Here is a 69,042-nt window from a genome sequence, read left to right as displayed (position 1 = left end):
GTACATAATGCGACATTCTACATTTCACTGAAAATGTAAAAACGGAGCTGATTTTGTGATTTTAGCCTGAAATGCTAAGCCATAATTCAAAATACCCAGCTGTTCAGCGCCATCTACAGGAGTGGAGGTTGTAGTCGCACGCTGATTCTCATCTCTGCTGACCTCGCTAAAGAAAATGCTCGACCGCACCACCCGGTGGACTAAATTTGCAAAAAAAAATATCGATATTAGATGTCCCTGTATCGATACAATATCACCACACAATATATTGCAGTATCGATATTCCCTAAAATTGTCATTTGTCTATTCACTGGTCATTGTCATCGAGCAACTTCGTATGGTGTTTGCCCATGTGCCTCAGAAATATTAACACTTATAAATCATGTCCAGAAACCTGCCACAACTTCATCAGCTGTTAGACTGGTGGCCACGCCCGTCACCTGCAGCTCCTCCTCCTCAGTAACGCATGTATGTAAAGAATGTCCATCTTCAATAAATCACACAACCTGCTTACAGGAAACGCCCACGCCCGACACCTCTCTACAGACGACAGACAGCCACACCTTCGTTCAGTCACCCAACTGTCCCATTATGAAGCATTTGATGGTGCAAAATTCAAATACAAATTGAAAATAAATCAAAATAAATAAAGGGCTAGAATATTTTAAAAAGTACCGACGTCAAATAATTCCTTTTTTATGGTTTCAAAAGGCATATCACCACGATGGAGTGTCACTTGATAACCTGGCCACCCGCTGAAACGTCCCTGTAGATCTCACTCTCACAGTTCTTCTCTGTATCCCTGCTGCTTCTGAATGAAGCTGTGTTTGTGTGTGTGTGTGTGTGTGTGTGTGTATGTGTGTGTGTGTGTATGTAAGCCCCTCAGAGACAGATGGTGAAGGCCCTGATCTGATCTAAGTGTTTGTCATCCTTGTTGCTCACAGCTCCAGAACCCAATTCCAGAGGAGGGGGTGTAGAGACGGCCCTGTCAGACATAATTAGTCCAACATCTTGAGGTGTGTGTATGTGTGTGTGCGTGCACAATAGCTGTGGCTTAAGTTCTTCAGTAGTGATTGGACCAGGCTGATGTCATGCTGATTGTTGAACACACCAAGTAGAGGTGTGTGTGTATGTGTGTGTGTGTGTGTGTGTGTGTGTGTGTGTGTGCATGTGCAACATTAGAATACAGTGTTTCTGCAGCCGGTTCTACTTTACTTATCTGTCTGTGTTCAGATGTATGACAAATATTTGCAGCAGCTGTAGAGCAAATAAGTGAAAAGTCACCAGCACGTCACCTGTGTGGGTGTGGTGCTGAGTGGCCGGATGTTTCTTTTTTTTTTTTTGTTCTTCACACCTTTCCACCAGGATTGTATGGAGAGCAGTGGGTTGTGTTGGTCTTTAACGCTGTTTTACTTATTCCTCTGCCTTTTATAATTTACAAAGTTTCCTTGCGTGCGCGCACACACACACACTTCCACACACGGATCTGTGTGAGTCCTCACAATAGAACCCTTATGCTGCTCCGCTCAGGAATGCAGTTCCCAGGCTGATTGACATTCTTCTGATTTGCATCGGGGAATTGTTCTGCAGTCAGGCTGGTGTGTGTGTGTGTGTGTTATCAGAACCTAAAACCACAGGCCAACTAAGTACACTAAAGTCAATGTTACTAAAGTTACTTCACCACAGAGTCCTGTTGCTCTCACACACCCAGATTCGGCAAGCATGTATTATTTTACATTAAAATGCATAAACTGGGGAAGAAGAAAAAGTCAATTCTCCGGTCCAAGAATTTATGGATGTTTGGAGAAGATTGAATGTGACATCCAGCCAGGAAGGGGGGGGATAGAACATGAGCTGAAATCCCCGTTTTCACTCTTGGTTTGACCTGCGCGCACACACACACACACACACACACACTGAGGAAATTCTGGGAAATTTCATAGAAAACAGTGGAAATCTGGATTTGAAGCCACATTACATGGGCTTCCGCACGCATGTATACACACACACACACACACACACACACACACACACAGTAAAGTTCTTGAAGTTGCCATGACTCTATGCTAATCTCAGTCTTTCTCTTTTAGAAAGCGATCGTGGACTCCTGGCGTGGAACCGACCTGCAGAACCACACCCGGAACCCGTCTGACCCCCACGGTTCCGTGCTGCAGTGAGAGACCTGTCTGCCTCCTCCTGGTGTGTGTCTGTGTCTGTGTGTGTGTGTGTGTGTGTTTTAACTCCACCCCTCCCCCTTTATTTTATCTTCAGGACCTCCCGCTCAATGACAAAGCCGTTGCCATGGCATCGCAAGTGGCATTCACAGCCGAGTGGTCTGTGGTGGGGGGGGTGGTGAGAAAAAGAAAGGGACGGGAGGAGTGGAGGTGAAAAGAGAAGGACGGAGAGTTTCTCTGATAAGGCGTGTGTTCCTGGACTGTTGTGGGGTTAAGATTAGGAGTGTGTGTGTGGGGGGGCGTGCATTTTAAGTGAGCTGAATGTTAGGAATGTGACAGGGTGTTTGGGTGCGAGGTCAGCACAAGGTCAGAGGTTATCCATTTAGAGGTCACATGACCTCATGCAAAAAAAAAAAAAAAAGCTAAGCCAATAACATTCAGTGTGTGGGTTCGCCAGGCGTGCTCTAGGTGTGTGTGGACGTCACACGCCAGGTCACCCACGTGTCAAACTCACGGCCCGCATTCCAGCTCCGCCGAGAACATTTAATATAGTATTATGTATCGCCGATGTGAAGCAGTGGTAACATACAAACCACAGATCCCATAATGCAGTGCGCATTTTGCTGACACATGGCTGTTCACATGGCGCTTTGGTGACTGAAGAATTTTGAGCTGCTTCACAACCCGTTGGCAAGGCAGCTGAAGCACTGCATTATGGTATCTGTGGTTTGTGTGTTATCCGCACTCCATATCACCGGGCCATTATTATTATTATTATTATTATTATTATTATTTCAATATAGCTATATGAAATGTTCTGACAGGTTTGACGCCCCTGAGGTAACCCCTTTTTGTTTTTTATTTAAGATTCAGACACGTAGGGTCCTAGTAGCCTAGTGGGTAACACACTCGCCTGTGAACCAGAAGACCCAGGTTCAAACCCCTCTTACTACCATCGTGTCCCTGAGCAAGACACTTGACCCTGAGTGTCTCCGGGGGGGGGGACTGTCCCTGTAACTACTGATAAGTCATGTAAGTCACTCTGGATAAGGGCATCTGGTACATGTAATAAATACAAGCACATGACGGCCCAGGTGTGATTTCAGGGTCGGGGTGTGGTGACTGTAGAAGATGGAGGAGTAGTAGTTGAGGGGTGAAAAGGTCACGTCCTATCAGGCTGCAACGTGATTTAGGGTTTTAAAAAAACAAGTGTAAAGGCCCGGACCTGGCCTCCTCCTTATCAGCGCGTGAATTGGGAGCGGGTGTGTTATTCGGGGGAGGGGTGGCCCTGATTAATGCCTGGTGCTCAGTTTGCACTAATGAAGATTGTGATGAATTAGTTCACAGTCGTCAAGTGACCGCTGGCCAGGCTGGGGATCCTGTAATTGGATTGGGAATGTTACAGGTTGAGCAGATCAGTGGTACTGGATGAACTGGAGTGGTGGCCTAGCGGTTAAGGAAGTGGCCCCCGTAAGGTTGCCGGTTCGAATCCTGATCCCCCATGGTGCCACCGAGGTGCCCTTGATGAAGGCACCGTCCCCACACACTGCTCCCTGGGCGCCTGTCATGGCTGCCTACTGCTCACTCAGGGTGATGGTAAAAAGCAGAGGACACATTTCGTTGTGTGCACTAGGTAGGAGCCTAGCGGGTAACACTCTCCCCTGTAAACCAGAAGAGCTCAAAGACCCAGGTTGAAACCCCACTTACTACTATTGTGTCCCTGAGCAAGACACTGAACCATGCGTGTCTTCGGGGGGACTGTCCCTGTAACTACTGCCACTGCTGGCGCTCTGGAGAAGGTCGTCTGGTAAATGCTGTGGGAAGACCAGTGGAACATGGCTGTTTCTGTCCTTCTCCTCTGTTCCAGGTTCCACCGAGGAGCTCGCCAGCGTCCGGCCCTTCCAGAGTTCCGCAGATGTGACATGGCTGCCGCTTGCTGGACATGCAGAGATCTCCCCTCGTAACGCAGCCGTACGCCCACACGCTCGGACACGCGCCCGCACGCCCGCCGTGCACAGCTGGAATGATGACCACCTCCCACATGAACGGCCATGTGACCGAGTCAGAGGGCGGGGGTGGGAGTAGGAGTGCCGGAGGGAGCACTGGAGGGCACGATGCCCCAGAGGAGCCACAGCAGTGGCATCGGGAGATGGCGGTGGACTGCCCAGGCGACCTGGGTGCCAGGACCCTGCCCGTCCGGCGGAGCGCCCAGCTGGAGCGAATTCGGCAGCATCAGGAGGACCGGCGGCGGCGCGAGGAGGAGGGGCGGAGTCGGCAGGAACTCGACGTCAACGCCTCCATGCGACTGAAGAAGCTGGCGCAGAACCCCAAGGTGGGCATCGACAACCCAACTTTTGACCCCGTGGAGGGCCCTGGAGGGACCCTGGGACTAGCGGCGCTAGGAGGACCTCCACCCCTGCTTGGTGAGTGTGACATTTATCGCCCTCTGTGATTGGTCAAGTCTTTTTATACATTAAACGGTATAAATTGCTGAAGCCGGGTGACCAGAGCCTTCCTAAGGAACCACCGTAAAAAAAAAAAAAAAAAAAACCCTCCACCGTTCATTTCACCACCTCCACCGGCAAGGACGAGGAGTGCCGAGTGAAAACAACAGGAGTATGTGGGGAATTCCGAGGGTGGAGGATGGTGCTGGTTTAGGAGGTCCAGGAGTCTCCTGTGGTAAATTGAAAAATATAATTGTTCACTCAGCACTCCACGATCTCCTCTCTTCACCTTTTTATTATTATTACGCCGTGGGAGGCAGTGGTTCATAGTGCTGTCTGAAGGCCACATGCTGCATGAGCTGGAGTGACCGCAAAAAACGCTCCCAGGAGGCCACATTTTTGGAACATTTGCGCCGTCACAGTTCCTCACATGGACTCAAAATGGCCGCTATGTTCCATGTGTTTTTCCGCCGCAGAGCTGGAGGACCTGCTGATGTCCCTGAAGCAGGTGCAGCACTGCCTCGGCGACGCCCAGAGCCAGGAGGACGTGGAGGCGGTCCTGCAGCTGGTGCAGAAGAACGACTTCCAGAAGGCCTTCACCATCCACAACTCTGTGGCGCTGTACATGAACCGCGCCAGCCCGCCCTACCCCGTCACCGACCGGGCCCAGAGCCTGGCGCTGGAGGTAAACCACCCTGCGGAGTACAGGGTGGGCCATTTATATGGATACACCTTAATAAAATGGGAATGGTTGGTGACATTGAACTCATTTTTTTAAGTGGTCAGAAAATAACTCATGAAAGAATAAAGTTACGTTAAAATCAAGCACACCATTGATTTTCTTGTGAAATTACCAATAAATTTCATGCGTCACATGACCCTCTTCCTATTTAAAAAACAAAAGTTGGCTCCAAGATGGCTGACTTCAAAATGGCCACAAGGTCACCACCCATCTTGAAAAGTTTGCCCCCTCACATATACTAATGTGCCACAAACAGGACGTTAATATCACCAACCATTCCCATTTTATTAAGCTGTATCATATAAATGGCCCACCCTGTATATCGAACGCGCCGAGGATTTCCCGGATGCCAGGGAGTTCCTCCTCCTAACGAGAGCGCCTCTTCTCAGCCGACGTCCGTGCTAATGAGAGGGAGAGAAACTCCCCTTTGTTGTGTTCCTCCTCTGCGACAATGGAGCTCTGTGCTGCGGCCTTCGTTAGCGCCGGAGCCCCGAGAGCTGACCCCAGTGGTGTCCACTGTCCCCCTTTATTACACAATAACTTCCCGCTTCACTGGCTGCTGCTGTAATGCCGGCTTGAAGGGCTTCTGTCCTCAAGCTCAGTTGAGTTTTAATGTTTATGTGCCACTTTGTTCCAAGATCCTCCTCCTCTTCCTTTTGGCTTCTCCCATTTTGGGTGTCCAAAGCCAATCTGGCTGTCAGAATAAGCGATTTGGTTTTATGCCCTATGCCCTTCCTGACTTGGGCCCCGTATACACGAGAGCGCTTTTCTCTAAAACAGGTTTCTAAAATACCCACACGGGAGCGCTATCTGAAATTTCAGAGTGTCATGTGACCGTGTAGAAAATTTATGGGATGCTCGATATCGAGGCGCTGATAATCGTGATCGAATCGTGAGACCAGTGAAGGTTCACACCTCTAGTTAAAGGTCAGACTTGGGCTGATATGTCAACCTTTCCACAAAAAAAGCCGCTTCGCCGTCCACACGGATACGCAGAAACAGTTTTCAGAAAATAACCGCTCCAGGTTCCCTGAAATGGCATTTCCGTGTGGACGCAAGGCCGGATCGGATAGAAATGTTCCCGTTTTAGAGCAAAACGTTCTTGTGTGGACTGGGCCTGAATCCTCCCCATTTAGCCGGGCTTTGGACAGTCACCAAGTAACACACGGTCACATTTTAGAACAGTGTTACTATCAGACTTACAAGTCCAGTTCTCTGTCCCCTGTCAGGTGCACAACACGGTGCAGTCCTCTCAGCACAAAGAAGGTCTGGAGCTCAGCTCTATACTCGGCTCTCCTCACATGCAGGTCGGTCCAGCCTGACCTCTAGTCTCATGAAGACAGGCCTCCGGTGGGCCGAACGAGTGAATTTATCTTCCGCCTCGTCCCCACAGGCCCTCATGTTGGCCCACGACTCCGTGGCGGAGCAGGAGATGCAGCCCGAGCTGCTGGAGGCCACCGACGAGCCCTCAGAGACGCTGATGCAGTGGGCCGGGGAGACGGTGAAGATCGTCCGCCTAGAGAAGGCCAGAGACGTCCCACTGGTACCTGGATGGAGAAGCTTGTGTTACGGCTGCGAAACAGGGAGTGTGCTTTGTGTTTTGAAGTGTGCATGTGTGTGTTCACGTTGCCAGGGCGCGACCGTCCGTAACGACATGGACAGCGTGATAATTAGTCGCATCGTGAAAGGCGGAGCTGCAGAGCGCAGCGGCCTCCTGCACGAGGGAGATGAGATCCTGAAGATCAACGGCGTGGAAATCCGAGGCAAAGACGTCAACGAGGTTTTCGATATCTTGGTGAGGACAGCTGCTGACCATGTCCCCAGAGTGCTGGACGCTTCCCAGCCTCAGTGTTCGCCGCCTATCGTCTTTAATCGCGCCTGTTAATATTTAATGTGGGCATGTTGGGTGTTGCGCTGCAGGCGGACATGCACGGAACCCTCACCTTCATCCTGATCCCGAGCCCCCAGGCCAAGCCTCTGCCCATCAAGGAGACCGTGGTGAGGACCTCCAATGTCCAGACTCCGTGCGGTTTTATTCCTGGTCTGAATCAACTCGGAAGTCAGATTAAATGTCAGCGGTGGCCTAGCGGTTAAGGAAGAGACCCCGTAATCAGAAGGTTGCCGGTTCGAATCCCGATCCGCCAAGGTGCCACTGAGCAAAGTACCGACCCCACACACTGCTCCCCGGGCGCCCACTGCTCACCAAGGGTGATGCTTAAATACAGAGGACAAATTTCACCGTGACACCTTGTCACTTCACTTTCACCTAATAAAATGGTATTCTTCATTCTATGGCAGGTCCATGTGAAGGCACACTTTGACTACGACCCATCCGATGATCCGTACGTTCCATGCAGAGAGCTCGGCCTGAGTTTCCAGAAGGGTGACATTCTACACATCATCAGCCAGGACGACCCCAACTGGTGGCAGGCGTACCGCGATGGGGACGAAGAGAACCAGCCCCTCGCTGGCCTGGTCCCAGGTATGCATCCCGTACTCGGCATACCTTTTGCTGTGTGTGTGTGTGTGTGTGGGTTGAAATTAATCGCATATGTCAATGACGTTGCTTGGTGACTTTCTGGCGGTGGAATAACAATTCTGGTTCGTTTATCCATCCGAACACACAGCCAAACGCTGGTGTTGGGGGGAAAAAAAAGAAACTCACCTGACTCCACGAATGCCTGAAAAACACCTGGTTCAGACGTCCGTGTGAATGAGGTCTTAACTCTCATCTCACTGACAGATTTACGACATCAATAATCGCGGCATAACTGTGATCAAATCGACTCGTGGGACCAGTGAAGGTTCACGCCTCTAGTGTGTGTGTGTGTGTGTGTGTGTGTGTGTGTGTGTGTGTGTGTGTGTGTGTGTTTTATAAGTTCTCTTGCCTTCCTGACACAGGGAAGAGCTTCCAGCAGCAGAGGGAGGCCATGAAGCAAACTATAGAGGAGGACAAGGAGCCAGAGAAGTCAGGTCAGACCCCAGAAACACCACACTCACTTCATTAACACCTGCGTACACTCACACACCACCAACACAAGCAGATTACTTTTGTATCTGTGTTGGTGGGGGCAGTGGACCCGCTCCTCTCTAGATGCAGGGGACACATTTCACTTACGGCATTTACCAGACGCCCTTATCCAGAGCGATTTACAGTCAGTAGTTACAGGGACAGTCCCCCCTGGAGACACTCAGGGTTAAGTGTCTTGCTCAGGGACATGATGGTAGTAAGTGGGGTTTGAACCTGGGTCTTCTGGTTCATAGGTGAGTGTGTTACCCCACTAGGCTACTACCACCCTGTGACGATGACTTTTTACTTCTTCCCGCAGGAAAACTGTGGTGTGCAAAGAAAAACAAGAAAAAGCGAAAGAAGGTGGCGTACAATGCCAGTAAGAATGACGGTGAGTTCCGCTTTGTGGCTCATTTACGGGGTTTGTGGGGGGGGGTGTTGTCCAGTAAAACTGTCATTTCTTCGTCCCTCTTAGACTACGACAACGAGGAGATCCTGACCTATGAGGAGATGGCTCTGTACCACCAGCCAGCCAATCGCAAACGTCCAATAGCCCTGATTGGCCCCCCTAACTGTGGTCAGAACGAGCTGCGGCAGAGGCTTCTGTCCACCGAGCCGGACCGCTTTGGAGGAGCCGTCCCCCGTAAGGCTGCTTCTGGGGGGTGTGTGTGTGTGTGTGTCACGGTGTGATTGTGCCGCTCTTGACGTTCTTCTCGCAGACACCACGCGTAACAGGCGGGAGCTGGAGGTGAACGGGCGGGACTATCACTTCGTGTCGCGGCAGGCGTTTGAGATGGACACGTCAGCGGGGAAGTTCATCGAGTCGGGCGAGTTTGAGAAGAACCTGTACGGTACCAGCAGCGACTCGGTCCGGCAGGTCATCAACTCTGGAAAGATCTGCCTGCTCTGTCTGCACACACAGGTGAGGGACCTTTGACCCCGCCCTGCCCAACGCTTGAGGTTAGGGGTGTTGAAATGAATCTCATTTATCATAATGACTCTGCTCTCTGGTTTCCCAGTTAAGAGGTAGTGCCGGTAGTGAGTGTGGCGGCCTGACCCGAGTACAGCGCCGCTCCGGGTCGGAGTGCCACATCTTTACTGCGCTTTGTAGCTGCGTTCGATTAGCCGTTTTATTAGCGTTCGCTTGACTGTTTAACACCATGCAGTGGTGGCCTGGCGGTTAAAGAAGCGGCCCCGTAATCAGAAGGTTGCCGGTTCGAATCCCGATCCACTGAGGTGCCACCGTCCCCACACACTACTCCCCGGGCGCCTGTCATGGCTGCCCGCTGCTCACCAAGGGTGACGGTTAAATACAGAGGACACATTTCACCATGTGCTGTGCTGCTGTGTATCACAATGACAATCACTTCACTTTACTTATAAGAACTTGTTCATGCAGCGTTTACTTGACGCCATCCAAACACGCCCCAACGCTGGTGCTGAGATGCCAGAAAAACGGTTTGGGACGTCCGTGTGAACGAGGCCTTTACTCTCAACTCGCTGATTTGAAAACTCCATGTGACGTAGGAAAATTGATTGGATGCATCGCGCAACGTCCATAACCGTGGTTTTAATAATAAGCGTAATCGAATCGTGAGACCGGTCAAGGTTCATGCCACCGAACTCATTAGAACCCTAGAACCCGCACCTCTCCAGCTCACCTCTGGGTTGTTGAAACACAGTAAAGCTTTACAACTTCTGCCTACAACTTTTGTACATTTTACGTGATTTACCCCCCCCCCCCCCCCCCCCCCCCCCCCCCTTTTAGTCCCTGAAGGTTCTACGTAGCTCGGACCTGAAGCCCTACATTATCTTCATCGCTCCTCCATCTCAAGAGCGTCTGCGGGCTCTTCTGGCGAAAGACAACAAAAACCCGAAGGTAGAGTGTAGTTCATCCAGAAATTGTCCTTGTGTGGAGTAAAGCTCCATCAGACTGTTTTTTTCTCTCTCTCCCCTCATGCTGACGTTCTGCTCCACGTTCCTCTGGTTCCTGTGATCAGCCAGAGGAGCTGCGGGACATCATCGAGAAGGCGCGCGAGATGGAGCAGAACTTCGGCCACCTGTTTGACGCCGCCATCGTCAACACCGACCAGGAGAAGGCGTTCCAGGAGCTGCTGCGCCTCATCAACAAGCTGGACACGGAGCCGCAGTGGGTTCCGTCGTCCTGGCTGCGCTGACACGCCCGCCCGCCACCCGGGGCAGAGATGGATTTAGTGACGGGCGATTGGTGGCTACCGCGTAGCCCCGCTTATCCTCCAATCAGCTGACTTCCGATCTTAACTCTCCACGTTCCGGAAAGAATAGTTCTGTTCCAGCACGTCGGTTCTGCTTCTGAAAACTATTTATAAATGTAAATATATATATTTTTAAAAGTGAGCGAGTCTCGCACAGCAGCTTGCTCACTGTTGTGGGGCTGTGACGTGGGTGTGTGAGTGTGAGAGAGTGTGTGACACCTGTCAGAACGAACACAACGCGGTCCCGGAGGCTGATTCTGGACGCTGGACCCCGACGTCCGTCCACAGCAGCCGGCGTTCCAGGTGACGGCTGCGTGAACAGTCTTCCCTGCACGTTCCGACCCGAACATACCCTGCGGCCCGTCATACCATGTGATCGCGAGAGTGTGTGAGAGAGCGAGAGAGAGAGAGAAAAGCTGCACTGAATTGTGGGAAGTATTATTTCTGTCTTACACACACTGGAAAGAACCTCATTCTTATCACTTCTGCAATATCGATTTATGCTTTTATGTAGGAAGCCTGTATATTTTTATGTGAAATAGATCTTATTAGGGATTTTTCGTTGGTTCTGACGGACTGTGGCTCATCAGAGCAAGTGCCTCTACGCTTAGCATTTCGCTATCAGCCCACTGGTGACGTAGGGACATGGGTGGATGTTTTATATTAGCAGAATTTTTACTCTCTGAAAGGCACGACTGTAATTCTTTTATAAATTGTTCCATGTTGCTAAAATCTTTTTTTTTCTTTTTTTGGTCTTTGTTAATCGTAAAGAGATGGAACCTAGTGAAGCTGCGGCTTGGAGGTCTAGAACCCGAAGCCTTCCTGCGCTCTAGACGCGAGGCGATTAGCTGGACGTAGAACTAATGAATGTAAAGTGATTGTGTCATGAGGCACCTTTTTATCTGAGTGAATTAAAATCAGATGGATAGACGCCGTTTCCCTCCGACTCTTTTCGGAACAGAACACAAAATACTCTGCGTTTTTAATCGAATAAAATAAAATGCAGTCATGAGGCTCCCCGTTCGTTTTGTTCTAAGATTTCATTTCTCAGCAAATTAAAGGAACACCAACCGTCCAAAACGGGCCTGCACTCCACTAGGCCTCTGAAGGTATCCGACAACATCATTGTTAGTCACTTTCCAAGTAGTCGACTCGGTGAGGCATATTCAGACTTAAATAGCAAACAAATAAAATAGTAGGACGCAAATTGGTATCTGTTACCAGTCTTCTTCACTTTGGGTCTGAAATGTTGGTTTCTTGTAAGATGATTGGCTGATTTGCCACGTTCAGCCTCGTACATTTACATCTACCGCATTTACCAGACGCCCTTATCCAGAGCGACTTACAGTCAGTAGTTACAGGGACAGTCCCCCCCTTGGAGACACTCAGGGTTAAGTGTCCTGCTCAGGGACTCGATGGTAGTAAGTGGGGTTTGAACCCGGGTTAGGTTACTACCAACCTCGCCTCGGTTTGACCTTGAAGCAAAAATAAGCAGGCAGTTGTTAATTGGTCTTATAGTCTTATCTAATGAGCAATTACAGTGACTGGCAGATGAACCAGAGGAACACCACAACCCTAAAGCCACGAGGACTCCTGATATTAATAATCCCTGTCTGAGGGGCATTTGCTCTTATTTAAAGTGAGACAAGCGTGTCATCTTCATTTAACTCGTCGTGAAAGGTGCCCGAGGGGATGGTACCTTGCTCAGTGGCACCTTGGCTTCTGATTTCGGGTCCGTTTCCTTACCCGCTGGGCCACCACAAGTGTTCAGAATTACATTTACAAATGCTGTTTTTCACAAAGTTTGCTGCTTCCGTTTTTATTATGGCAGGTTTCATAAGCTCCAGAATGTTGTGAAGAGCGAAGTGAATTGCAAAGTCCCTCTTTGCCATGAAAATTAACTTAATACTAAAAAACATTTCCACTGCATTTCAACCCTGCCACAAAAGGACCTGCTGAGATCATGTCAGTGATCCTCTTGCTAACACAAGTAAGAGTGTTGAGGAGCACAAGGCTGGAGATCCTTCTGTCCTGCTGACTGAGTTAGAACAGCAGACTGGATGCTTTAAAAGCAGGGTGGTGCTTGAAATCATTGTTCTTCCTCCGTTAACCGTGGTTACCTGCAAGGAAACACGTTCAGTCGTGTTCTTCACAGGCAAGAATATTGCTGCTACTAAGATTACACTTAAATCAACCGTTTATCAGATCATCAAAAACTTCAAGGTGAGAAGTTCAAGTGTTGTGAAGAAGGCTTCATGGTGCCCAACAAAGTCCAGCAAGCGGCAGGACCGTCTCCTAAAGATGATCCAGCTGCGGGATCGGGGTGCCACCAGTAGCAGGCAGGTGTGAGAGCATCTGCACCTACAGTGAGAAGAAGACTTCTGGAGGACGGCCTGGTGTCAAGAAGGGCAGCAAAGAAGCCACTTCTCTCCAAGAAAAACATCAAGGACAGACTGATCCTCTGTAAAATAAGGGGAAAAAAAGTACAGTGACTGGACTGCTGAGGACCGGGGTAAATACATTTTCTCTGATGAAGCGCCTTTCCGATTGTTTGAGGCGAAACTCCCCGAATCTTAATACAATTGAGAACTTGTGGTCAATCTTCAAGAGGCAGGTGGACAAACAAAAACCCACAAATTCTAACAAACTGATTATCCAAACACTGAATATGAATAAATGGGTCTGCATCAGTCAGGATTTGGCCCAGAAGTTGATTGACAGCATGTCAGGGTGATTTACAGAGGTCTTGAAAAAAAAAAAAGAAAAGGTCCGACTCTGCAAATACTGACTTTTTGCATAAACTTGATGTCATTGTCAATAAAAGCCTTTGAAACGTATAAAATTCATGAAATTATACTTCACTACGGCACAGAAACGACCGACAGAAGAAGATGAGAGCCGGGATTTGTGTCCTCCTCGTACCGCTGACCACTGAGCTGTTTAAAGCATGGTAGTATCCTAGTGGGGTAACACACTCGCCTGTGAACCAGAAGTCCCAGGTTCGAATCCCACTTACTACCATCGTGTCCCTGAGCAGGACACTTTACCCCGAGTGTCTCCAGGGGGGGGGACTGTCCCTGTAACTACTGACTGTAAGTCGCTCTGGATACGGGCGTCTGGTAAACGCTGTGAATGTAAGTGTAAGGCGGATGGGATGCCGCTGTTCCGCCGGACCGGCAGGTGGCGCTGCCGCCGCCTCCGCGGGGACGGAAGGAGACCTCGGCGGTTCCGCTTCCCGGGTTGCGGAGCGTGGCATGCTTGCTGATGAAACAGTGTAGCCGGCTGAGAAGCTCTCCTCTGGGTTCCTGAAGCAGGACGCGACTCTACCGATTAGTCCGGCCTCGGAAGCGCAGCTACGGTGAGTGGAGCGTCTGGCCCGAAAAGCCTCGTGGAGACGAGCCGTAACCGGGCCTGCTCTCCCTCCTCTCCCCCCAGAAGATGCCGGGCCTCAACTGCCGGTTCTACCAGCACAAGTTCCCGGAGGTGGAGGACGTGGTGATGGTGAACGTCCGCTCCATCGCCGAGATGGGCGCCTACGTCAGCCTGCTGGAGTACAACAACATCGAGGGCATGATCCTGCTGAGCGAGCTGTCCCGCCGCCGCATCCGCTCCATCAACAAGCTCATCCGCATCGGCCGCAACGAGTGCGTGGTGGTCATCCGTGTGGACAAGGAGAAAGGTCAGCCTGATGTATTCATATTTTCCATTAAACTTCTGTATAATATATCTTTCAAACACCACGTATAGAATCTAACGTCTTCTTTATAGTCAGCATGGCGTGTTAGTAGCCTAGTGGGTAACACACTCGCCTATGAACCAGAAGACCCAGGTTCAAACCCCACTTACTACCATCGTGTCCCTGAGCAAGACACTTAACCCTGAGTGTGTCCAGAAATGCAGGATACCAGTGGGCATCCTTGCCCACTAGGCCACCACAGCCCCTGTATCAGAAGTGTCCACGTTCAAAACTAGTGCAGGTCGCACCACTATCATATTCCAACACTTTCTCGGCTGCTCGTCTCTACAGCTGCTGATCTACGCCGGAACCTGGTTGGACGATTCTGTACTAAAATGCGCGGGACATTTTAATAACAAGCTACTTTATCCGCATAACTATGAACAAGTGTGGCATGTATGTAGCACTTGTCGTGCTGCAATACAAAGTTAAAGCAAAAGCCACACAATCAGTTTGAAAAGTTGCCATGAGATGGACACAGAGAACTAGTCTCACCTGCTAAAACCAACTTTCCGTGTATAATAGTGTCAAAACTGTGCAACACTTTAATAAAATAGTGTTCATGCAGTACTAATATATGCAACCAAAATGACCAAGATGGTGTGACGCACGGGAGGACAATGTCAGACTCTGCAACATCTTCATCCCACAAGCCATGAGACACCGGAACACTGAGGGACTGAACATTCTTACCTGACAAACACACACCCACCCGCCACCTTGTATGTTCAGAACATGTCTCCATTACATCCCTATCACAGCAGCTCTTAGTACTTTATATCCGTATGTAACGTTGTTTAAATGTTCCACGTAGCACCAGGTTTCTGGAGAAACGTCGTTTCGTTTCACTTTGTTCTGTCTAAGATTCATGTAGCTGAAATGACAATAAAGCTCAACTTGAACTTTGATGAAAGCTACAGTTTAACATAGAGTTAAAATGTGGTTCAATGTATGGATTATTTTAATGAAGTCTGATGCACTATTCAATTTAACATATATAAACTGAACTTTGAACGTCTGGGTTATGATGATGATTTTTCTTTGAAATTATTAAAATTTTTACAGGAATCCGTGATTCAAATGTCTGCAAAGCCTTCAGTTTTTTGTCAATACCTTGTATGTGCTCTTTATCTGAGTACCCATCTTATATATTAGATCAAGTAAAAGTGCAAATATGACAGAAGTATGTTTAGCTTTTCAGGCGTCATACGTTTGGTTTTAATATTTTTCCGTCTACCCTCCTCCAAATATGCACGGAAAAATCAGACAGCATATAGTCATGAAAATCGTCCTTGAAAAGTCGGAAATTCTTTTGTAAAAATGTATAACAACCTGAAGTCGCATGTCAACTTCCTAACCAGTGTCCTCTGTCACTCTTTAGGCTACATCGATTTGTCCAAGAGGCGAGTGTCACCCGAAGAGGCCATCAAGTGTGAAGACAAATTCACCAAGTCTAAGACCGTGCGTGCTGTGTGGGGTGGGCCGCCCTGACTCGAACCCTAACCCTGGTGTTGACTGAGGACCTTACTGTTCCGCAGGTCTACAGCATCCTCAGGCACGTGGCGGAGGTGCTGGACTACAGCAAAGACGAGCAGCTGGAGAGTCTGTTCCAGCGCACCGCCTGGGTGTTCGACGAGAAGTACAAGCGGCCGGGATACGGCGCCTACGACGTCTTCAAGCAGGCCGTCTCGTGAGTGGCCGTCTCTTCAATACCTTACAGTTATATACAGGACAGCGAGCGAAATGCAGGATACCATATTAAACCAGGATTTTCCTGTCCAGGACTAAACAAGTGTAGGTTTATAGGTCCCCTATCATTAAAATGTGGCTTTGTGAGATGATTGAACATTAATACGAGTTCCCCGAGCCTGTCTATGGTCCTGCAGTGGCTAGAAATGGCCACAGGTATAAAGAGTGTTTTGGTTGTTCTGCTTCACCGTTGAGAGAGCGGCAGCTCAGACGGTTGAATCTGGAATTTGTCCCTTTATGATGTCATAAGAGGAAATGTTACCTACCGTTTCTCATGCTTTTTCCACCCAGAGAATTTCCCGTCCCGCCCCTAAAACATTACCTCCACCGACCGTCATTCCAAACGTGTGAAGTATTGCAATTGCTTCTGATTGGATGTAAAAAAAAAAAAAAAAAACAAGTTTTTTTTTTTCATTTTTTTCTGTAAAAACGCCGACAGGACTTCCTGTCTGTACCAAACACTGTGCTTTGTGAATTGTGTTAATGACGTCATTTCCATGAATATCCCATCAACTTCTATAGGCCGCTCTCTTCCTCGTCCCACTTCTCTCCTCCTCATTAGCATATAAAGCTACAGGCAGTGAGACGGCGCGTCCTGGGAAATCTGATTGTGGGACTGGATCAAAGTGGCTGTAATTCTGCACCAAGAGACTTCAGATACAGAATTAGGGGACCAACAAGACCCACATAAATATATATATATATATATATATAGAGTGCATTTACATTTATGCCATTTATCAGATGTCCTTATCCAGGGCGCTGTACAATCATGTAGTGACAGGGACAGTCCACCTGAAGACCCTCAGGGTTAAGTGTCCTGCTTGGTGAAAGTAAGTGGAGCTTGAACCTTGTCTTACTCGCTAGGCTACTACCAAGTGCACTCAGGAAGAAAGTTTAGGGTGTATGAGACATGATGGAACATGATGCTGTATGTTGGCGATGTACCAGCCTTATTTAGCCGTATTGATGGATCCTTCTGTGATGTCTCACTGTCCTTCCGCTTCTTGTCCCCCCAGGGACCCCGCTATTTTAGACTGCCTGGAGTTGAGCGAGGAAGAGAGGGCCGTCCTCATCGACAACATCAACCGGCGGCTCACGCCCCAGGCGGTTAAGATCCGAGCAGGTGTCCCCACTTCACGCCCGACTCCGTACCTCCCCAACGTCAAAGCTGAGAAATTGCTCCTCATATTGATCCTGTTCGCTTCCTCCTCAGATATCGAGGTGGCCTGTTATGGCTACGAGGGCATTGATGCAGTCAAGGATGCCCTGAGGGCGGGGTTAAACTGCTCAACAGAGGCCATGCCAGTCAAGGTTGGTGCCAACATACACACACACACACACACACACCCCTAAAAACACATTGTGAGGTTTGGATCCTTTGGGCTCCAGATCAACCTGATCGCCCCTCCTCGCTACGTGATGACCACCACCACGCTGGAGCGGACGGAGGGCCTGTCCGTGCTCAACCAGGCCATGGCTGCCATCAAGGAGAGGATCGAGGAGAAGAGGGGCGTGTTCAACGTGCAGATGGAGGTGGGGTTTGTTATTCCTGGCGTCTTCTCCTGATACCGTGCTTGACGCAGTGACTGTCCCTGCTATGGGACTGATGAGTTTGTGCCTCTGCCCACCCCTTTCAGCCAAAGGTCGTGACCGACATGGACGAGACGGAGTTGGCGCGGCAGCTGGAGCGGTTGGAGCGCGAGAACGCCGAGGTGGACGGTGACGACGACGCCGAGGAGATGGAGGCCAAAGCCGAAGATTAACGTGCGGCGAGGACTCGAAGCGCATTTCAATCCGCACGCCTCAACAACTGCTCCCTTCCCTCCCATCCCGGGGGGGGGCCTCACCTGCTCCCATGCCACCAGTCGCTCCGCCTTTTCGTTCTCTCCGAGTTGACCAATAAAGATTTTGTGTGTAGTGCCGGGTGACGTTTTACTTCTGGAGTCCGAAAAGCGAGACGTTCTCCTCCGGAGGAGCTTTTTAGGGACACTCCTCCGCTGCTGGGGTCACGATGTATGATTTATTTCAGTTATGAGGGGAAACAAGGCAGGTGTAGCAGATACGATGTATAAAATAAATGCCGCGTCCTGGACGTGGCCCACAGCAAGAAAATAAGCACCATTCGACCCCAAAAAAAACGTTTTATTACATTTCTTGTAATGTTTTACAGAACGGACAACAATGTAGATATAAACTGTTGCCAGGGACCGAAAACTGCCGTGAAATAAAGTACGAAAGAACTTTATTAGCCGGAAAGACAAGTTAGGAATTGTGCGTCATACCGTAATAAAACAGGTCTGAGTTGCGTCCATGCAGCATGATGAATAAAATGAAACGTGTTGAGGGCACGAGGCTAATGTCCTACTGCATAAGACAGACGGTACAAGTTCTATTGTGCAAACCAATCCGGTCCAGAATGACTAAAGCGGGTTGTGGAACAGGGAAGAGGGCTTCATATGTTCCATTAGGGAGGCATGGTGGGGTGGGAGGGTGTGGCCATGACACCCAGAAGCATCTTCAGTATTCTCCTCTCAGACAGGTCTGCCGCCTTCACCCCACACCTGCAATACCACCACAGAACGATAGAACGCGGTCGACGTTGAAAGACCTGAGCTTCCTCGGCAGGTAGGGCCATGTAACCCCACGTACCTGCAGTCCTCATCCTCCTCCACCGCAAACGGTGACATGAACAGGAGGGAGGAGCAGCTACCTGAAGTCCACATCCAGTGCTTCGGTTGTATAGGCACCACGAGTCTCCTGGACAAGATCCTCCAGTCCCCAGAAGGAAGATATTCCCTCATTTACTGGTGTAATGGTGGTGCAGTGGGGTTGGGTTCAGACAAGGGTACTCTACAACATTCGCAAGATTCGGCCTTTCCTTTCACAACAGGCTACGCAGCTCCTTGTCCAGGCAACGGTCATCTCTAAACTGGACTATTGTAACTCTCCTGGCTGGAGCCTCTGCAGTCACCATAAAACCCCTCCAGATGGTCCAAAACGTGGCAGCCGCCTCATCTTCAACCAGCCGAAACACACCCACGTCCCGCCTCTTCTCACCTCTCTCCACCGGCTCCCGGTAGCTGCTCACATCGAGTTTAAATCCTTGATGCTGCTTACAGGGCTGTAAATGGAAGTTCTCCCTCTTACACCAACACACTTCTAGCCAGATACACTCCTGCACGTCCTCTCAGATCTACACACCAAAACCAGACTGAAAATTCCCTCTTCACGGGGTCTCCGGTCCCAATCGACTCTGTTCTCCATCGTTGTCCCTGGCTGGTGGGACAACTTGTCCTGCTTCATTCGACTAGCCGAGACTAATACCACCTTTAAGAAGCAGCTGAAATCCCACTTGTTCAAAAGGTATTTCAGACGAGTCCAACACTAAAACACCACACACACACATGCGTACACACCGCACAAAATAATAAATATATTCTAATCATTTTTTTCTTCGTCTAGCACTTAACAATCTCCGAGCATGCTCTTTGCTGACAAGTTGGGCCTTATCGGGGCTCTTAGTTTTGTAACTCAAAATCTATAGAAACCGAATGAGAATTGCAGGTGTCGTCCTCTTGTAAGTCGCTTTGGATAAAAGCGTCTGCAAAATAAAGTAAAATAAAGTAAAGTACTGATGGTTCCTTACACGGTTCCTATATTGTTTCCAACTAATCATTCATTGTTTGTTCTGCGGTGCTTGTGTCCTGCGGGTGGGGACAAGGTCTTCCTAGATCTTTCAACTGATCTGCAGTGACCCCTCAGTCTTAGAGAAAAAAAGCCAGAGCCAGTGGACAAACATTCAGACTCTGACTTACTTACATTTCTGGCATGTACCGGACGCCCTTTGAGGGGCAGTGGTGGCCTAGCGGTTAAGGAAGCGGCCCCGTAATCCGAAGGTTGCCGGTTCGAATCCCGATCTGCCAAGGTGCCACTGAGCAAAGCACCGTCCCCACAGACTGCTCCCCGGGCGCCTGTCATGGCTGCCCACTGCTCACTCAGGGTGATGGGTTAAATGCAGAGGACAAATTTCACTGTGTGCACCGTGTGCTGTGCTGCTGTGTATCACATGTGACAATCACTTCACCTTACCTTATCCAAGAGCGTGTGGGGACGGTGCTTTGCTCAGTGGCACCTTGGCGGATCGGGATTCTGCTAGGCCACAACTGCCCCAAGTGTCAGGGACACTTACTACCATCGTGTCCCTGAGCAAGACACTTCACCCGGGGGGCAGTGGTGGCCTAGCGGTTAAGGAAGCGGCCTCGTAATCAGAAGGTTGCCGTTTCGAACACACGGTCTTCTTGTTCATTGATGGCTGTGTTCACCTCCGCCACCAGAAATGGATTAAATCTGGTACACGAGATGGCGCCGCTGAGTCGCCCAGAAGCGACGACACAACAGAGCCCGCCTTCGTCCTCCGATTGGCTCAGCGTCTCTCGGCTCTGATTGGCTCCCCGGCGCGTCGCTCTCTCTGATTGGCTCCCCGGCGCGCCGCCCCCTCGTCGCTCTGCGTGCGGTTACAGGTTGGATGAACCGCGCGGCGCCTCGGCAACAAAGTCGCGGCCGAAGTTGGACCCGCGGGGAGCGGCGCTCCGGACGCTTCATCCCGGCGGAGAGTTGACGTGGCCGGCGGTACCGGGGACGGGACGGGACGGGGCCGCCTCCGGGGGGTCGAGCGCAGTCCGGATCACGTTTCCCCGGACCGCGGGCATTGTTTCCGTCGGAATGGATCTCACCGTGTCCGAGATGATGACCAACTTCGTGGACTCCCCGCTGGTCACCTGGGTAAGATGGGGGGGCTTCGGGGGCTTATAAAAGTTTTTTTTTTCGGTTCGTTTCGGCTCAGTGACCCACCTGCAGTTCCGCTTGCTCCACCAGCGCGTTTCCTGCCACGCGTGGCGATTAAATTTCACCCAGCAGCCACCTGCACCGCCTCACACATCCCCGCTGGACCTCCTGCAGGCAGGAGAACCGAGTAGAACGGGCAGTCCAGCCTTTTACCCTCCCGGGGAGCAGGGCTCCAGTCAGACACGCATCATTAGCAGTGAAGATGCTGAGAAGATCTTCTGTCGAGACTGAAGAGAAGTTCAGAAGCCCCCTCGTCATGAATTATACATTTTGCCAAATGGACCCCTGGAGGCCACTTCAAAACACCCCTGACCATCATAATGTTCTCAGTTCAGGCTGTGGAGCTCCCATGATTTCCCATGAGCCTCTCACCTCGACCTCATATCCTGTTTTGGCCCGTTGACTCGTGCCCTTGATGTTCCATTGTAAGGTGTGGCCTCGTCCTGCTCCAGCTGACATAAAAACGGTGTCAGACCAACTGCAGAAATTCTGCTGATCTTTCTTCTGATTGCCTCTGGTAACAGGAAGTCACTTCTGTCTCTGAGTGATGAGCTTTAGACTGTGGGGCGTGTCCAAACAGTGACATGGGGGCCACGTGTGGCCTCAGACAGTCTCTGATGTGTGAATGATTGTGTGTGTTGGGAGACTCTGACCCTATAAATGTGTGACTTTTCCATAGACGTTTGAGCTGAGAAAAATGGTGTTGTCTCTGAGAAATGTTCTCTTCCTCTCAGCTTCCTGTCACAACCTGAAACTGATCTTTTCAAATAAAACTACACTCTGCACCTGGAACCCTCTGTAATAAGTAATCCCAAATCAACGATGCATCTTTTGGGTTTAGAACACGTCTATATTTATATAGAACCGGAAGACCTGATGGTGCATTGAAACCACAAAAAGGTCATGAAAGCAGCACAGAAATACAAAAAGTTGTGTTATATCAGAACGTGAAGGAGGGACATGGATGGATGGTACTGGTGAGAATGGATGGAGGAATGGATGGTGGCGGTGAGGATGGATGGATAAAGTGAAGTGATTGTCACATGTGATTCACAGCAGCACAGCACACGGTGCACAGAGTGAAATTTGTCCTCTGCATTTAACCCATCATCCTTAGCGAGCAGTAGGCAGCCATGACAGGCGACCGGGGGGACGGTGCTTTGCGGGGACGGTGCTTTGCGGGGACGGTGCTTTGCGGGGACGGTGCTTTGTGGGGACGGTGCTTTGCTCAGTGGCACCTCGAACCTTCTGATTACGGGGCTGCTTCCTTAACCGCTAGGCCACCACTGCCCCTGAGATGGATGGATGGGTGATGGTGAGGATGGATGGATGGAAGAGTGGATGGGTGGCAGTGAGGATGGATGGATGGATGGATGGGTGGCGGTGAGGATGGAGAGATGAATGGATGGATGAATGAATGGATAGGGTGTCTGACTTCGACTCAGCAGATTGAGGGTTTGAGTCCCTTCGTGGTTGATTTTGGGGGCAGTGGTGGGAAGGAAGGAAGCGACCTCGTAATCAGAAGGTTGCCGGTTCGAATCCCGATCCGCCAAGGTGCCACTGAGGTGCCACTGAGCAAAGCACCGTCCCCACACACTGCTCCCCGGCCGCCTGTCATGGCTGCCCACTGCTCACTCAGGGTGATGGTTAAATGCAGAGAACAAATTTCACTGTGTGCACCGTGTGCTGTGCTGCTGTGTATCACATGTGACACTTTCGCTTTCTTCTTTTGGAGGTGAGGATGGATTGATGAATGAATGGATGGCGGTGAGGATGGATGGATGGATGGATGGATAAGTGGTGGTGTGGATGGATGGATGGATGGATGGATGGATGGATGGATAAGTGGTGGTGTGGATGGATGGATGGATGGATGGATAAGTGGTGGTGTGGATGGATGGATGGATAAGTGGTGGTGTGGATGGATGGATGGATAAGTGGTGGTGTGGATGGATGGATGGATGGATAAGTGGTGGTGTGGATGGGATGGATGGATGGATGGATGGATGGATGGATAAGTGGTGGTGTGGATGGATGGATGGATGGATATGTGGTGGTGTGGATGGATGGATGGATGGATGGATGGATGGATATGTGGTGGTGTGGATGGATGGATGGATATGTGGTGGTGTGGATGGATGGATGGATGGATGGATAAGTGGTTGGGTGGATGGATGGATGGATGGATGGATAAGTGGTGGTGTGGATGAATGGATGGATGGATGGATAAGTGGTGGAGTGGATGGATGGATGGATGGATTTACATTTGCAGCATTTAATGGATGGCGGTGAGGATGGATGGATGAATGGCGGTGAGGATGGAGAGGTGAATGGATGAATGTCGGTGAGGATGGTTTGATGAATGGATGGCGGAGAGGATGGTTTGATGAATGGATGGATGGGTGGCGGTGAGGATGGATGGATAGATGGATGGATGGATAAGTGATGGTGTGGATGGATTGATGGATGGATAAGTGGTGTGACGATGGAGGGGTGAATGGATTTACATTTGCAGCATTTAATGGATGGCGGTGAGGATGGATGGATGAATGGCGGTGAGGATGGAGAGGTGAATGGATGAATGTCGGTGAGGATGGTTTGATGAATGGATGGATGGATGGGTGGCGGTGAGGATGGATGGATAGATGGATGGATGGATGGATAAGTGATGGTGTGGATGGATTGATGGATGGATAAGTGGTGTGAGGATGGAGGGGTGAATGGATTTACATTTGCAGCATTTAATGGATGGCGGTGAGGATGGATGGATGAATGGCGGTGAGGATGGAGAGGTGGATGGATGAATGGCGGTGAGGATGGAGAGGTGAATGGATGAATGGCGGTGAGGATGGTTTGATGAATGGATGGCGGTGAGGATGGTTTGATGAATGGATGGATGGATGGATGGGGTGGCGGTGAGGATGGATGGATGGATGGATGGATGGATAAGTGGTGGTGTGGATGGATGGATGGATGGATAAGTGGTGGTGTGGATGGATGGATACGTGGTGGTGTGGATGGATGGATGGATGGATGGATGGATGGATACGTGGTGGTGTGGATGGATGGATGGATGGATACGTGGTGTGGATGGATGGATGGATACGTGGTGGTGTGGATGGATGGATGGATATGTGGTGGTGTGGATGGATGGATGGATGGATGGATATGTGGTGGTGTGGATGGATGGATGGATGGATGGATATGTGGTGGTGTGGATGGATGGATGGATGGATGGATACGTGGTGGTGTGGATGGATGGATGGATGGATAAGTGGTGGAGTGGATGGATGGATGGATGGATAAGTGGTGGAGTGGATGGATGGATGGATGGATGGATACGTGGTGGAGTGGATGGATGGATGGATACGTGGATGGATGGATGGATGGATGGATGGATACGTGGTGGAGTGGATGGATGGATGGATGGATAAGTGGTGTGAGGATGGAGGGGTGAATGGATTTACATTTGCAGCATTTAATGGATGGCGGTGAGGATGGATGAATGGCGGTGAGGATGGAGAGGTGAATGGATGAATGTCGGTGAGGATGGTTTGATGAATGGATGGATGGATAAGTGATGGTGAGGATGGATGGATGGATGGATAAGTGGTGGTGAGGATGGAGGGGTGAATGGATTTACATTTGCAGCATTTAATGGATGGAGGTGAGGATGGTTTGATGAATGGATGAATGGTGGTGAGGATGGTTTGATGAATGGATGAATGGTGGTGAGGATGGCTTGATGAGTGGATGGCGGTAAGGATGGATTGCTGGGTGGAGGGTGGTGAGTAAGGTTGGATTGGTGGGTGGTGAGGAAGGATGGGTGGGTGGGTGGCTGGATTGATGGTCGTGAGGAAGCATGGGTAGGTGGATGGTGGGGGTGAGGTTGGGTGATAGTGACACTAATCACTGAGGCTGTCTCTTTTGTCCAGGTGAAGACCTTTGGGCCGCTGGGGTCAGGATGTGAAGATAAACTCTCCATGTTCATGGATCTGGTGGACGGAGTTTTCCTGCACAAGATCATGACCCACATGTGAGTTCCCTGTGTGTGTTTGTGTTCATTATTCCTCATTATTCCAGATGCTCTTACTATGGGCTGAACCAGAAGAGCGCAAATTCTCAGGTGCAAACCCCACTTACTACCATTGTGTCCCTGAGCAAGACACTGTCTCCAGGGGGACTGTCCCTGTATCTGTGGCTGTAAACAGAGGGTCTGGTTTGGTTTGTGTGAGACTTGGCACATGTGTGCGAAGGATTTTTGTTTTCAGTTTGTAGCCAGTTTAAGTGAACACACACGGCACAGACTCCTCCTACTACTCCTTTTTGTCGAGTAATCCACTGACGCAGCCTATCCCAACACACACACACACACACACACATGCACTCACACACAGAGCCCTGTTTGAGAGTCTTTTGTGTGAAGTTGACCGTTGAGGCCCGTCTGTCCCCTCCCCCCCTGTCTCTGTCCTTTAACCCACTTTCTCCTCCCTGTAATATCTGCATCTGCCTCTTTATTAAACAAAGGCGTGTAGTGCACGTGTGTGTGTGTGTGTGTGTGTTGACTCCTGCTGTATAGATGTTTGTTGTGATCTGTGCTGTGACTATAATTTTGATGTTTTGGACAAAATGAGGTATGAAAAGTCCAGTATATATATTTTGATGCCCACGTGACAAGATGGGGTTTATGATGCCACCGTGTATTGTGAAAACAAGGCTGAGTGTGTCTGTCTGTGTGTGGGTGTGTACATGCGTACAGAAAATTAGTTAATTACTAAAAAAACACCTTAACACTGCTCAAGAAGTAAAGGATGTGAGGAGGGTTGAGGACACTCACACACTCACGCGCAGTTTGGGATTTCAGGCCAAACTGTGCTTCATTTGCATTCCCCCAGTACACATGCAAATCAGAGTGAAATAACCAACATCACACACACACACACACACAGACACACACACAGACACAATCACACACAGTAGTAGTCTTTATCTGCTGGATCTCTGCTTCTCCTGTTCTTCTCTCCTGGTCCTGAACTTTGATTGGTTTCCCCAGAGACCCCAGTCCCACAAACCAGCGTGTGAACAAACAGGTCAACAACGATGTCAACCTCCGAATACAGAACCTGAAGATCCTCCTCAGACACGTCAAGAGCTACTATCAGGTACACACACACACTCCTTCCTGCTGGATGTGTTGTTGTTGTTGTTTACAAGTGGGCGGAGTTCGTGTTCACTTGTATTATTAGGACTTCGTTGACCCAGACACCATGTTGCAGATTAAGCCAGTAACCGACCAATCAGCAGACAGGGGTTTTAGCTCCGCCTTCTTTTGTCTTCAGAATGTTGATACTGTCCACACGTGTAACGTATCGTAACACACAGCAGGGACCCCATCTGCTGCTCTAGTAACCAGTTTCACTGATCAGCGCACCCACTGATTCCACTCTGTGGAATGCTGGTTTGTGTGTGTGTGTGTGTGTGTGTGTGTGTGTGTGTGTGTGTGGCTTTTTCTGAAACCTCCTGCCTGCTCCACTTTGATGCCCCACTGGGGCAGGAATTCTGTCAGCAGCTCCAGGGTGGAGCGGCAAAATGAGCGAAACATCCGTCCGGCAGAACTGTCCTGGTGCGTGTGAAGTGAGTGAACGTGACCCAGCATAGCAGAGCATCACATTTAATCCTGCATCACCCTGAGTGAGCAGTGGGCAGCCATGACAGGCGCCCGGCGAGCAGTGTGTGGGGACGGTACCTTCATCAAGGGGACCTCAGTGGCACCTTGGCGGGTCGGGATTGGAACCCTCAACCTTCTGATTACGCTGGGACACCACTACGTGTTGAAGAGTCACAGTGCTCGTAATGGGACACAAACAGCGACTCTGATAAAAATCCTTGGAGCTCTAAACAGCTGACTGAGGGGTGTGTGTGTGTGTTTTACTGCTGATCTGTGGTCTAGTTCAGGAGGTGACCGGTGTAAACATGGCGTCTGTGTTTTGTTGGGTCTCGTAAATGAGAAGTTCCCACAAGGCCTCATCAAAACACACTGTCTACTGTGTGAGCGGCTCCTTCTGGATTTGGGGTTTGGGGGCAGGAAGATCTGGGGGTCAGTGGGGGTCACGGACCCCGGATCTGTAGCAGGTTGGTGTCCCGGTGGATCGTTGTTGGGAAAGGAACTTGATTGGTCATCTTTCCGTCAGCGAGAAATGTTCACATTTTATTATTTTTATTATAGTGTTATTCTGTTCATGATATCTTTTTTTTTGTAGGACAGCCTCTGTTAATCACTTCTCCTGGGGTCTTTATTCCTGTGAGTTGATGTGAAGTTGTGGTTCTCGTGTGTGTGGAACGTCCCGTCAGTCGTTTCTCATTAGTTCTGTAATCAGCACGGATCAGTCAGTGATGAATCGATACACCGTCTGATCAAAGCTGATCTAGATTTACCACGTCGACCCTGAGACCAGTAATCGTGTGTGTGTGCGTGTGTGTGTGTGTGTGTGTGTGTGTGTGGACCAGGCAGCAAAGTTGCACGCCTCACTCTCTCTTTCTCTCTGAGCTTTGAGCTGACCATAAATCTGAGCATGTCATCACAGAGTGTGTGTGTGTGTGTGTGTGTGTGTGTGTGTGTGTGTGTGTGTGTGTGTGTGTGTGTGTGTGTGTGTGTATCTGCGTGTGTCGCAGGAAGTTAACACGATTAAGCTCTGATTAGGCTCAGTTACAAAAGTTTTTCCCACTTCCTTTAGAGTACTGCTGATTTAAAATGTGTGTGTGTACACACACAGACACACACACACACACACAGCCCTTCTCCTTAAACAAGCACATTACAGTTCAGTGCCCCCTCCCCACTGGTATCCTGGTAACGGCTCGGAAACTCCCCCTCACGTTCCTCCTGTGAGAAGATGAGCGAGAACGTTCCCAACGTTCCGCATCCAAACTTTTAACTCTTCCGCCGCCATGCTTGCTAAATTATCTTTTTCTCTGTGTGTGTGTGTGTGTGTGTGTGTGTGTGTGTTGGGTGATTTGGTTATTCAGGATTACCCCCAGCAGTTGTTAATAAAATGGCTCCCATTTCGCTACCAGATTTGGAGGCAAATAACGAACACAAGACATAATCTTCACTCAAAAGCATATTTGGCTGACAATTTTCACAATTGCAAAATAAAAAAATAAATTAAAATAGTCTCTGACCAAAAGAAAACGGGATGAGCGTTCCGGAAATCAGCGATACACCTCGATAATCGCATAAAAACACAAATAAAGCGCGTGAAGTTACTTACTGGCTTCGAACTGTCTTTTCATTCGTTAGGTCGTATTATGTCCGTTTCAGGATAAGATTGCATCTGAGACGGCTGTCACTCAGTTTAACGAGCGCATTTTTGTGCAAGTTTCTAAATCCCGTTAGACATGACCGGAAGCTCGGCCTATGCTGGAATCTGTTTACTGCTGGAGATGAATGGATCTCAGAGTCTCATAGAGGACATGGGTGGCTTCAGGAAAGTGGTGTTTGGTTGGAAACGTTCATTAAGTCAGCAGGATTTTCATATTTCTCTGCCTTTGTTGTTTGGACCCTGTAGAGGACAGGAATGGGTGGAGTCTGGGCGGGGTTGGTTATGTAATTCCGTATGTTGGGTTACGTGAGCTGGCGACAGTGGTGTCACCTGTTTTTCGCCAAAAGCAGTGAGTGGGCAACGATTTCTGAAGATGTTTTAAAGTTGGAACTTTCTACAGAAATAAAGAGTGAAGTGAAAGAATTTTTCCACTTATGATGTCATAAGGGGAAAGGTTACCTCCCGTTTCTCATGCTTTTTCCGCCCAGAGAATTTCCCGCCCCTCCATTATCTCCACCGACCGTCATGGCTTCCAAATGTGCGAAGCATTGCAGTTGCTCGGTGATTGGATGTAAAAATGAGCACAAATGTTCCGTCACACGAGACTTTATTAAAAAATTTTAATGGAAAAACGCCGACACGACTTCCTGTCTGCACCAAACTTTGTGGTTGGTGTATGGTGTTGGGACATCATCTATAGGAGATCTCATAGTGGGACTTGATCAAAGTGGCTGTAATTCTGCACCAAGAGACTTCAGATACAGAATTACGGGACCAACAAGACCGATATAAAAGCAAAAAGTAATGTCATGTCAGGGGACCTTGAAAAAAAATGGGGTGAAGATTGTGACCATGTTTAAATGTGCGCTGTAACTGCTGAGCTGTGTGGAGTAGTGAAGTGCCTCATTTGGAGGATCATTTGCGGGTTTCTCCCAAGTTGCTGCACCCATCTGCTTTAAAATGATTTTAAAATGATTAACAATCACGTTCATTGGCGACTATTTTGATTGTCGGTTTTTGTTGCACTAATTGTTGCACCTCTAACCCATTATGAACGTTTATTAGAAAACATACTCCGCTCCTCATTTCTTTCTAAATTGGACTGAAGTCTTTAGCTCCGCCTACATGGGCTCGCCACAGAGAGGGGAGGAGAGCGAGTCCCTGCCCGTTGTGACGAGACTGTGTAAGTGATCTCAGAGGGACACACACACACACCATACTGTAACGTCCCATTAGTTCTTCAGGTCCTCAGAGCCTAACAAGTTCATCCGAAGAATTTTAATTAACGCTGACGTCACACGTCCACACGCTCGCCTGCTGGAACACGTTACTGCTCACTTGACAGATTTTCTTTTGTCTCTCACGCACACACACACACACACACACACACACACACAGCTAGTTATATCTAGACAGGCGAACTCTGTCTGACCGCATGTGTGTGTGTGTTTGATGCTGAGCTTCAGGCCCCAGTGATTTATTATTTTTTTTTATCATTAGATTTTTAGTAACTCTTTGAGATGGATGTGGTTTAACATGTCTGTGTGTGTGTTCACTTTTAGCCCCACCTCCCTCTTGTTGCTCTTTTCCTCGTCCTCTCTCTTACCTTGTGATCCCACCCTTCATTCTCTCATGTGTGAGAACAGGAAAACCCTCCTGAGAGCGTAAACAGAGGGGTGTCTCTTGCCGCTATTTTATATATACTTTCTCTCAGACTGGATCTAAATGTGGGCGGGTCTACAACATCACTTGTATCTGATTGGTTAACTTCATACATACAGCGGGACCCTGTCTGCAAAGACAAAAATCTCAGCGAACATCAACTTAAAAAACTCAAACAAGAATTTACTGTCTTGACTGAACAAAGAACCACTGCTAGAACCAAAAGCCTCTTGGTTCCAGCTGGTTTTCGAAGACGCAGTGGACAAGTTGTCAACTGTGTTCTAAATCTGGCAACAAGGTGTTTACTCACCCACCCTCTCACCTGAAGGCGTGTTTACTTCAGCAGCCTGTGTAGTGTCTGAGTGTGAGTGTGTGTCTATCTGTGAGAGTGTGTGTGTGTGTGTGTGTGTGTGTGTGTGTGAACTCCGCTCTTTTGCTCAGTGAAACTGAAGTCCTTGTCCCGCCTCCTCCCCGGTGGTTGAGATAATTACACACTTTACCTCGTTTCCGAGCCTGAACCCTGCCCTTTTGCTGTGTGTGTGTGTGTGTGTGTGTGTGTTTACGAGGTGAACTGTACTCTATATTCCATCAGGATCTGAAGGCCGAGTTCCTGGTGACTGTTACAGACGTTATTTTTGAGGTGGAGTGGCACATCTGGCGTGTGGGTGTGGTCGTGTTCCCTTTTAAATTTCATACTGAAATATATATATATATATATAAAATATCACAAAAAAAGTTCCATGACGTGTACGAAGATGACTATGACGTATGAGGGTCTGTGTGACGTCCAGCTGCCCGTGTCTCAGTGTGGGTGCGGGTCGGGGGGTGTATGGGGAGGAGTCAGGCTGGGGGGGCGGGTCAAGTGTCATTAGTCTCGATGAATGAAGAAAAGAACGGAGGAGGTGAATGTGTTACTAGGCAGCCAAGAATGTCTCTTTCTTTATCGGAGGCTCTTTCTCAAGCCCACTGCTGCCTGAATGGTGGGTGTCACACTACAAAGGTCACTAACGCACAGACACACACACACACACACACACACACACACACACACACACACACACACACACACACACACACACACACAAAACAGTGACAGGAGCTGTTGATGTCCTTACACCACCCAGCCCTGTTCAGGCACCTCGTCTGTCGAGGAACGGGTCAGTCAAACCGAGAGGACAGGAGCATGCTGGGATTATAAAACGTGTTCGGCCACATCGCTTCTGGAACCTTCCGTACGATTCATCATTTTCCAGAATAAAGTTGTGGTGTTACTGTGGTGAAATTGGAGATGAAATAATGCGACTGATTTCAATAAACAGTCGTGTGCTGCGGTAGTGTGTGTGTGAGTGTGTGTTTGTCTGCTTGTCACTTGTGAGTGTGATTGAGTCTGGTAGGCTTGTGACAATGGACCAACAGATGGGGCCTGACACACACACACACACACACACACAGATCACAGCTGGTTTATTATTGAGCAGTGCCTGGCTGCTGGTGGATGCCATTGATCTGTGTGTGTGTGTGTGTGTGTGTGTGTGCAGTTTATGTGGGTCATCCTGGCACCCTGTCGATCATTTCCCTCATCCTGCAGAGAATAAAACCCTTCTAACTGACCTCTGACCCCCACTTAACTTTTCACTCTTCCAGTTCAGTTCATTGGATTTCTGTGTGTTGTGTGTGTGTGTGTGTGTGTGTGTGTGTGTGTAATTGAGCACCAGGTTCCCTCACCTGGGCTTATTCTGATCAGCGTTGTACTTGTGGCCGGTGTGACTCGCGTCGTTCCCATGATTCATAGCTGCTTCTGCTGCCTGGTTGTTTGGCAGGGAAGCGGCCATTGTTGGGCTCTGTGGGGTCGTCCTGCTGGAATTTCCTCTTTCCGTGTGGTGAAGTGGGTCAGCAGCAGAACTGACCCGTCAGAACGACTCTGATGATCTGCTGGCCAGTCTGGACAGCACCCCGCCTCTTCCTGTGACTAACACACACACACGCACTCACACACACACATCACTGTTGTGAAGGGATGGAGAGGAATCAACAGGAGTGAATGACATTGTGTGTGTATGTGTGTGTGTCCTGTCTCAGGACAGACTTCAGTAAACAGCAGCAGCGGTGCCTGTGATTGGCTGATCTGCAGGGAGGAGCTCTGTGTGTGTATGTGTCTGTGTGTGTAATATGAGGTCTTGTCTCAGGTTCCACTGTTTCTGTTGGTGAAACCCGACTACTGCTGTGGTTCTGCTGGGTTCTCTGCTGTAGAAGCGGAACGCGGGCGTGGCCGCTATGCAACAGCGCAGACCTGATGGGGGTCCTGGTGGGATCAACGGGTGGCTGGTGCACAGGGGTTTCATCTTAAGCTCCTCCTCCTCTTGTTTTTGCCAGTGTGGGTGGGTCCCAGTGCTCCTGTTACCGTGGAAACTGGTTTACTTCACCCAACCTGAAACATGGCTGTGTTGTTCACTATGTCTGTTGTAGGTTGAGGTGGAAGGTAACCTGACCGAGCAAAGGACTGTGGGTCACATGAGGGCCTGAACTGAACACCAGGGTGGTGGTAGCCTAGCGGGTAACACACTCGCCTATAAACCAGAAGACCCAGGTTCGAATCCCACTTACTACCATCGTGTCCCTGAGTGAGACACTTAACACTGAGTGTCTCCAGGGGGGACTGTCCCTGTCACTACTGACTGTAAGGTGCTCAGGATAAGGGCATCTGATAAAATGTTAATGTAAATTCCACACACAGAACCCTTCTTTGCCCATGGGCTGTTATTTAATATCAGTATTTATTTAGAAGATTTATATGAACGTTTTCATAACAGAGCTGTTATTTTAAATATTCACTATCTAGTTTTTTACACAAAATGACATGTAATGTAATTATGTAATTTTGTAATAACGTAATGTAAATGTAATAAATTTTTCTTTGGAACAAAGTCGTCCGCCCACATCTCCAATGAATGTCTCTGAATTGCCGTGGTGTTTCGCTTGTTTCTTTTATTCTTTTTGCAGAGCTGTCACGTGCTAAACATGGATTTTAAAGTTGGGTTTTGGTGAACGTTGCCCTCTTCGCATTGTGACTCACTGACACACGACCATTTGAAACAAGGAATCTGCATCATTTAACCGCGAGGAGAAACACACATGGTCCAGGAGAGTTTTTTGCACAGGGGAGGAAAGTACAATAACATTAGGATTTATATTCAATGGTCACAATATAGTAATTTACTACATAAACGCTGCTAGAACGCAGTTTTTTTCACCGTTCTATTACTAGCACAAATATGTGTGTGTAGAAGCCGATGACGTGACTAAAGGTCCCTGATTATGAAAATTTCATGTTTTGAGATGATTTAACATTAATACAAGTTCCTCTAGCCTATCTATGGTCCTGCAGTGGCTAGAAATGACGATAGGTATAAAGAGAGCTTTGGTCATTCTGCTTCAAGGTTCAGAGAGCGGCAACTCAGATGGTCTGATCTGGAATTTGTCCCCTTATGATGTCATAAGGGGAAAGGTTACCTCCCATTTCTCTTGCTTTTTCCACCCAGAGAATTTCCCGCCCCTCCCTTAAATCTCCACCAACCGTCATGGCTTCCAAATGTGAAGCGTTGCAGTTGTTCGGTGTTTGGATGTAAAAATGAGCACAAATGTATTTTTTTTAGTTCCGTCATGCGAAACTCTGAAGAACAGGCGCTGTCATTTTATTTTTTCTGTAAAAAAGCAGACACGACTTCCTGTCTGCACCAAATGGTGAATGGTGTTGATGACGTTATTTCCGCGAATGTCCCCTCTACTTCTATTGGCCGCTCTCCTCCTCGTCCCGCCTCTCTCCTCCTCATTAGCATTTAAAGCTACAGACAGTGAAATGGCGCGTCCTGGGAAATCTCATTGTGGGACTGGATCAAAGTGGCTGTAATTCTGCACCAAGAGACTTCAGATACAGAATTAGGGGACCAACAAGACCGACATAAAAGCAAAAAAAAACAGTCATGTCAGGGGACCTTTAATCACCCAGACGAGTCTAAAAATCCAGCCAGACATGTTCGGGGAACGAGGAGATCTGGTCACCCTAACTTTAGCAGCACAATGCTAACTCTACACAACTTAGTCAACGTATGAAAATCATTAAACACTTAATATTGTGAACAACAGCTTATTCACCCCGAGAGGCGTCAGATTCTGAAACGCTGCTCTAATTGAACGAACTGATTAACAGCTATGGTGGAAGTGGCGGGCTTATATACACATATACAGCATTTATGAATCATAATTTGAGCGACAAAAAAATTAACACATTGCTTTTTAATTTTTCAAGATCACAATAATCTTCCAAATTTGAACTACGATATAAAAAAAAAAAAACTATAAAAATATAATTCACTTAAATCGTTATTTATTTTCCAAAACCACAGGGAGTCGCAGTGTAAAGATGAACGAGCCGCGAGTTGCCCTGGTCTAGGTGGAACATTAGAACATTTACAGCATTCGAAAGGGGAAAGTAGTTACATCGTATCTTGCAACGTTTACACATGGTTATACAATGTATCAGATCGTGTTCGAAATCCATCCGTACCCTCTCTCTCTCTCTCTCCAGTGGTGCTCCATTTCTGAGCGTTTATAACGATTGTGATGTCATGTGATCAGTGTTTGATGTGGGGGCCTGAATCCAGGTCAGTCGCTGGATATTTAACCCTTTTGCTCGCTGCTCCTGAAGCTAAGGAGCTTTAGCGGATGCCACAGTACCATCTGGAAGGTGGCACCTAGACCCAGCGCAGCGCTGACTGGGTGTGACTGTGTGTGTGGATGTGTTGGAATGAGAAGTTTGCCTTCCTGTACCTGCTCGGGCTTGCCCCGTGTGTGTATCGTATGTTGAAACGGGACGGAAAGTGCAGAAAGTGCATGTGTGTTGATGGTTTGTTGCCACGGTGGTGCAGATTTATTGTGTCTGTGCACGAACGTCTGCTGTGGGCCGATCTGATACGACTGCAGAGTGTATGTGTGTGTTTCTTTGAACGGTTCTTTTTCTAGGCTGCAGCAGATTTAATCGTTACATCTTCACTCATTACAATGAAAAATCAGGATTAATGGGGAGGGTTCCTGCTGTTGTGGAATAACAGGGGCGTGGCCTGATGAGATAACAGGAGGGGGGGGATCTTCTCTTTTGTTCTATAAAGATCTGGTCATGCAGGCACCATGAGGAACCTCACAATGAATTGCAGGTTCTCAGAGTTCCTGTTACAGCTTGAGAACTAGAACCCCTAGTTCTCATTGTTTGGAACACGTCTGTTTCTCTCAGGTTCTGTTACAGTCTAGACTTATTCTCCATGTTCACTTGAGTCGTGGCCTTCACAGACACACAGAGGTCATGACCTCCTGATGACCTCACAGCCATTCCCTGTCCCTCTGTTTCAGGAGAACCTTCAGCAGCTCATTCTAATGAACCTGCCCAACATCCTCAACATCGCTAAGGATCCCCTCTCAGGTAAATCTCCCTGACCTCTCACCTTTGACCTCTATACAGCTGGTAGCCAGACTGAATAAAGTGTGTGTGTGTGTGTGTGTGTGTTTGGGGAAGGATGCATCTGTACTAATGAGGCCAGGAAAGGGACGGGCAGGAAAACTTAATGGAACAGGAACACACACACACACACACACGTATAGGCATGCTACAGTCCCTGAGAGAGAGAGAGTGAAGTGAGTTCACCCTTGACCTTTGTTGGATGACCTCTGATAGATTTCGGATTTTAATTAGTAAAGTTCTACCAGCTGCTGCTCTGTTTCCAACCCCGCCCTCCTTTCATATCTGTCCAATCGGCATCAAGTTGCAGCAGCAGTACTGTGGGAGAACCGCGGCGCTGCTTTGTGTAGAACCAACCGGGTTCTCTTATCTCCCTCAGCTCCACTGCGCTGGTTGTTTTGTCTTCAGGTTCCTGTCTGACCCTCAGATACGTGGCCTTACCAGAGAAGCGGAACCCTGTCCCGCACAGAACCGAGCGCAAGGAACCGGTTTACGCTCTTCTGTTCTGTGACTGGGATGAACTGTGTTTGTGTGTGTTAACCTGCCGATTGTGACATTCATCAGTCACTGCGGTTAATGTCACTTGTTGTGGTTTGTATCGCAGGACTCTTCTCTCGTGTTAACATTCATTACAATCAGGCGTCACACAAACCCTGTTTACCGAGACAGACCCTCCTTCCACTGAATCAGCTCCATTGTAAAGTGGGTGGGGCAAAGGGCTCAGGTCTCTACAGCAACAGTGTTCTGTCCCCTGAGAGTCTTTCCATTACACACACACACACACACACACACACACACAGACTCACCTCTCTCGGTCAGGCAGGCTGTATTAGATATTGATATATCTTCATTTTGTACTGTGCATTAAGATAATAGAGCAATAGAACCTGTGTGTGTGTTAACACATAATGGTGCTAAGTGAAGTGTATTAAAATATTCATGTCTTGACTCATGTTTCAGCGCTGCTGCAGCATCAGATGATGTTTATAATAAATATTTAAATACTAATAATTACTGCTGTGCTCTGTATCTATTAGCAAATGATTGACTGTGTGTGTTGCCACTACCAGTACGTTTCACTTTAAATTAAAGTTAGTTGGTTCATATTTGTACAAATCATAACCGTAATGACCTGGTGTGCTTTTTGACTGCTGAGTTACTGTGTGTATGTGTGTGTGTGTCAATGTGCTGTGAACGTTCTTCTTTGTCTTGTATCTGTATCAGGGCTGTGTGTAAAATTCCTCTGTTCCCTAATAGTACTAAAGTATGCAATTAAATGTGTTATGTGTGTGTTAGAGCCCAATTCACCCAATTTCTAAACATCAAGGGGAAAAAAAATCAGTCTCTGTTTGTAACCTCTGTCTAAAAGTCAGCTCTCTGCTCTGGTTTCTTCAGGATGGAGGAACCGATGGCTGGGTGGTGCATCATGGGTGATCTTGTGTTCTGAACTTGTTTTTTCCTCCACCAGGTAAGAGTATGGATGAGCTGAGGAGACTCCTGCTGCTGATTCTGGGCTGTGCTGTTCAGGTACTGAAGGCCGAGTGTGTGTGTGTGTGTGTGTGTGTGTTGGTGGCCTCTCTTCCCGGTCCTCCCCCGAGCGTCTATTCCTGTTCGTCCAGCCTGCAACATCACAGTCTCCATTTACATGATCTTCAGTGTGATTATGATGTGAGATCAGATCTGTTACTGCCTGCAGAGTAAAGGCTGATCTTCACACTTTATGCTACGTTCCACCTTCCTCCTCTGGAAGGGTTATAATCCCAGCGGCCGACGGGATAATAAGTCTTCTGCTCTTGTCTCTCCTCAGTGTGAGCGCAAGGAGGAGATCATTGAGAGAATCAAGCTGCTGGACATCGAGACGCAGGCCGCCATCGTCTCCCACATTCAGGAGGTGCCGGTTCCATTGTTCCTGGTCGAATCCTCTTCACCTTCTTCTTATTTTCTTCGCTGACTTCTGGTCTTCTATCTAACCTCTAAGTAATCTTTAGTATGTAGTGTGTCAGCTTGGAGAGTCAAACTTCACAGGCTGCATCCCACCTCCAGAATGGGCTTCATCTGAACTTCTGCAATCCCCTTAGGTGACGCACAACCAGGAGAATGTTCTAGACCTGCAGTGGCTAGAAGCAGCAGAACTTCCTGTGGAGGAGCTGGACCCCCTCTCACGCAGCATGGCCGGCCACTTACGCAAACTCGTAGACGAGCGGGATGAGCGTCTGGAGGTATGAGGCTCTGCGTCCCTCACCGCTCTCACCTTCAGATAAGAAACAACTTCAATGCCGAGCTCCTTCTGTCCTGCAGATGATTGTGGAACTCACCCAGGAGAGGGACTACCTGCAGACCCAGCAGCCCTTCGGCTCCCCAGGGTTCCCCAGCCCAGAGCGGCAGCCCTCAGGGCCCAGGACCTCCAACCTGACCAAGGAGGAGCGACAGCACCTGGGCGTGGAGCTGGCTGATACCAAAGCCAAGCTGAGGCGCTCGCGCCAGGAGCTGTGAGTGACACGGGCTTCAATCAGGCCCTATTTTCATTTTTTGGTTGGAGCACCGGCCCGCAGGCAGATGGGAAAGGGTTCTAGATTGTTCTCCTTTGACGACTATAGTTGTTTTTGCTGCCTGTTTTAATTTTAGTTTTTATTAATCTTTTATTATTCTGGTTATGCTTCAGTCGACTGAAAGTCTGAGCATTTTAGTCTTAATTTAGTAAGAATTATCCATGACTAGTTTTAGTCTATGAAAATTGTATTTTATTCTCTTTTTTTTTTTTTTTCTTAGTAATGCAATTCTATTTAACCCAGTCAATATTGTACAAGTACCGACAAAAACATTTTATTTCAGTCAAACCCATTTCATAATTAAATGTTCATAATGTTTTTTGACAAGTGTCCTGTTTTCTTTTCCACCTCATTTTCTTCTTCATCTTTTTCTTCCTGATAACCCAGCACTATATATCTATAACCCACCACAAGCATTCTGAAATATTAATAATGCACAAACAGCGACTGAGGAAGTGATGTCAGGAAACATAACGTGAAAAAATGAGAGGAAGGAATGTCTCTAGATTTTATTTAAAACCATATTTAGTCTTGTTTTTATTCCTCTACAATATTACATGATTTATTACGTCACTTGACCAGCATTTACGCTGCGTTGCGTCTTGTTTCTAACGTTAAAAAGGTTAGTTGACAAGAATATTTAATCAGAAATTTAGTCAGACGGTGCTTGTTGATTGGTGTAAACGCTGATGCCCCGCCTCCGGTCCATTGAACCTGGCAGGGCTGATGTTGCAGTTGAAACTCTGACTCCTAATCTCAGTTCTCCTGGCCTGAGCAGGAGCATCATGAGTCGAGTTCATGAGAATCCAACATGCACACTTTCCTGGTTCGGGAATAGATTTGCTGAAGTCAGGATTTTATATACGGGAAATACACGTACAGAAACGAGCGAGTTACTACGACTTACAGTATCTGTCTGTTGGAGAGGAGCATGATTTGACATGGTTTGAGGTGTAGTGGCCTCTGATGAATAATTTTCTGGATGAGAATAATTAATGACCGTTTGTTAGTAATAGCTTCTCCACCAGTGCAAGACCTTGTGGGATTAGGCTTCTGAGCAGAGACATGTCAAAAGAGGTTCTTATCTTAAAGGGTTTGTCTTGATGTGACCACAGGGAGGAGAAGACCGAGCAGCTGTTGGACTCAAAGAACGAAGTGGAGCGGCTGGACTCAGAAATGCAGAAGCTCAGGCAGGAGGTTGGTGTCTCCTCTTCTGACCTGTGTGTGTGTGTGTGTGTGTGTGTGTGTGTGTGTGTGTGTGCATGTTTATTGACGTGTGTGTGTGTGTATAGAACATGCAGCTGCTGTCAGAGGCCCGGTCCGTGCGAGCGTATCGAGACGAGGTGGACTCTCTTCGTGAACGAGCGAGTCGAGTCGACCGGCTGGAGACGGAGTTGTCGCGCTGCAAAGAGAAACTTCAGGACATCCATTTCTACAAGAACAGAGTCGAGGTGACCACCCTCAGACCCGTATACCTACACACAGGCTCTGCCCCAACACACACACACACACACACACACACTGGACACGTTTCCTGGTTCACACTGTGCGGTGGTCTCTGAAATTGTCAGGATTTGGCCTGTAAGGCTCTACATCTGAGCTTGTTTCTTTAAAACTCGCCATCGATTGCTCAGTAGAAGTGAAGCTTCAGTGCCTGCACGTGTGAACAGTGGGAGGTTGAGCCTGTTGGAGAAGTGTCCCACCATTCGGCGTTCCTCAACTCTCTCTCCTCCGTCATCTCACAGGAGCTGAGGGAGGACAATGTGACCCTGATGGAGACCAAGTGCATGCTGGAGGAGCAGCTGTCTGCATCCAGGGGGCGCTGTGACAAACTGCATGAGCTGGAGAAGGAGAACCTGCAGCTGCGCTCCAAACTGCACGACGTGGAGTTGGTGCGTCAGTCATTTTACCTGCTTCTTAAACTCTGACCGATCCTCTGTTCTAGATAGATACTGTACTAGAATTCACCACAGAATTGTATGCATTCTCTGCATGTATTTACTTTTATAATTATAATTATATGCATGCTTTTTAATTGTCTTTTATAAGACCCGAAGCCACATCTGGCCTCTACAGGTCTCGCCACACGCGTCTTTTCTGACTTTAATTCGTCGTACTTTGCACGCTGCGGAACACGGAGAGTTAATGAATGGTCAGAGTCTCCAAGGTAGAAATGTACAGTATAGAACTGTAGATATCTGTAGATTTCTAATTCTGTCGCCCGAGTCTGAAAACGGCTCAGAACGGAACAGATCGTTGTTAGTAAAACTAAAGCTACTTTACACAAGTAACCAGTTCCTGTGGTCGTCACTGGGGCAGTGGTGACCTAGTGGTTAAGGAAGCGGCCCCGTAATCAGAAGGTTGCCGGTTCGAATCCCGATCCACCAAGGTGCCACTGAGGTGCCACTGAGCAAAGCACCGTCCCCACACACTGCTCCCCGGGTGCCTGTCATGGCTGCCCACTGCTCACTCAGGGTGATGGTTAAATACAGAGGACAAATTTCACTGTGTGCACCGTGTGCTGTGCTGCTGTGTATCACATGTGACAATCACATCACTTCACTTTTTTGTCACTGTGTGTGTGGCAGGATCGTGACACCGACAAGCGGCGCCTGGAGGAACTTGTGGAGGAGAACATGCTGTTGGAGATTTCTCAGAAGCAGAGCATGAATGAGTCTGCTCACCTGGGCTGGGAACTGGAGCAGTTGGCCAAGAACAACGATGTTAATGAGGGTACACACACACACACACACACACACACACACACACAGACAGATGTGCCCTGTGCGCTCAGTACCTGTCGTGGGTTCTGCGTTTGCAGCGCGGAAGTCGTTTGTCCTGGAGCTGAACGAGTCGGCCTGCAGCCGCCTCCTGAAGCTGGAGAAGGAGAACCAGGGCCTGCAGAGCACCATCCAGCAGCTGAGGCAGGAAGCACTTGCCCTGGAGGAGGGTCAGCTGCACACCCTGGAGCTTGAGCGGGAGAACCAGAGCCTCAGCAAGAAGGTAGCAAACTTCGGAACCATGTTTGGGCCACTGGGTTTACTGCAGATAACCATAGTGTGCTGGGTTCTGCCCCTAATCACTGTGACAATATAGCAGTCAATCAATCTTTATTTATATGGCGCTTTTTTCGATGCACATTGTCGAAAAGCGCCTAACAAATAGAACATAGCTCAAGACCCCAGATGTACAAGCCAAGAATCATTTGGAAGAAATTCTTACTGAATATTTTGTTCATGCATATGTGGTTTTTTTCCCGCGCTTAATTTCTTTTGTGCTCCCCAGCTTGAGCGTCTCCAGACCCAACTAGATCAGGAGAAACAGAACAGCCAGGACATGGAGCAGGTGGGTGAGGAGCTGCTGAAGGACAGGCAGAAGCTGGAGAAGAATCTGGAATCTCTGCAGGCTGACAAGGACAAACAGGTCCCCACAAAGCATTTATACACAATTTCACGTAATTCATTAATCACCTGAGCAGAACAAAATTTAGTACACCCCTCACATTATGGTAAATATTTCCAGCTTGGATAAATTCATGTGAATTTAGTGTCCCTTCAAAATAACTGCACACAGTGGCTCCTGGTAGCTGCATCGAGTTTAAATCCTTGATGCTGCCTACAGGGCTGTAAATGGAAGTTCTCCCTCTTACACCAACACACTACTAGCCAGATACACTCCTGCACGCCCTCTCAGATCTACACACGAAACGAGACTGAAAATCCCCTCTTCACGGGGTCTCCGGTCCCAATCGACTCTGTTCTCCGTCGTTGTCCCTGGCTGGTGGGACAACTTGTCCTGCTCCATTCGACTAGCCGAGACTAATACCACCTTTTAAGAAGCAGCTGAAAACCCACTTGTTCAAAAAGTATTTCAGACAAATCTAACACACCCACACACAAAAACTCGTCTAGCACCTAACAATTCCCCAGCATGTTCTTTTCCTGACAAGTTTGGCCTTGTAGATTTTGAGTTACAAAATTGATAGAACCCGAATGAGAATTGCTGATGTCGTCCTCTTGTAAGTGGCTTTGGTTAAAAGTAAAGTAAAGTAAACTCCTAAGGTCCCCATATATCTCATGTGCAGGCCCGGCCCTAACAAATGTGGAACCTTACTCTGATCAGGTCCTGGAGCTCGAGCAGGAGAAGGAGCACCTGACCCAGGCCGTGAGCTCCCTGCGTCACCGCGCCCAGGCCAACAGTGAGGCCCGCGTGCGCGAGGTGGAGCAGGAGAACCGCGCCCTTCACCAGACCATCTCTGAAACGGGCACTAGGCTGGCGCGGCTGGAGGCGGAGCGACGGCAGGCCACCAAGGAGCTGGAACACCTGCGTGAACGCGGGGAGCGCTGCGAGGACCTGGAGCGCGAAGTTTCTCGCCTGGAACGTTCACGCGAACAGCTCCAGCGTGAAGTTGCTGCGCTGAAGATCAGCTGTGACCGCGTCGAAGCTCTGGAACGTGAGCATGCCACCTTGGAGCAGGACAACCGCAGGCTGAAGAAGCAGGCCGACTCCGCCCAGAACACCACGGTCCGGCTGGGCGTCCTGGAGAAGGAGCACCAGCAGCTAGACCAGGAGAACCTCGACCTGCGCAAACAGGTGGATGCTCTGCGGCCGGCTGCCGTTCGGGTGGAGGCACTGCAGCAGGAGAATGCCGAGCTGGAGAGGGAACGTGAAGATCTTGGACGGGCACTGGAGGAACTGCGTCCCCTGGTCAAAAGGTCAACCACAGTTCAGGGGCAAGAACCGCAGGTGGTTTCTTCTGACGTTCAGTTTTCATAAAACTCCAATTTTATCCGCAAACAGGTCGGAACGTCTGGAGTCGAGCTGCGCCAGTCTGACCCAAGAGAACCTGCACCTGCATCAGAACCTCAACACCAGCAGCAGCCGGGTCCAGGGACTGGAGCGGGAGCTCCGGCACTCGGAGAGCCAGGCGCAGAAGCTGCGCCGCGAGCTGGAGGACGAGGCGCGGCCCACGGCGAAGCGGGCCCAGACCCTGGAGGAGGAGAAACGGGGCCTTCAGCAGGAGCTGAGCCAGACGGAGAAGGAGAGGAGGCAGCTGGAAAAGGAGACGCGGAGGCTGCGGCTGCAGCTGGAGGCCAAGGAGTCGGAGCTGGACGACAGCGGGCTGCGCCTCATGAGGCTGGAGAAGGAAAGCTCCGCCCTCAGCAAGGAAGCGAGCCGGCTTAAAGAGGCTGCAGGGAGGGCCAAGGAACTGGAACGAGAGAACAAGGATCTACAGAAACAAGCCACCATCGACAAAAAGACCCTGGCCACTCTCCGAGAGGTAGCTGTGGGGCAGTAAAGATCTCTATTAACCCTGTTATGCATCAATCTTTGATACCGATATATCAATAATCTATCACGAGAAGATGAGTTGCTTCTGTTTAATTTATTAGGGTGGTAGTAGCCTGGTGGGTAACACACTCACCTATGAACCAGAAGACCCGGGTTCAAATCCCACTTACTACCATTGTGTCCCTGAGCAAGACACTTAACCCTAAGTTGCTCCAGGGAGACTGTCCCTGTAACTACTGATTGTAAGTCGCTCTGGATAAGGGCGTCTGATAAATGCTGTAAATGTAAATGTTATTAACAGAACCCGTAGGAGAACTGAGAAGTAACCATAATGAGGATCAAAACGGGTCAAATTCGAACGATGCTCTTTTCTCAAAGCACGAATGGATTGATTGTGCAACCTGCTGATCCAAAATTTCATTTCAGTCAGGGAGATGATGAGAAGACGTGAAGTGTCTGGAGATTTATTTTGGATGGCGTGTTTTTGTAGGACCTGGTGAACGAGAAGCTGAAGGTGCAGCAGCAGATTAATGAGCTGGAGAAGCTGAGCCATGAGCTGGAGAACATCGGCCTGAATCGCGAGAAACTTCTGCAGGAGGAGCACAGCTCTGAGGACAAGTAAGGCTCAGTCCACATGACCCCACCACGGTCACAGAGGTCAGAGGTGATGTCAGAGGTCACCAGCATAAAGCAATCAAATGTTTTAGGGGTGAACAGAGTGTTTGAGGTATAGTGGCATGACTTATTGTGTTATGGTCTGTGGATGCTGCCTTGTACTGATAGGTACAGCAAGTGAGTAGGCTCCGCCTCTTTCTCCTCCTCCGTCTCATCACCAAACAAGAACTTTGAGCCAAATCAGAACCAAAACTTAATGAATTTTGCTCCACTTCATGTTAAAGGAATGTCCAGTTCCAGAACCTTCCGGCATCTCAGACCATCTGTCTGTTATATATATCTGTGTGTGTGTGTGTCTGAGAAAGGGGAAGATCAGGTTTCCTCACTCAGTTACATGATGTCAGGGTTAAGTCACCGTTGCCCGGGGTGGGTAATTCCTACTCTTCCTGGCGGCTGAAAACGTTGAAATGAGGCAGGCGTGGGTTCAGCGTCTCGTCTTCCCATATCGCTTTTCATGCTGAAACCAGAACCACCTTCCTCATCCACCACCAGCAGACATGTTTCAGGTCCCAGCAGCTTCTTTCACACATTAAACATGAAGAAAAAACACGTTTCTGCAACTCAGGGACACAATGGTGTGTGTCGTGTAGGTGTGTTTGTGTAGTTTAGCCGTCTGTGTGTGTGTTCGTGTAGGTGTGTACCTGTAGTTTAGCCGTCTGTGTGTGTGTGTGTTCGTGTAGGTGTGTACCTGTTGTTTAGCCGTCTGTGTGTGTGTGTGTTCGTGTACCTGTGTACCTGTAGTTTAGCCGTCTGTGTGTGTGTGTTCGTGTAGGTGTGTACCTGTAGTTTAGCCGTCTGTGTGTGTGTGTGTTCGTGTACCTGTGTACCTGTAGTTTAGCCGTCTGTGTGTGTGTGTGTTCGTGTACCTGTGTACCTGTAGTTTAGCCGTCTGTGTGTGTGTGTTCGTGTAGGTGTGTACCTGTAGTTTAGCCGTCTGTGTGTGTGTGTGTTCGTGTACCTGTGTACCTGTAGTTTAGCCGTCTGTGTGTGTGTGTGTTCGTGTACCTGTGTACCTGTAGTTTAGCCGTCTGTGTGTGTGTGTGTTCGTGTACCTGTGTACCTGTAGTTTAGCCGTCTGTGTGTGTGTGTTCGTGTAGGTGTGTACCTGTAGTTTAGCCGTCTGTGTGTGTGTGTGTTCGTGTAGGTGTGTACCTGTTGTTTAGCCGTCTGTGTGTGTGTGTGTTCGTGTACCTGTGTACCTGTAGTTTAGCCGTCTGTGTGTGTGTGTGTTCGTGTACCTGTGTACCTGTAGTTTAGCCGTCTGTGTGTGTGTGTGTTCGTGTACCTGTGTACCTGTAGTTTAGCCGTCTGTGTGTGTGTGTGTTCGTGTACCTGTGTACCTGTAGTTTAGCCGTCTGTGTGTGTGTGTGTTCGTGTAGGTGTGTACCTGTTGTTTAGCCGTCTGTGTGTGTGTTTGTGTAGGTGTGTACCTGTAGTTTAGCCGTCTGTGTGTGTGTGTTCGTGTAGGTGTGTACCTGTAGTTTAGCCGTCTGTGTGTGTGTGTGTGTGTTCGTGTAGGTGTGTACCTGTTGTTTAGCCGTCTGTGTGTGTGTTTGTGTAGGTGTGTACCTGTTGTTTAGCCGTCTGTGTGTGTGTGTGTGTTTGTGTAGGTGTGTACCTGTAGTTTAGCCGTTTGTGTAGGTGTGTACCTGTTGTTTAGCCGTCTGTGTGTGTGTTTGTGTAGGTGTGTACCTGTAGTTTAAAATGGACGTTTTCTGGTTTATAGGCGAATGTATTACCCTCTGGACTCCTACTGCCCTGTTGTTTGTGTGTATACGTGTGTGTGTTACACGTATGATGGCCGGCCTGCGTGACCTCGTTCTCTGCTCTGCAGTAAGTACAAGATCCTTGAGACGAAGATCGAGTCGACGCTGAAGCAGACACTGAAACTCCGGGAGGAGAAGATCCAGAGTCTGGAATCTCGTCTGGAAGAGTCGGGTAACCTCAACCTGGAGCTGCGGACTGAGCTGAGTACGGTACGTACGTACGTACATTCACACACACACATTCACACACACACACACACACACACACACACACACCCCAGTAGTGAACGTGAACAGGACTACATTGTGCTGTTCTGTGTTTCTCAGGTGAAGAAGACTCTGGAAGCACTGAGGCAGCGACATGAAGAGGAGGCAGCACACTCCAAAAATGCCCAGGATGCAACAGGACAGAGTGTGTCCAAGGCGGGGCAAGAGAAATGGGACGCCGAGCAGAGGGAGACAACTGGCCAGCTTCTGAAACTGAAGGACAGACTCATCGAGGTGGAAAAGAGTGTAGGTCATGACTACTGCGAGCATCTGTGTGTGGAGCCGTGCGTCGTTGTTCCCCAGATGACCGTCAAACAGGGCCAGAGGTGGCCTAGCGGGTCAGGAGGCAGCCCCGTAATCCAAAAGTTGTGGGTTCAAATCCTGAACCAAAAAGGTGTCCCCACACGCTGCACTCCGGGGACACATATACACGAATATAGAGGACACATTTTGTTGTCATCGTTTGCTGTGCTGCAGTATTTCACAATGACAATCACTTCACTTTCTCTAAAACCCACTGATCTGGTTCTTCTACCCAGAATGCAGCACTTCAGACAGAGAAGCAGCTTCTGAAGGAGCAGCAGAAACAGCTGGATTCCCAGAATTCCCAGCTACACGCACAGACCCTGGCGCTACAGAGACAAGCAGCTGCCCTGCAGGAACACAATACTGCGCTACACACACAGGCCGCTAAACTACAGGTACACGCGTAGACACGACGCACAGGCCGCTAAACTACAGGTACACGCGTAGACACGACGCGCAGGCCGCTAAACTACAGGTACACGCGTAGACAGGACGCGCAGGCCGCTAAACTACAGGTACACGCGTAGACAGGACGCGCAGGCCGCTAAACTACAGGTACACGCGTAGACAGGACGCGCAGGCCGCTAAACTACAGGTACACGCGTATGCACGACGCGCAGGCCGCTAAACTACAGGTACACGCGTATGCACGACGCGCAGGCCGCTAAACTACAGGTACACGCGTATGCACGACGCGCAGGCCGCTAAACTACAGGTACACGCGTATGCACGACGCGCAGGCCGCTAAACTACAGGTACACGCGTAGACACGACGCGCAGGCCGCTAAACTACAGGTACACGCGTAGACACGACGCGCAGGCCGCTAAACTACAGGTACACGCGTAGACACGACGCGCAGGCCGCTAAACTACAGGTACACGCGTAGGCAGGACGCGCAGGCCGCTAAACTACAGGTACACGCGTAGGCAGGACGCGCAGGCCGCTAAACTACAGGTACACGCGTAGGCAGGACGAGCAGGCCGCTAAACTACAGGTACACGCGTAGGCAGGACGCGCAGGCCGCTAAACTACAGGTACACGCGTAGACAGGACGCGCAGGCCGCTAAACTACAGGTACACGCGTAGACAGGACGCGCAGGCCGCTAAACTACAGGTACACGCGTAGACAGGACGCGCAGGCCGCTAAACTACAGGTACACGCGTAGGCAGGACGCGCAGGCCGCTAAACTACAGGTACACGCGTAGGCAGGACGCGCAGGCCGCTAAACTACAGGTACACGCGTAGACAGGACGCGCAGGCCGCTAAACTACAGGTACACGCGTAGGCAGGACGCGCAGGCCGCTAAACTACAGGTACACGCGTAGGCAGGACGCGCAGGCCGCTAAACTCCAGGTACACGCGTAGACAGGACGCGCAGGCCGCTAAACTCCAGGTACACGCGTAGACAGGACGCGCAGGCCGCTAAACTCCAGGTACACGCGTAGACAGGACGCGCAGGCCGCTAAACTCCAGGTACACGCGTAGACAGGACGCGCAGGCCGCTAAACTCCAGGTACACGCGTAGACAGGACGCGCAGGCCGCTAAACTACAGGTACACGCGTAGACAGGACGCGCAGGCCGCTAAACTACAGGTACACGCGTAGACAGGACGCGCAGGCCGCTAAACTACAGGTACACGCGTAGACAGGACGCGCAGGCCGCTAAACTACAGGTACACGCGTAGACACGACGCGCAGGCCGCTAAACTACAGGTACACGCGTAGGCAGGACGCGCAGGCCGCTAAACTACAGGTACACGCGTAGACAGGACGCGCAGGCCGCTAAACTACAGGTACACGCGTAGACAGGACGCGCAGGCCGCTAAACTACAGGTACACGCGTAGACAGGACGCGCAGGCCGCTAAACTACAGGTACACGCGTAGACAGGACGCGCAGGCCGCTAAACTACAGGTACACGCGTAGACACGACGCGCAGGCCGCTAAAACTACAGGTACGCGCGTAGGCAGGACGCGCAGGCCGCTAAACTACAGGTACACGCGTAGACAGGACGCGCAGGCCGCTAAACTACAGGTACGCGCGTAGGCAGGACGCGCAGGCCGCTAAACTACAGGTACACGCGTAGACAGGACGCGCAGGCCGCTAAACTACAGGTACACGCGTAGACAGGACGCGCAGGCCGCTAAACTACAGGTACACGCGTAGACAGGACGCGCAGGCCGCTAACTACAGGTACACGCGTAGACAGGACGCGCAGGCCGCTAAACTCCAGGTACACGCGTAGACAGGACGCGCAGGCCGCTAAACTACAGGTACATACACGGATTACTATGGTACTGTCTGAAATCATTTAAATTCTTTGCTCTTCCATCAGGTGGAGAGCTCCACTCTAAACTCACAGAGTGCCTCTCTGATGACCCAGAATGCCTTGCTGCAGGGTCAGGTGCAGTCATTAGAGGGGGAGGTGGAGGTACTGCAGCGAGAACGTGAGGAGACTCGAGTCGCTCAGGAGAGGGCACTACAGGAACATGAGAAATTGCTGAGCGTTCACGACAGGCAGTCAAGGGAATATGAGGAGCTGATCTCCCAGCATGCATCTCTCAAATCCACCCAGAGGGCGCTGGAGCAGGAGCACCGTGTGCTGGAGAACAAGTGGGTTCATATGTACACACACACACACACACACACACACTCTCACCTACCCACACATACAGGAAACCAGAACATCCCGTCCTGTCTGCATCTCCTGCTCCAGACGTCTGCTCAGAGAGGCGCGGCGGGTGGCGACGCCTGCTGATGGGGCGGATGAGCTCTGATTGTGCTGAGGGAGTGTAAAGTAACACCTGCTCTATACAGATCAAGATCCAGACGGGTGCCAACAATTAAATTCATATCACAACAAAAGAAAAAAAAAAAATTTCAATCCAGTGATTTAAAAATAAATAAATAAATCTAACCAAGTCTGTATGTATTTTACGCACACACACTTCAGAGTGTGTTTCTGAAAGGCTGAGCCCCATGGGTGTTCTGACAGGCGACTGATGGGATCTGTCTGGCCCAAGGCTTAATGGGATACCGTGGTAACGGTTTGGGCGTGCCACATGTCACACCCTGATGAATATTTCATGAATTGTACTCTGGGGTGGGGGGAGGGTGTGCAGATCAATACGCGGAGATCTGTAGTACCCTGGGTGTGACTGACTGTGTGTGTCTGTGTGCAGGTACATGATGATCCTGAAGCAGAAGGACAGTATGGAGGAACTGCAGGTGGAGCTGCAGAGAGAGAGGGAGAATCTGAGGGAGGAGATTCAGAAGAACAGCCTGGCGAGAGGAGAGAACCACAGCCTGCGAGAGGAGATGGACCAGTGAGGCTCTTACATACACCAACACACACCCTGATCAGTAAAGACACACACACACACACACACACACACACACACACACACACACACACACGGTCTCTGTATTTAACTGAACTTGTAAGAGTGCCCTCTAATGGTAGGTTTGTGTACTGCATGTTTTAATTCTTTATAATGTGTGTGTGTGTGTGTGTGTGTGGTCTCGTATAATTAAAATTTCACTTTGTGACATTATTTAACATTATTTTCCGCTTTTAAGCTCAGGGACCACATTCACGGTCCAGGCCAGCTCCAGATGCAGACATGTAGGACATAAACAGTGTGGCAGTGGTGGCCTAGTGGTTAAGGAAGCGGCCCCGTAATCAGAAGGCCACTGAGCAAAGCACCGTCCCCACACACTGCTCCCCGGGCACCTGTCATGGCTGCCCACTGCTCACTCAGGGTGATGGTTAAATACAGAGGACACGTTTCATTGTGCGCTGTGTATCACAATGACAATCACTTCACTTTCATAAAAAAAAAAAAGGCATCACAGTGTTAATATTAACATTCACTTTTAGTGGGAAGTGCGTTGCTGATCAGCCTTCACTTTGGAGAAAGAACAGGAAATGAGCGGGTTGGATGTAAATAGTTGGATGTTGGGATGTGTGCTACATGGGGCTTAAACACAGTTTAGTCGAGGCGGGTGGTTCAGTGCCAGAGAGTAAGAGCAGTCGTGAAAAATCAGCGTGTTGTACCGTTCACTTCGGCTACCAGCTTGTACGAATAAAAAGCTCTTGTTCCAGCTCGCCACTTTATTCGAATGTGCGCATCACACAGCTCTTTTACTTTGACAAGAATATACTGTTTATACATTTATTGACGTCGCGGCTCAACCAAAATGTAATCGCCAGTCCGTTTCAACTCCACACGTCCTCACCATTTTCGCATCACCTGACCGTTCGTTTACCGTGCAAGTCAGTGTAAAAACCCATCGGGTTCGGGCAAAGATCCTCAGCTCCATCCATCCCTAATACATTACATTTACATTTACAGCATTTACCAGACGTCCTTATCCAGAGCGACTTAGTCAGTAGTTACAGGGACAGTCCCCCCCTGGAGACACTCAGGGTTAAGTGTCTTGCTCAGGGACACAATGGTAGTAAGTGGGATTTGAACCTGGGTCTTCTGGTTCATAGGCGAGTGTGTTACCTGCTTGGCTACTACCACCCCTATAATGCGCCACCTGGTGGAACGCCAGGCATTACAGGACGAGTACAAATGAACAGTCATAATTACGATTTTATTTCAGCAATTCCGTTATGCGAAGCGTTGCAGTTGCTCGGTGTTTGGATGTAAAAATAAGCACGAATGTATTATTTTTAGTTCTGTTCACGCAAGACTCTGAAGAACCGGCGGGTTCATAAAACGGCCACACGACTTGCTGTCTGTGCCAAAGAGTAAGTGTTGATCTTTCCGTGAATGTCCCCTCAACTTCTATAGGTCGCTCTCCTCCTCGTCCCGCCTCCCTCCTCCTCATTAGCATTTAAAACTACAGACACCGAAACGGCGCGTCCTGGAAGATCTCATTGTGGGACTGAATTTCGGAAAGAGACTTCAGATACAGTTTTAGGGGACCAACAAGACCGATATATAAAAGCAAAAAATCTATAATATCATGGGAACTTAAAAAATTAATATTGTTAAAACTCCGATCAGTAAAAAGTCAACATACATTGACATACCAGCATCGTGTGACAGAAAGAACACAGCCTGTCCACAGGGACAAAGCAAACATGTAATAAATGTGTTGTCCAGTACTGTTTAATGCCCTCAGAGATGACACGATGGTGGGGTAACAGGACCAGTAACCCCACTTGATGACATTGTGTGGCCTCTGTGTCCCACCTGCAGGCTGCTGCTGACCCATGAGCACCTGAGCCAGGAGTACGATGGTCTGCAGCTGCAGACCAAGGAGCTGAAGACGAGTCTGAACGCCACGCAGCTGGAGCTCAACCGCTGGCAGGCCCAGTATGATCAGTTGAAGGAGCAGCACCAGGGCCTGGACCTGTCCATGACCAAACTGGACACCCACTGTGAGGTACAGTGACGCCCCTGGTGACACGGCTACAAAGTAAGAGGAAAATCTCCTCATGTCTCCTCATGTCCTTCTGCAGCTGCTGAATCGTCTGAAGGGAAACCTGGAGGAGGAGAACCACCACCTTCTCAGCCAGGTCCAGATCTTGAGTCAGCAGAACCAGACCCTGCTGGAGAGAACCATGGAGAGTAAAGAGCTCTACCATGAGGAGCAGAAGCAGTACATGTATGTGTGCGTGCATGCGTGCGTGGCGTTGGGAAGAATTCAGATGAAATGATGTTGATCTCATCTCCATTTTCAGTGATAAGCTGAATGAGCTCCGTCGGCAGAAGGAGAAGTTGGAGGAGAAGATCATGGATCAGTACAAGTTTTATGACCCAACGCCCAAAAAGTGAGAGCAGCTCCCCCCTGTCCCTGTTCATCGTACGTTGTGTGTTGAATGTGGTGAATTGGGTCTGGATTTGCAGATGGTGTCTGTTCTTCTGAGGTCGAGAACGTTCTCTTGTAGCACATCCTGTTGTGGATGAAATGTGATTTATTTATTTATTTATTTATTTTCATGTTTCTCAATCTCACCCGTCAGACGGAACCACTGGTCTGGTGCCAAAGTTCTGGCCAAGCTCATCAAGCCCAAGAAGGAGGCGCCTCGAGAGCGGGAGAGGCAGCGCAGCGCGCCAGACCTCCCCCTGCCGGACCCCCCTCCACCCGACTGCCCCGAGGGTGCTCCGCCCCTGCCCCCCCGACAGCCACGCCTCAGCCTGGACTCCAACGACAGCCAGTCCACTGAGGAGAACAACCTCCACTCCCCACTTCTGAAGAGCGGTCAACCCCGCGGAGGTACTGACACCTGTCTGTCTGTCTGTCTGTGTGTGTGTGTGTGTGTGAGATGAAAGTGGAATAATTTGATTTAACCGCTCATTCAGTGCCCATATATAGATGAAAATATGCTGTCAATATATGCTTAAAATATGATGGTTCTCTGTCTAATTAATAATTAGGTCAATTATCAACGTCAACACTCATGCCTCCTGGTAAGGTTCTCTGAATAAAGGACTCGTTTCAGACCATCCATGGGATCCTCATTGCATTTCCCAGAATGCATCTGATTCATTAAGATAAAAAATATCATCAATCACTGTTTTTATTTATGCGTCAGTCCATTGCTCTGTCAAAAATGCACCTTCACTAGAACACTGTGAGAACGTGCCCAGATTCCACATCCAGATGGGTGCAGACGTCCTTTTTCTCCACTATGGGGCGCTGAGGTCCATCACGAACGTCTCCGTCTTTCCCCTCCAGTCTTCCTTCAGAACGTAACCTCTTCATCTCTCTCTTTAGAACCTGGAACAGGCTGCATGTCTTTCATTTCATTTTTCTCTGCCTGGCTGAGGGACTGATGAACTCATCTTACATTTACATTTACAGCATTTATCAGACGCCCTTATCCAGAGCGACTTACAATCAGTAGTTACAGGGACAGTCTCCCTGGAGCAATTTAGGGTTAAGTGTCTTGCTCAGGGACACAATGGTAGTAAGTGGGATTCGAACCCGGGTCTCCTGGTTCATAGGCGAGTGTGTTACCCACTAGGCTACTACCACCCTATTCATCTATTCATCTTCCTCTTTCTGTGTCCTCTCTCTGGTCGTGTTAACCCCGCCGCAGCCAGGCGGTTTCCTTTCCTGCGGAGTAAGAGCCAGGAGAAAATGAAGCCGCCGCGGAGTCCCCCGAACCGCCACTCGCTGTCCAGGCGCCTGCGGTTCTGGTCCTCGTCGGACCTCCTCCCCCTGAGAGCGAGCGAGCCGCTCTCCGGACACTTCTGACCCTCATCTTCATCATCCACACCTCACCATCCTCGTCATCCTCCATTCTGTACACACTCAACTTCATTACAGCTGACACACACACACACACACACAGACTCCACTGGACTGGCCAGTCTAGATGTGGTTAGTAAGTAGCCTTTGCAGCAAGTGCCCTTAGCTTCTGTCTGCTGGTGTGAGGTGTGTGTGTGTGTGTGTGTGTTTGTGTGTGTTCGCCTCCTCTCCTCCACCTGCTTGTTTCCTGACCTGATCCCGTAGAACCCACATGGAACCCAGCGTCTCTCCGATTATTTGTGCTTGTGCTTTGAAACTCTATTTGTGTCTGAAACTCTATTTCTGGCTGCTGTGATTGGTTGAATGGTTTTTGGTGTAATTGCAACACCCCGCCCATTCTCCCATGCTGTGTTGTGGGGGAGGGCTTTATGAAGTGGCCAATAACGGCTTGGTATGGACGTGGAGGAGAACGAGGCAGAATCTCATTGAGTTAATTGGGCTGAAAATTCTCTAGAACCCTCAAATGCTCAGGTTTCTGCATGTACCACCAGTAGACCATGACCTTGGCGCCGCCCCCTTCCTGTAGGGCACGCCTCATACGTCCTTCTTTCTTCTATGACCGAAAGGTGGAAGTGTCGTCTAGGGTCGGGACTAAGATGCATTCTGGGTACGAGCAAGTCAAACAGGAATCCTTCATTACTCGTGATCTGTGACAGTGACGGTGGTGGTGTGTCTGGATTACGAAAGTGAGGGATGAAACTCTGCTTAAAAGTGCTGTTGAAGTTTCTTTCTGGTCCTGAAATATGAAACAATCAGAAGCCAGAACCTTCTTCAGTGTTCAGTGTTGCTAAGGAGCAAGATGGCTGAGAGGCGGCAGCAGCAGCATTTACATTTACAGCATTTACCAGACGCCCTTATCCAGAGCGACTTACACGATGGAAGTAAGTGGGGTTCGAACCTGGGTCTTCTGGCAGCAGCAATGAACACTGGTCTCCCATGATGCCCTGGTATAGAATGGAAGCTGATGTCATGTGATGCTAACTGCACTTGTCTGCACCATTTAACACACACACACACACACACACACTCATGCTCGCTGCATCTCGCTTGTGCCCACTGTCACCTCTGTTCCCACCCACAGCGACGCTGCTGTCCTGTTGCTTCCTGGCCCTGTAGCCTTCCTGTAGCTGACTGGACCTGCCGCTTCCTTTATTAACCAAGATGTCTGACTAACGAGCTTCTCCCTCCTTCACAGCCGGTAAAGATGCCCACTGCACCCCCGGTGGCGAGAGCGTGAACGGCACCGAGGATCTGCTGCCACCCAGGCGGAGGGCCGCGGAGGTCGGGGGTCCGACATCCACCTCGACCCCCAACTCCGGCACCAGGCCTGGCAGAAGGACCCGAGGTGAGGACTACTACTAATTTACTAATCCAGACGTCTTATTTTAATCCCAGTACGATGCAACCAAACTCGTTACAAGTAGAGATGCTGGGTTTACAAAATTTAAATGTTGTACAATCAATATGAAAATGATTGAAAATAAAAAAACTGTAAAAAAAAAAAAAAAAAAAGATGCTGCGTTTGTCCTGGTTGATCAGCTGACAACTTGGTTATTGACTAGTGGGGACACAGGAGACACTGGGAGTATTTATATATTCCCATTATAAGTCCTGATAAGGCCGAACTTGTCAAGAAAGAACATGCAGGGAATTGTTACATTTTAAAATGCTTGTGCAGTGTGTGTATGGATGTGTATGTGTTAGTGTTGGATTTGTCTGAAATACTTTTTGAACATGTGGGTTTTCAGTTGCTTCTTAAAGGTGGTGGTGGTCTCGGCTAGTCGAATGGAGCAGGACAAGTTGTCCCACCAGCCAGGAACAATAAAGGAGAACAGAGTTGATTTGGACCGGAGACCCTGTGAAGAGGGAATTTTCAGTCTGGTTTCGTGTGTAGATCTGAGAGGACGTGCAGGAGTGTATCTGGCTAGTAGTGTGTTGGTGTAAGAGGGAGAACTTCCATTTACAGCCCTGTAAGCAGCATCAAGGATTTAAACTCGATGTGAGCAGCTACCGGGAGCCGGTGGAGAGAGGTGAGGAGAGGCGGGACGTGGGGGTGTTTCAGCTGGTTGGACCATCTGGAGGGGTTTTATGGTGACTGCAGAGGCTCCAGCCAGGAGAGAGTTAGAGATGACTGCTGCCTGGACGAGGAGCTGCGTAGCCGACATTATTCCATATGAAAAATGCTGATCTTTGTGGAAATTGTCTGTTGTGATTTGTCGGTGGACGTTTTCCAGCACTCGTCCCAGTGGCTGAAACCAAATCCTGGTGTGGACTTCTGAGGCAGAGACGTCAACCTCTGCATGTGACCTTTGAAAGTTCCTTCATCTGGTCTGGCTGTTAAATTGAACCTGCATTCTTTAGATCTTGTGCAGGTAACACTTCCTGGTGTTCCTCGCGCGGTTCGCTTCAGGAACCGCGGCGTCGTACTTGACCCCGCTTAGTAAAATAAAGCGGGAGTTTATTTATGTTTGGTGGAAACATCTCATCCCTCCTCAGATGGAGTGGGAGCAGATACACAAACACTGGCCGGAAGAAGCTGTGCTGTGACCCGCCACTGCTCCAGGCTCCGTCCGCTGGTGGGAAACGGCGGATGTCAGACCCCCGCCGTCCATCAACGGCCTAAAAAGGTTCATGGTGGACGGAGAGCTGATTACCTTCACTTCAGAGTGATTCCTCAGAGGTTCAGGTCTTTATGGCTGGTTCGGTTCCCAGGTTCAATTCCCACTTACTACCATCGTGTCCCTGAGCAAGACACTTAACCCTGAGTGTCTCCAGGAAGGGGACTGTCCCTGTAACTACTGATTGTAAATCGCTCTGGATAAGGGCGTCTAAGAAATGTATAAAAGTTTTGGGTCCACCAACCAGTAAGGTGCCACTGAGGTCCCTGCTCCACGGTCACTGGTCATAAAAACAGTATTTTTATTGAGTATTTATACAATGCAAACAATTAAGACACGTTCTTCTTTTTCTTTCTCTCACAAAACATTCTACCCACCCTCCATTCTGCCTAAAATGACGATAATCAAGTGGAAATTCCATATTACGTATATTATCTTTTTTTTTATTTCCTCGTCACGGTTCCACCTCAGACCTTCTTCCTTCCTGTATGAAAGTGTGGTGTGTGTGTGTGTGTGTGTGTGTGTGTGTGTGAGTAATAACCAACTTCTGTCTTTCTCCCCGTCAGCACTGAACTCTGCAGAAAACCCCACCTACAGCAGCAGCAGCGTCCACTCCAATTCAGGTGAGATGCTGGCCCCGCCCATTCCTGCTCCGGTCTCCTTCACACCACCCTGTCCCACCTCCTCCTCCCTGTTCTCAGGATGTCGTCCCAACGCCAGCGACTTCAGCCTCAACGTCTCCGGCGGAAACTCTCCCGTCAACTCCAGAGGTGCTTTTTGCCATGTTTTTTTTAATAAACTGCTTAGATAGGACTTGGCTGGTTTTATTTCATTAATAATATGATGGCGAGGTTAGAAATCAGAAGGTTGCCGGTTCGAATCCCGATCTGCCAAGGTGCCACTGAGCAAAGCACCGTCCTCACATGCTGCTCCCCGGGCGCCTGTCATGGTGCCCACTGCTCACCAAGGGTGATGGTTAAATGCAGAGGACACGTGTCACCGTGTGCTGTGCTGCAGTGTTTCACAATGACAATCACGTCACCTTCAGGATCCACAATAAGATTCTGTATTACAGTTGGAATTCTGATCCGATTAACACGCGTTTCTCCCTTTTTCCGTGTCTTACGCAGGGTCCCTCGAACGTCCGCAGCCTCGCTCGGCGAGCCTGTCCAGTGACGATGTGGCCCTGGGGGGACATGATCTGCCCCACCGCGGCCAGTCCCCTGGCCTGCCCCGGAGCTCAACGCTGCCCTACGATCCCCCCGCCCACAGATCAGCACCGCATGGCAGCAGCAGACACCGAGCCCCCTCCCCCGGCAGCGAGATGGTGACTCTGGAGGAGTTCCTGCAGGAGAGCAACACGCTGTCGCCCCCTACGGTAACAGCCCCGAACTGCAGGTCTCCACAGTGTAAATAAGTTCAAGTGAAGTGATGGTCACTTGTGATACACAGCAGCACAGCACACGGTGCACACAGTGCCAAGACCGAGAACAATAAAGTTCGCTTAGCTTCAGTTCACACTGTTGAACGAGTTATGGAAGAACATCAAGAAGACATTTACTGAGGCTAGCAAGCTACCAGGCTAGTAGCTGTCCCGTAATAGGGTGGTAGTAGCCTAGCGGGTAACACACTCGCCTGTGAACCAGAAGACCCAGGTTCAAACCCCACTTACTACCATCGTGTCACTGAGCAAGACACTTAACCCTGAGTGTCTCCAGGGGGGGACTGTCCCTGTAACTACTGATTGTAAGTCGCTCTGGATGAGGGCGTCTGGTAAATACACTGAAGGCTTCTCTTAGCCAATCAGAACATGAGTAATTTTTTCAAACCTGTGACAGAAACAAGTTTAGATGTTATAAATGTTGAACTGTTTTTGAACCTTGTAATATGAAGCAAGCCTCATTGTCATCTCTGTTTCGATTCTCTTCTTATGAAGGCTGCGCGTCGGTGCTGTGGTTTCCTCACTTCCCTCGTCACCATGGCCACGGGAAATGTTTTTTTTTTTTTTTTTTTTTACTACATCTGAGCAGGAAACCTGACCCTCAGCTCGCCTGAAACCATCTTGAAAAGCCACGTTCAGCTCCTGTTCCTTCACTCACTTCTCCCACAGCATCGGTCTTTCATTCAGTCTATGAATTCATGCACTTCCCGGTTCTCCTCGTATTAAGTGAAGCGCAGCAGAACGTTGATGATGTTGGACTGGACATCCTGGCCCGAGCAGCTGTTTAACATTTCTTCTTCTTCTGTTGCAGGTGCAGACAGGAAGTCACGAAGATCTGATGAACGACTACTTCTCCCGCTCGAGAGACGGCGCCAAGACCCCCACCAGCTACGTCACCCCCACCATCAAGTGCAGCCAGCCTGGAGACGACGGCAGACCCCACACCAAGCCGGGCCACAGCGTGAAGCCCAGCGTCCGGCAGCCCAGCGAGGCTCCGCCCACTCAGTCCCAGACGCTGCCGGGACGGGGGCTTCCGTCCCCCCACCAGCACGGCAGCTCCCGGGGCGGGGCGGGCGGGGCGGGCGGCGGCCTGAGCCGCACGTTCAGCCTGGCGTCGGCGGACCTGCTGCGCTCCAGCGGACCGGAGTGTTACCGTGGCAACGCCTCTCCTAGCCAGACGGATGGAGTGGTCAGGCGAGGGACGGGGGGCGGAGCCACGCGCGAGCGGCCCCTTTCTGCGCGGATAACAGGCTCCTCCCCCCAGCTGGCGGAGGCGGGACATCTGGACTCCCGCCGACTCTCAGTGGCGCCCTCTAGAGAGGATGCGAGCCACTCCTCCTCCCTCTCTCTCAAGCCCGAGGGCTACAGGGCGTCGCCCGCGGCCGGCCAGCAGGGGCGCTCCCTCGCCTCTCAACCCCACCACCAGCACCACCGTGGTGAGGTCGCCATGGTGACACCCGTGCGCGCCGTTTCCGCTCTGCGACTGGACGAGAAGGTGAGGGAGGAGTATCGGGAGCAGGGGGAGGCGTGGCTATCTGACACGCCCCTGACGAAGCAAGAGGCGGGAAGAGGAGGCGGAGGTCCGGCCGGCATCAAGGAGGAGCAGCCGAAGAGCACGCCCGCCTCTCCCGACCCCAACAACGACCCCCAGACGGTGTGGTACGAGTACGGCTGCGTGTAGCGCCGCCAGCGCCCCGCGCCCAGCCCTGATTGGCTGCGGAGGTGAAGGAGGACGGACACTGAAGACACCAGAACACAAGGAATGTGGGTCTCTCTCTCCGGCGGTCAGCCCTGCGGCCGGGAACGCCGCCCAGTCCACCTTCTATTCTCGAGACTGGAAAACAAACAGCGCGGACCACGCCCTGCCGAGCGGACTCTAATTACAGCCTCCGCGTTACTGGAAACGTCTCGCCTCGTCCCCTGCCTCCCTACGCCGCCGCCGCTGGTGCAGTGCATGCTGGGTCAGGAGACCGAGCAGGACAGGAGAGCCCGGAAATCGGCAGGAGAAAGACGAACAGCTGTTCGCATCCCACAATGCATCACTGAGCTGTGTGTGTCGCTACACTGGAGGTCGACGTGAAGAGCAGGTTCCAACGATGGGACCTTAGATCTCATCCTTACACCCTACACTACAGAACCCATAACTGATAAAATCACGCATATGAAAATGAATCCGCGTCGCTGCGGCGGGTGTGTGTAGATGTATTTATTATAACGTTCTCCAAAAATCTGCCCCGTGTGTGTGTGTGTGTGTGTGTGTGTGTGTGTGTGTTCATTTTAACCTGGTTAGTTCTTTGGTGCTCAGTCAACGAGCCAATAGGAGCATCAGGAGGAGGAAGAAGACGACGACGATGATGATGACGATGATGATGTCTACCTGACTTCTCCTGTGTGTGTGTGTGTGTGTGTGTGTGTGTGTGTGTCACAGTTATCACTACAACTTCTCATCTCTCCATCTTCAACATCATAAATCTGTGTCCTTCAGTGTTGCTTGATCTGTAGAACAGAGTCTGTTTGTAATAAACGTATTTTTTTAACCGAGACACTGCTGTCGTGTCCGACTTTCTTTCCAAGTAAACCGCGAATCAGTGGGTTTTCATCGAAAAAAATCTTCCATTAGAGGCCAGCTGCTGGTGTACAGGATGTGGTCGTCACCCTCGTCACACCGCCTTGTCCAGAGGTCCTTACAACAGGGACACCCGGGGGACACGATGGTAGTGAGTGGGGTTCGAACCTGGGATGTTAAACAGGCTCCGCCAGCTGCTGGTGTACAGGGTGTGGTCGTCACCCTCGTCACACCGCCTTGTCCAGAGGTCCTTACAACAGGGACACCCGGGGGACACGATGGTAGTGAGTGGGGTTCGAACCTGGGATGTTAAACAGGCTCCGCCAGCTGCTGGTGTACAGGATGTGGTCGTCACCCTAGTCACACCGCCTTGTCCAGAGGTCCTTACAACAGGGACACCCGGGGACACGATGGTAGTGAGTGGGGTTCGAACCTGGGATGTTAAACAGGCTCCGCCAGCTGCTGGTGTACAGGATGTGGTCGTCACCCTCGTCACACCGCCTTGTCCAGAGGTCCTTACAAACAGGGACACCCGGGGACAGTCCCCCCTGGACACGCTCAGGGACACAATGGTAGTGAGTTGGGTTTGAACCCGGGACCCTCAGTGCGCGTGCTCGCGTCTCCGCAACTTGTCCAGAGGTCCTTACAACAGGGACAGTCCCCCCTGGACACGCCCGGGGACATGAACCCGGGGCGCGCGTGAGCGTGCTCGCGTCACTGCAACTTGTCCAGAGGTCCTTACAACAGGGACACCCGGGGACAGTCGCTCACGGACACGATGGTAGTGAGTGAGGCTCGAACCCGGGACCCGCAGCAGCCGCGGGGGCGCGCGTGCTCGCGTGCGCGTCACCGCGCCGAACGTATTAAAAGCGGCGCGTCTGCAGCGGGAGCTCCAGCTCCGTCCTGCTGCTGCTGCTGCATCTTCTCCATCTTCTCGGTGGTGTGGCTGGTGGAGGTCGAGCAGCTGTCCCCAGCTCGGAGTAAGTCTCTTCTTCTTCTACCTTCTCGATCTCAACTCCGATTTCATCAGAATGTGAGACGTTCCCGACTCGCGCGGCGTTAAGACCGGAATTGATCGATCTTCCATCGATCAGTCATCTTTATTTATATGGCGCTGTTTAAAACGTACATTTCCACAAAGCGCCTTAGAACAGTTCTCAAAGGCAACAGCGGGAAGTAAAAAGTCCCTCCAACAGGAAAAGAAAGTAAAAGGACAGGAAACTACCTCTAGTAGGAAGAGGAACCTTGAGAGGAACCGAGACTCAGCAGGGGAACCCATCCTCCTGGTGAAATCCATCCAGAAAATGAAGGCATCTGAAGGTTACTGCAGTCCACTTGAATCAGCATCCAGGTGACCATCTGAGGGGGTGAGCAGAGGCCAAGCAGGACAGTCCATGGAGGTCGACCACGTCACATGATTTGAATAAATGTAAATCGTGTGCACGTACTTCGATTGAGTTCTGGCAGATCAGTGGACAGATATTTCCTATATGGGGTTAAAAACATCTTCTGAGGACTATCAGCGTCCCCCTTCCTCCTCCTGCAGTTAGAGGAGGGACCTGGTGAAGGACCATCAGGGTGTGGAGTTTAGACTCAACGTTCTGGTCTGTTCTCCACCTCCCTCAAAGCTGCTCGTGATAGAACAGAAGCCACAGTTTAGGGTGACCCTGCTGACCTGTGTCCATCACAACTGAACCATGACCAATGGAAGAAGGTCTCCTGGTCACTTTGAAGCTCTGCATACTTCAGACACCTAACACTAAAGGAACATCAGCTGATTCTCCTTCAGGTAGGTGACCTAACGTCAGATGCTACTGCAGCCCCCTGAGACACAGAAGATGCTTTTATATTTACAACAATTGAACTATGGTGGATCTTCTCATCATCTGTGCCTCTTAATGGTGTGTTGTGGTCTCAGCAGAGCAGATCTCACCATAATTTGGATGCATCGGTGTCTCCTGCCTCATCCATGGTGATTACAAGTTCCTCCACCCTGGTTTGGGTGCTTCAGGGAGTGACCAGTGTCTCCAGAACCCGGTGTGGTGGTGTCCTCTGTGATTCTGGTCTTCACATTTCACCTCAGAAGCCAGCGCACTTTGTTCCGTCTGAGGAGCAAAGCGCTGTTCTCCAAACCGAGCCTTTGAGGGAAGTCCTGGAGTCTGGAAGCACGACATGTGGTGTCCACAGCTCACGCCAGTCGCCCCACCAGTTACTTCCTGCGCCGCGTCTGCCGCAGCCAGGCTGGGTGGGTCCATCTTTGTGGAGATTAAGCCGTGATGGAAAGGCTCATTATGCTCCTCAGGACCCGGGGGACGCGTTGGAGGTAGAACAGAAGCTGTGAAGTGCTGACAGGATCTCCTTTTGAGACCTTTTCGAAGGTTCCTCTACGTTCCACCTGAAGGAACAGGACGGATCCCACTTTGCTCCGCGCTGCCGACGTCGCTGCACTCAGCAAATCAGCATTTCATCCATAAATAACTCAACGCTGCGGACGGGGATCGATGGTGAGTGATGGAGGCTGCGGTTCTGTTCCCCAGGCGGCCGATTAACCGGTGATGAAAGGCGAGGCCCGAGAAGTCACCGTCACCATGGTGACCGGCCACGTCGAACCCGCGTCCTGAAACTGGAGCGGCACGGAGAAGATTAGCAGTAAGGTGCTTCACAACGACTTCACTGTCACGTCACATCTTCACCATATTTCAGAAGAATCGTGTTACCGTACTGCTGCAGCGTGTCCTCGCCACTCTGGATCATGAAGTGATCGGCTCAGAAATCCACAAACTTATAAAAAAAAAAAAACCCACAACGTTCAGTTATTCAGTTTTTATTATTTGAGCATCTTTGACCTTCAGGGGGTCCGCCGGTGACGGCCGTGGTGATCTGGTCACGTTTCCACGTCTCACGTGGAGACACTCAGGGTTAAGTGTCTTGCTCAGGTACACGATGGTAGTAAGTGGGGTTTGAACCTGGGTCTTCTGGTTCACAGGCGAGTGTGTTACCCGCTAGGCTACTACCGCCCTATTGGGGTGAGCAGAGGCCAAGCAGGACAGTCCATGGAGGTCGGCCACGTCACGTGATTTGAAGAAATGTAAACTTCGGCTGAGTTCTGGCACATCAGTGGACAAATAATTCCTGTATGGGGTTAAAAACGTCTTCTGAGGACTATCAGCGTCCCCCTTCCTCGATTTGAATGTGTACATCGTTCCCACATGATCGGAATACGGCCAACTGACATAAATGTTTAATTTTTTCTCAAGTATTCAGTATTGTGATACTGATACGTGTCTGGATTTAGGTGTATATTCATCAGAAGGTCGGCGGTTCAAATCCCCATCCGCCGAGGTGTCACTGAGCAAAGCACCGTCCCCACACACTGCTCCCCGGGCGCCTAAATACAGAGGACAAATTTCACTGTGTGCACCGCGTGCTGTGCATCATTACTATAATTGTAGACATTATCCTTTATAAGTCAGCTCATTCATATAGAGTGGAGAGTCAACAGAAATTAGACAAGTAACTTTATTACAACCATCGTTCAACGTATCGGCAACCCCAGCGTACAGTCACCAACCCATCGACCAAACTAGCAATCACCCAAACATCCCCAGTAGGCGGGCACATGCAAATTAACCTGCCCTATCTGATCCAATGGCAGTCACTTCCAGAATCGAGTGTCTTCAACATTAAGTCAACATATGTTAATTGTTTCACTAAATTCATTTTTGTACTTCTAAAGACCCCATTTCCATTTTTTCCGTGTGGTTGGAGACAGTTGTCTCCAACTGTCTCCAGCTGTCTCCAGAAACCAGCTTTACTGAACGCTGTTGATGTCTGATTTCCTTCTTTTTTTGGCAGAACGCAGTGGGATGGCCGTTCGGACCCAACACCTGAAGCATCCCGTTACCGCCGTCCGCGCCCTGCCGAGTGGGCGGGGTCAGCCACCATGTCCGAAGAACACATCAACTGCACCATCGACCACCAGATCCACCAGTACCTCTTCTCCGGCACCTACCTCCTCATCCTGCTGCTGGGGCTGCCGGCCAACATCTACTCGCTGTACCACGCCTGCGTGCAGCTCCGCGCCCGCAACGAGCTGGGCGTGTACCTGCTGAACCTGACCGTGTCCGACCTGCTGTACCTGGCCTCGCTGCCGCTCTGGCTGCAGTACGTCATCCAGGGCGACGACTGGCGCTACCGCGAGTGGCTGTGCAAGGTGTGCGGCATGCTGCTCTACGAGAACATCTACATCTCCATCGGCTTCCTCTGCTGCATCTCCATCGACCGCTACCTGGCCGTGGTCTACCCCTTCCGCTTCGCCGCCGTGCGCACCGTGCGCGCCGCCTCGCTCATCAGCGCCTTCGTCTGGTCCAAGGAGCTGGCGGTGGGCACCTTCATCTTCAGCCAGAAGGTGCTGAGCCTGGACGAGTCCAACCACTCGGTGTGCTTCGAGCACTACCCCATGAAGCCGTGGGAGGTCCCCGTCAACCACTACCGCTTCTTCGTGGGCTTCCTCTTCCCGCTGGCCATCCTGGCCCTGTCCTACTTCCGCGTGCTGCACGCCGTGGGCAAGAGCGCCGGGACCCAGGCGGCGCAGAAGACGCGCATCAAGCACCTGGTCGCCGGCACCGTCCTCATCTTCCTGGTGTGCTTCTCGCCGTACCACGTCTTCCTGCTGGCGCGCACCCTGCTGGAGAAGGACTGCCACTTCGCCACCCGCATCTTCAACTACTACCACTTCTCGCTGCTGCTCACCAGCTTCAACTGCGTGGCCGACCCGGTGCTGTACTGCTTCATCAGCGAGGGCGCCCAGCGCGCCATCCGGGCGGCCCGGCGGGCCTGCGGCCACGCCCCCTGCTGCCGCCGCCCCGCCCGCGAGCCTGGCTCCGACGAGGTGGCGGCGCCTGGCGACAGCGGGACCGGGGCGCCCGCCGTCACGCTGCTGCAGCAGACCAAGACGTGCCACGCGTGAGGACCTCTTATCATCATCATCATCGAACCTTCAGCAGACCAAGACGTGCCGCGCGTGAGGACCTCTCGTCATCGAACCTTCAGCAGACCAAGACGTGCCGCGCGTGAGGACCTCTTATCATCATCATCATCGAACCTTCAGCAGACCAAGACGTGCCGCGCGTGAGGACCTCTCGTCATCGAACCTTCAGCAGACCAAGACGTGCCGCGTGTGAGGACCTCTTATCATCATCATCATCATCATCATCATCGAACCTTCAGCAGACCAAGACGTGCTGCGCGTGAGGACCTCTCGTCATCGAACCTTCAGCTGACCAAGACGTGCCGCGCGTGAGGACCTCTCGTCATCGAACCTTCAGCTGACCAAGACGTGCCGCGCGTGAGGACCTCTCGTCATCGAACCTTCAGCTGACCAAGACGTGCCGCGCGTGAGGACCTCTCGTCATCGAACCTTCAGCAGACCGAGACGTGCCGCGTGTGAGGACCTCTTATCATCATCATCATCATCATCGAACCTTCAGCAGACCAAGACGTGCCGCGTGTGAGGACCTCTCGTCATCGAACCTTCAGCAGACCAAGACGTGCCGCGCGTGAGGACCTCTCGTCATCGAACCTTCAGCAGCTGACCAAGACGTGCCGCGCGTGAGGACCTCTCGTCATCATGAGAACGTTCTTGGACGCTGATTTCAACTTAAACCAGGAAGACGTGGACGAGTCCAGCTGCGGACAGTAACGTGAAACGGAGGAACGAGGGAAACGATGGTGAAAAGAAGAAGAGGAAAGTAACACAGTTAAACCTTCATAAGTACAATTATATCATAATAATAATTGTATTATTCGAATGAACAAAAGACCCCAACGAATCTCACGTTTCACATATTTCTGATGTATCTGCATGTTCAGAAGAATCATTTTATATTTTTATAAGTAATTAATATATGGGAGGACGGTCTCAATGTCATTTATTGAAGGATTGATCAGCTCCAGATTTCCACTCAACCTACAGGTTGCTTTTTTCAGTCTTTTCCTGATTGTCGGGAGTGGGTTTAGATGGCGGCCACGCCCGCTCCTTCTTCTCGCGGTGACATCAGACGGCGGGGCGTGTCACCGCAGCTGCACGCCTGACGCATGGCTGCTCTGTGAATCGCCGTTTCCTGTGTGGACAGGCGTGGGCGTCCATGTTTGTAGAGAAGCTGCCATCAGGGTGACGGCGGGTGACATCGGGTGACAGGAGCAGACGATGGGTTCTCCCGTTTCACCATCCTTCCATCCACATTAAACGGACGTTCAGGCTTCAGACGTCCATCCTGGCGTTCCACCACAGGCAGGACCTGCACGTGGTTTCTGTCTCACCATCTGGTTTAAAGACACGCTTCATATTTTTAGCGGGCCGTAAAACCACAAACATGCATTTAGAAAGGCGCAGCGTTAAACCGCGGGAGCCGTACGGCATCAGCAGGGTTTCCAGTTCCTGAGCGCCAAACTAAACATCACACACAGCCAGGGGAGCAGATCCCTGGTCCCGCTTCCTGTTTACATGGGACGCCGTGGTCCTCAGACGTTTATTTCACTCCTCAGGTGCAGCGTGACGCTTTTATTTTAACGTCCACGTCTCATGTTGCTTCTGGTCACAATCTGCAAAATGGAAAAAGTTCATTATGAAGAGGTCAGGCCACGAAAACAGGGGCTTCCGTAGCGTGGCCGTCCCCCCACTTCTTAATCTTATTACATTCAGGGCCTGCAGCGCACCTCCGGGCCGAGTGGGTTTAATAAGATGCACTTCCTGCATCCATCCACCGAGAGCGCACCAATTATACAGCAAATTTTATTTCCTGTAATGTGCTGATAAACATTTGACTTTCATGTATTTTAGATTCATCACACACAACTGAAGGTAGTTCAAGCCTTTTAGAGTTTTAATATTGATGATTTTGGCATACAGCTCATGAAAACCCCACATTCCTATCTCAAAACATTTGCATGTCATGAAAAGGGTCTCTAAACGAGCTATTAACCTAATCATCCGAATCAACTAATTAACTCTAAATGAACTCCTGAGGCTTTTAAAAACTCCCAGCCTGGTTCATTCCTCCAAACCGCATTCACGGGCAAGACTGCCGACCTGACTGGTGTCCAGAAGGCCATCACTGACACAGAAAGACATTTCTGAACGAATAGGCCGCTCCCAGAGTGCCGGATCAAACGCTGCACAACGAGAAGAGGTGACCGGACCCTGAGGACGATTGTGGAGAAGGACCGATTCCAGACCTTGGGGGACATCCAGAGCCACCGTGCACAGGCGTGTGCAGGAAATGGGCTACAGGCGCCGCGTTCCCCAGGTCAAGCCACTTTTGAACCAGAAACAGCGGCAGAAGCGCCTGACCTGGGCTACAGAGAAGCAGCACTGGACTGTTGCTCAGTGGTCCAAAGCAAATTTTGCATGTCATTCGGAAATCAAGGTGCCAGAGTCTGGAGGAAGACTGGGCAGAGGGAAATGCCAAAATGCCTGAAGTACCCACAGTCAGTGATGGTCTGGGGTGCCAAGTCAGCTGCTGGTGTTGGTCCACTGTGTTTCAAGGGCAGGGTCAATGCAGCTAGCTAGCAGGAGATTCTGGAGCACTTCATGCTTCCATCTGCTGAAAAGCGTTATGGAGATGAAGATTTCATTTTTCAGCACGACCTGGCACCTGCTCACGGTGCCAAAACCTCTGGTAAATGGTTTACTGACCATGGTATTACTGTGCTGAACCCCATAGAGAATCTGTGGGATATTGTGAAGAGAAAGTTGAGAGACGCAAGACCCAACACTCTGGATGAGCTTCAGGCCGCTATCGAAGCATGCTGGGCCTCCATAACGCCTCAGCAGTGCCACAGGCTGATTGCCTCCATGCCACGCCATTTCTGCAAGGATTCCCGACCAAGTATTGAGTGCATAACTGAACATGATTATTTGAAGGTTGACTTTTTTTTTTGTATTAAAAACTTTTATTTTTTTAATGGTCTGATGAAATATGCAAATTTTTTGAGATAGGAATGCCAAAACCATCAATATTAAAACTATAAAAGGTGTGAACTACCTTCAGTTGCGTGTAATGAATCTAAAAGTCTAATGTTTATCAGTACATTACAGGAAATAATTAACTTTATCACAATATGCTAATTTTTTTAGAAGGACCTGTATATGCATCATGACCTCCATTCTGGTCACCGTGGAAGTTCAGCCCAGTTTCCGCGCATTAAAACGTCCCGGATCAGCGGACCAATCCGCATCATCCTGATCCGACGCCGAGTACTGACAAAGAGGCAGTTCAGGTTCATCTCTTCATGCACGTTTGCGTTTATTGATCATCGTTCTACATTAAAAGGCCACATTAAACAGCTGTTGGTTATATGTTTTATTAATAACTACATTTCTCCGAATCGTAACAAGGCTTGTGGTGGCGACCCCGGAACGTCCGTCTCTCACGCTCAGCTCATCTTCACTCACCACAACAGTATAAATATTTATTGGTCTGAACAGCTTCCTGGAAGAGTGTGTGTGTGTGTGTGTGTGCGTGTGCGTTTCAGAAGTTGTGAACTGCTGAAGTCACGGAGAGCTTCTGGGTGCGAGGGTGGCATCTCGCAGGCGCTGAATGAGGTCAGAGTGCGTGGGGTGGAAGGTCAGGCCGTCCACCTCCATGCCAAGATTGGCGGTCTTGCCACTGCGAATTCCGTACTTCACCAGAATGGAGAGGAACTCTTCTTCCTACACACACACACACACACACACACACACACACACACACTTAGTGACGCGTGAAAAGCCCCTCCCACTCTGTCTGCACCGAGAGAACCAGGATTACGTGGATCAGGCCTGCAGTGTAAGATTCATCATCTTGGAGTGAAGAAGC

The 69,042-nt window shown here is 50.0% G+C and overlaps 5 protein-coding genes across 11 annotated transcripts in view; 4 read left to right on the top strand and 1 right to left on the bottom strand.

Annotated features, from left to right (window-relative positions):
• pals1a (protein associated with LIN7 1, MAGUK p55 family member a) overlaps positions 1-11,621 on the top strand; it is a 14,545-nt gene extending 2,924 nt beyond the window's left edge. Inside the window, exons 2-16 of one of the 2 annotated variants that reach the window (XM_028997758.1) lie at positions 945-1,016; positions 2,091-2,199; positions 4,042-4,597; positions 5,095-5,303; positions 6,590-6,667; positions 6,754-6,903; positions 6,994-7,155; positions 7,281-7,358; positions 7,659-7,842; positions 8,262-8,333; positions 8,690-8,761; positions 8,846-9,013; positions 9,090-9,292; positions 10,139-10,249; positions 10,371-11,621. In XM_028997758.1, the coding sequence (XP_028853591.1) occupies positions 4,117-4,597; positions 5,095-5,303; positions 6,590-6,667; positions 6,754-6,903; positions 6,994-7,155; positions 7,281-7,358; positions 7,659-7,842; positions 8,262-8,333; positions 8,690-8,761; positions 8,846-9,013; positions 9,090-9,292; positions 10,139-10,249; positions 10,371-10,547 (2,145 nt within the window). In that variant the 5' untranslated portion in view covers positions 945-1,016; positions 2,091-2,199; positions 4,042-4,116 and the 3' untranslated portion in view covers positions 10,548-11,621. The remainder of the gene's footprint in view (positions 1-944; positions 1,017-2,090; positions 2,200-4,041; positions 4,598-5,094; positions 5,304-6,589; positions 6,668-6,753; positions 6,904-6,993; positions 7,156-7,280; positions 7,359-7,658; positions 7,843-8,261; positions 8,334-8,689; positions 8,762-8,845; positions 9,014-9,089; positions 9,293-10,138; positions 10,250-10,370) is intronic. The other variant, XM_028997750.1, reaches the window with a different exon arrangement.
• A 2,185-nt stretch (positions 11,622-13,806) lies between these two features.
• Positions 13,807-18,009, top strand: LOC114792706 (eukaryotic translation initiation factor 2 subunit 1). 2 transcript variants are annotated; one of them, XM_028984076.1, is made up of 8 exons: positions 13,807-13,962; positions 14,043-14,283; positions 15,722-15,801; positions 15,879-16,030; positions 17,109-17,215; positions 17,306-17,403; positions 17,482-17,625; positions 17,730-18,009. In XM_028984076.1, exons 2-8 carry the CDS (start codon positions 14,043-14,045, stop codon positions 17,853-17,855), a joined length of 948 nt encoding a protein of 315 aa, XP_028839909.1. In that variant the 5' UTR covers positions 13,807-13,962; the 3' UTR covers positions 17,856-18,009. The 2 variants fall into 2 exon arrangements, with proteins under 2 accessions (XP_028839909.1, XP_028839900.1); XM_028984067.1 differs by having other exon boundaries at positions 14,040-14,283.
• A 2,583-nt stretch (positions 18,010-20,592) lies between these two features.
• On the top strand, positions 20,593-60,161 carry ccdc88c (coiled-coil domain containing 88C). Of its 2 annotated transcripts, XM_028978864.1 has the most exons (31): positions 20,593-20,874; positions 24,873-24,973; positions 25,991-26,099; positions 35,325-35,394; positions 36,899-36,957; positions 37,238-37,321; positions 37,509-37,649; positions 37,729-37,919; positions 39,095-39,176; positions 39,272-39,430; positions 39,725-39,871; positions 40,568-40,712; positions 40,801-40,982; positions 41,265-41,402; positions 42,102-42,694; positions 42,780-43,260; positions 43,762-43,889; positions 45,781-45,922; positions 46,040-46,225; positions 46,519-46,680; positions 48,623-48,900; positions 49,470-49,613; positions 51,501-51,687; positions 51,764-51,909; positions 51,986-52,075; positions 52,268-52,521; positions 54,755-54,904; positions 56,744-56,800; positions 56,879-56,947; positions 57,308-57,555; positions 58,430-60,161. In XM_028978864.1, exons 1-31 carry the CDS (start codon positions 20,815-20,817, stop codon positions 59,297-59,299), a joined length of 5,853 nt encoding a protein of 1,950 aa, XP_028834697.1. In that variant the 5' UTR covers positions 20,593-20,814; the 3' UTR covers positions 59,300-60,161. The 2 variants fall into 2 exon arrangements, 1 of the variants encoding a protein (XP_028834697.1); XR_003749703.1 differs by lacking the exons at positions 56,744-56,800; positions 56,879-56,947; positions 57,308-57,555; positions 58,430-60,161 and adding an exon at positions 53,348-53,635 and having other exon boundaries at positions 54,755-54,877.
• An 891-nt stretch (positions 60,162-61,052) lies between these two features.
• Positions 61,053-66,104, top strand: gpr68 (G protein-coupled receptor 68). 4 transcript variants are annotated; one of them, XM_028986670.1, is made up of 2 exons: positions 61,053-61,164; positions 64,040-66,104. In XM_028986670.1, exon 2 carries the CDS (start codon positions 64,128-64,130, stop codon positions 65,151-65,153), a length of 1,026 nt encoding a protein of 341 aa, XP_028842503.1. In that variant the 5' UTR covers positions 61,053-61,164; positions 64,040-64,127; the 3' UTR covers positions 65,154-66,104. The 4 variants fall into 4 exon arrangements, with proteins under 4 accessions (XP_028842503.1, XP_028842513.1, XP_028842530.1 ...); XM_028986680.1 differs by lacking the exon at positions 61,053-61,164 and adding an exon at positions 62,601-62,688; XM_028986697.1 differs by lacking the exon at positions 61,053-61,164 and adding an exon at positions 62,734-62,833.
• Positions 66,105-68,465: 2,361 nt separating this feature from the next.
• The window catches only part of dglucy (D-glutamate cyclase), a 10,058-nt gene continuing 9,481 nt past the window's right edge, over positions 68,466-69,042 (bottom strand). The window contains 1 exon segment of the mRNA XM_028999480.1: positions 68,466-68,897. Within this exon segment, the coding sequence (XP_028855313.1) occupies positions 68,739-68,897 (159 nt within the window). The 3' untranslated portion in view covers positions 68,466-68,738.

This window comes from Denticeps clupeoides, chromosome 1, assembly GCF_900700375.1.
Source record: "Denticeps clupeoides chromosome 1, fDenClu1.1, whole genome shotgun sequence".
Lineage (NCBI taxonomy): Eukaryota > Metazoa > Chordata > Actinopteri > Clupeiformes > Denticipitidae > Denticeps > Denticeps clupeoides.
Note: the sequence above shows the minus strand (reverse complement) of the source record. Positions and strands in the feature narration are given on the sequence as shown.

What these genes read in the sequence shown, in the direction of transcription:
- ccdc88c (XM_028978864.1), top strand. Translation starts at nt 20,815, where the DNA reads ATGGATCTCACCGTGTCCGAGATGATGACCAACTTCGTGGACTCCCCG. An exon ending in AGGCGCTCGCGCCAGGAGCT is followed by an intron (nt 37,920 to 39,094) that starts GTGAGTGACACG and finishes ATGTGACCACAG; the next exon opens with GGAGGAGAAGACCGAGCAGC. An exon ending in ACCAGAGCCTCAGCAAGAAG is followed by an intron (nt 40,983 to 41,264) that starts GTAGCAAACTTC and finishes TGTGCTCCCCAG; the next exon opens with CTTGAGCGTCTCCAGACCCA.
- gpr68 (XM_028986670.1), top strand. Translation starts at nt 64,128, where the DNA reads ATGTCCGAAGAACACATCAACTGCACCATCGACCACCAGATCCACCAG.
- LOC114792706 (XM_028984076.1), top strand. Translation starts at nt 14,043, where the DNA reads ATGCCGGGCCTCAACTGCCGGTTCTACCAGCACAAGTTCCCGGAGGTG. An exon ending in GGCGGTTAAGATCCGAGCAG is followed by an intron (nt 17,216 to 17,305) that starts GTGTCCCCACTT and finishes CTTCCTCCTCAG; the next exon opens with ATATCGAGGTGGCCTGTTAT. An exon ending in TGTTCAACGTGCAGATGGAG is followed by an intron (nt 17,626 to 17,729) that starts GTGGGGTTTGTT and finishes CACCCCTTTCAG; the next exon opens with CCAAAGGTCGTGACCGACAT.